This window comes from Chenopodium quinoa, unplaced genomic scaffold, assembly GCF_001683475.1.
Source record: "Chenopodium quinoa cultivar QQ74 unplaced genomic scaffold, ASM168347v1, whole genome shotgun sequence".
Taxonomy (NCBI): Eukaryota; Viridiplantae; Streptophyta; class Magnoliopsida; order Caryophyllales; family Amaranthaceae; genus Chenopodium; species Chenopodium quinoa.
This window is the reverse complement of record NW_018744367.1, coordinates 439,850-497,500: the sequence shown is the minus strand read 5'-3', so window position 1 is coordinate 497,500 and position 57,651 is coordinate 439,850. Positions and strand designations below refer to the sequence as shown.

Genomic DNA, 57,651 nt, shown 5'->3' with positions numbered 1-57,651 from the left:
TAATTAACCAAGTCGTTTACATAAAAATTAGAAAGTAAATTAATTAACCAATCACACGTACTTTTGAAACTCAAAGTGCCAAGCAATTCAATTCAATGCCATTTTAAAATAAATCGAGAATATAAATTTATCAAGGAAAACCCAAGAGATATACATGATTTTATTTTTATGCCCTATTAAGGTCTTGTTCTCTTTCCCTTAAAATAATACTTGTAATATTCAGTAGATTTAATTTAATTTTAATAAAGATAGTTTAGTTCAATAAAAATAAGTTCAATTAAATAAAATTAATTTCAGTTCAGCAAAAATCAATAACTTTATATAACAAATATAATAGAGAATCTATAAAAATAAGTTATAATCAATAAAAATAATTAAAAAAATTTATAATTAATCTAAGTTCAACAAAAATAATTTCAGTTTAATAAAATTAGTTCAATTCAACAAAAATAATTATAGTTTAGTAAAAATTGATTTAAATTTAACATTAATAATTTTAATTATAAAAATAATTTTAGTTTAGCAAAAATAAGATGAAGAGAAAATGACCTAATTTGCATAATTAGTATACTTAGCTAATAAACAGCTAGCATTTAAACAAGGAGGAAATTTTTATAAAAAATATTATATTGGCGACCTATAATAAATAAATAGTGATAGTTGAAACTACACCACATGCATAATTTAAATGAAAATTGTAGGCACTTACTCAAAATAATTATGCAACTATAACATTGGAGAAAAAAATTAACAATAACAAACTTTGAGCATGCATTATTTGCTGTTAATGGATGTATGATATTCATTTTACATTACAAAATCAAATTGTTATTACTGTAAATATTACTCTATTGTATCTAGGAATTGAACCTAGTATTCAAGGAAATAAGTCAAATGAAAACTATTAAAGTGATTAGTTTCTTGCAATTTAGATTGTAGATTATTGCGCAATTAGGAGTTACACTTTAGAGAAACATTAAATAAGGAGGTGAAGAATTTTTCAAGTAGACTAAATATTAATATAGGGAGGTTCAAGTAAACTTAACTTCACTATAGTATATGGTTGCCAATCTGCCATATCATGCCTTTATATATATATATATATATATATATATATATATATATATATATATATATATATATATATATATATATATATATATATATATATATATATATAAGAGAATGAAGACCTTATGTGGTGTCTTGTCATCAATAGCATGTAATGCGTTAGGTTTTTCTAATATTACAGTTTAGATCAATATATATAGATGTCAAGTTTGAATTTTACTTTTCTTTCAATTTTCCATTTTAGAATCTAGTGTTCATATCGATTGGAAATTCATTGTTGATTGATGAAAACCATTATATTTGATAGGAAATTATATATATATGAGATCATGAGATTGTTATGCTCTAAAAATTCTTAAGATTATAACAATAATCATCAATGAGATTGGTTTATGAAGTGGAGTTTTTTTTTTTTTGTTTTTTTTGACAAGAGCAAATGTATTCATAAAATCAGAGTTTACAATCAACCTACAGAACAAGAACTAAAACTTAAAATGTGGCTTTTAACACTAAAGCCGTTACAACAACTTTTTAGACTAAAGACGAAAATAAACTTGAATTGGCCGGATAAGTTGCAGATTAGGGACTTCTTACAAACCAAGGAGCAAAAACATACTACACTCCAAGAAGAGAGCAACGGAGGGAATCGAAACTGTTTGACCATGGCTAGCACTTCCTTACCTGGCGGGATCAACTCATCACCAAGTAAGGTCATCAAACGGGTCACTTGAACTAGTGACCTTCCAATCAATAGCTTTCCTTGTTGGCAAGAAAGCTTTGACAACGTTGAAGCTCGAGAAACCCTAAAACAAAGTTTGGGCGCCTGCTTCAGATAATAAGGATCAGGACTAACGACTAAAAAAATCATTACATCCGAGGGAAGAGAAACCAAACCCATACCACTCCAACAACGTACACACTTCACCTTAGCCAAGGCCAACTTCTTGTTCAAACCCCCAACAACCGCACCTGTAACCTCTCTTACCACATTAAACACCCCACTGTCCTTAACAAAGGGGCTTAACTCCCACTGCACACAACCATCCAAAATACTATACCCAAAACAACTAAATAGCCCGGAAAACAACCAAAGGGGGCTAAAACATACCATAACAAAAACTAAGGCAAGTAAGCTTTGATAAATACTAAGAACAAACATACTTAAGAAAGGGAACAAACTAGAGGAGAGCACTGTCCAACCCTACAACCCGAAACCACTTACACTAGGAACCTCGAAACCCTAGCCCTAACTTCACCATTTTCGTCACTAACTACTCTTGACGGCGGCGTTAGACCTAGCCCTCCAGTGCAAGGACCCACGAAACCCTAACACTAACTTTACCGTTTCCGTCACGGTCAAAATTACCGATGACCTTTATGACGGCGGCGTTAGGCCTAGTCCTTAGGCCTTGTTTCACCGGCGGAGAGACCTTTTGAACGAACACAAACCTTCCACACAAAGGTGGGCAACGACTACGGAGGTGGACGATCTACACACTCCTCTCAGAACCTTCGAAACTTAGACAAGGCTCTCACAAAGGTGCTTTATTCACCTTATTTTCATTTTATAAGTTCAATTCAGGAATAATAAGTTTTGATAAGGGTTATCAAAATTCAAATTACAACTAATATAAGTTTTAATAAGGTCTAATAAGTTCAAAGAAAATCAGATAAGTATAGTAAAAAATTAGATGAATGAAACACACCTTAATTTCATGAATGATAATACCTAAATACTTTGTATATGGTATACATTAATACATAGATTAAATGGTGGAGATAGGACTAAGTTTTTTTTTTTTTTTTTTTTTTTTTTTTTTTTTTTTGTGTGAAAGAATAACGGAGTAAAATTGTAGTAATTTTTAATTAGAGGAATTGAATCAATGCAACAAATCATTTCATCAACTCGAGTATGCTAGGGTCATGTATGGGGTATGATTTTCAAGGCTATTGCTCATGGCCCATCAATATAATTTAAGGTACTGTACTCTGGTATCTACCCTTAGCATAGTGAGCAACTTGAAGATCAACAAAATTGCTTTGTAATTTTTCACATTCCAACACACATATATATATGTATATAAAGGGGAGTTTTTTCCCGAGCTTTTAAAGAGCCATGTAGGATTTTGTTATTTAAAAAAAAAAATTAGAGCGTCACGTAATATTATGATTTTGCGCGCTGCGTAATATTAAAATGCGCTATATAGGATTGCAATTTAAAGTGTGCCACGTAGGATAATAATTATTAAAAAAAACATTATAAAATTTTGATTATTATTAATAAAGGATAATGATTTAAAAAAAAGTAACATAATAACTTAAAACAACTATGTCACGTAGGATTATATTTATCAAATAAAAACTTAAAAATTTGCTTCACTAAAGAATCCAATTAAATCTAAAAGGGGATTAAGATATTTATAAAAAAAATGCTAAATAACCCAATTAAATCTAAAGAATCCAATCAATAATACGTAATGGATTAAGCCATACATATATATATATATATATATTTCAATAGTTTTATTAAGAAAATAAATAACGTTGTTACATGGATAATTTTTTGGACTGTTAGGAATTTTTAAAAATTACAATTTGAAAAATGATAAAATTTAAGTTGGGAAAAAGATATGAATTGATTTAATTAGCTTATGATTTGTTATTATTATAAATAAGCATTAATTTAAGTCATGCACTACCAAAAAATCACACAAAACTTCGTATAAAATAATTTGGGATTTTATATTGTGGTTTAAAAATATGTCAGTCTAATTCCTTAATCTCAATTTTTTTTTTCTTTTGTCAAATTGTAGTTACTGGTAATATTATTTTTAACTATTTTCTTTTCATTGCATTGTTTTCTTAGGTCTATTTCGTTGATTCGAGAAATTAATTCTTCCAAATATGATTGAAAATTAAAGTACGTGTATCAAGGTTTTTTGATGTTTTAAACTTTCGGAAACATAATAGTTTGATTAGCTTGGACATGGTTTAATTGACAAAGAGCTATGCCTTTAATTTTTTTTTATTTGATCATACTTATCGTTTTAAATCATTGAATAACATATAATATTTTTTCCAAATTCATTGTGTAACTTACAATATTATTTTTCATGTGTAGGGTGATTATGTCCATGCTTCAATCAAAGGAAAATTTGTCCAACAATTTCGTTCAAAACTAATTGAAGGCAAAGTTTACACGATTCGATATTTTTTTGTTGTACCTAACAAGAATGAATATCGTATTGTGAGCAATAACAAGATAATGATACAATTTTTTCAAAATACAACTGTCAAGGGCGTTGCAGATAATAATAAAATTCCATTGTATAGATTTGATTTTGTTCAATTGCAACATTTAGATCAATTCCATAATGATGCAACACTCCCTGGTATATATTTTTCATATTTTCAATTTTTATTATTTTAAAAATTCTATAATGTTATCGTTCATTTTACTAATCATTTTTTTTTTTTGTATATCACTTTGTCTTACAAGATGTGGTTGGTATTGTTTCGGGGTTTTCTGATGTCCTGCGGGAGAGTTACAATTCCGAGACTAGAACCGGACGCCTGTACCTGCAAAACAAACGGATGCTCCGGATGATTGGAGATCCGCCTCCGACGGTCAAGTTAGTACTTGATTAAGGAGTAATTAATGCGGAAATTAAAGTGATTGGGTCTCTCTAGGTGAGAGTGTTTAATGTGTGTAATCTGCGTTTTTTTGCGTCCCCCCCTTAATGAGGATTAAGGGAGGTATTTATAACCTCGGGAAACGTGCCAATCTAGGTTTAGGTTAACCTTGGGCTGATTGGGCTTCCCTCGGAAGTTGGGCCTAGGTGACCGGTTATCCCAGGTGTCATGGGAAGGACACGTGTCGTGTCGTAATTGGTCCATAGTGGACGGATCATTGCTTGACACGTGGCAAGCTCCTATAGGCCCATGTGACGGACACATGGCGGAACCTGATTGGTCCACTTGTCAGATGGTGATTGGTGGGGAAAAATCCCCTAATCATTTGCCCCTCACAGGTGGCACGTGACTGGTCACGTGTTACCTGTGACAGGTATCGCCCTGTAACAGGCGACGACCTGCTACAGGTGTCACTCGGCGAGAGGCCGAGAGATTCTCCCGCCAAAATTTTGAATTCTGGAAGTGACCCTTCGCCTTCTCACTTCGCCTATATAAAGGAGTGTTGACTTCGGTCATTTTCACACTTGAAAACTTTGTGAGAGAACATTCGGACCCCTGAACTTGCTCTGACATTTTGGACCCTTTCTGCCTACCGCCTGCTCTGACAAGCCGACTGCAAAGGATTTTCAGAACTTCATAAATCGTCACTCGTTCAGGTAACCGTCGGTTCTCTTACTCTTAATTTTCTCTACTTTATTCTTTTTTGAAATGGCACCACGGAAGCACACGACACGACCTAGGTTAGTGATCAGCCAGACACCGGGGACGGCTGAATCTAGGACTAGGAGTGCCGCCTGCCCTTTTCTGGACCCATCTTTTCCCTTTATACAAAGTCCGACTATATCTGTGTCTATGCAGAGCATGATGGCCAGAACAAAAAAGACTGCCAGGATCTCAAACTCAGACGGCTCCTCCCACAGGGTGCCGATTAGTGAAACATCTGATTAGGCGCCAGATGTGGAAGTGAAACAAAGCGGCTTGAAAGCCGGCAGTTCTGAGGGAGGAGTCAAAGTGACCCCTTCCCATTTTACAGTTGACAATTCTACATTCTCTCCTGCTCCTTTTAAAGGAGAGGAGGCGGGCCCCTCCGGGAGAGGGGAGGAGTCGTCCTCTTCGGACTCGTCAGAGGACGATTCCGAGTCTAGCTCTTCTGGCCATGCTTCTCTGGAAACAGAAGAGAAAAACAGTCGCCTACAAGAGGCGAGGCTTTCTCACGCAGTTGAGAAGGGGGACGATTGGGCGGAGCCATCCGCCTCTCACCGAGAGCAAAATACCCCCTACTACTGCACGGTACCTCGGGGCCGGATCACAGCCATGCAAGAGAAAGTGGAGAGCTTTATCGCAAACCACACAATGGGCCCCGGCTTTTTAGTGTTCGTGTTGGATCCAGAAGACACAGTCGTCTGGCCGGCTGGTACCAGTTATGATGGCGCCTACTTTGGCTGCTACGAGGCGGCCATCAAGGCTGGGCTGCGCTTCCCACTACATCCGGCTGTTCAGCGGATCTTGGATGGGTATGAGTTGGGTTATGGCAGTTAGCCCCGAACTCCTGGGTCAACGTACTCGGCTATGTGGCCGGGTGCGAACTGCACGGGGTGGAGCCGAACTTCGAGGCTTTCGCCCACATGAACTACCTCAGTCGGACCCCTAAGGCAGGCGGTACCGGCTGGTATCAATTGACGAGCCACAGGGGCTACCTCATGACGAGAGGTAAAGCAAACAAATGGAAGGACTGGCGGAGCACCTTCCTTATCATTGAGAGTTCAGACACAGAGCTGAACAAGCGCTTCAACAGGTGGAACAGGAATCCGCCCCTTCTTGCAGGCGGCCGTAGCATGCCGCCTGTTCCCCCCAAGTCTAAGAAAGAGATCCTAGATAAAGGACTCTTCAAAGTAGAGCCAAAGGTGAACTCTACTTCAGGGGTACGAGAGCAAGTACCCCTGCACTGCGTCCCGAGCTTCAAATGGCTCTACGACGAGTACTTTTTGGCCGCCTGTGGCCTCAGCAGTCGGTGCTCAAGAGGTAGCCGGCCTGTTGAATACTCTGTTGTTCCGTGCATTTCTTGTTATAACTTTTATTAACTTTGCTAGTTGTTTTTGCAGCGGACGCCATGAGCAAAATTACCGCCTCCAAGACTGCGGCGGCCATGTTACGGGCCTCCATCATGCAACAGTCTTCAACCGACTCCCCCAACAAGGGGGCACCCTTGGTGGGCTTCGAACCTTTCACCCTCTTTTTGGAGTTGTGTTTATGCATATACTGACTCTTTTCTTCTTTTTTAGACGGGCGCTCCAAGAGCTTCTTCTTCCCAACAGTCGGACCCCAAGGCCCGGAGGAAGACTGTTGCGAGCTCTCCTGGTTCTGCCAGGAAACATGCGGCGGCTGAGAAACAGCCGGCCACTTCTTTTAAAACTCCAGCTGAGCCACCTAGAAGTATGAAATTGTCCTTGTAAATTTTAGACTTGCTCCCTTCTTTACTAGGTCTAATCCGTTTGTTTATGCTTGATGCAGCCGGCCCTCAGGAGCCTGACTTGGTCGAGGTGGCCAAGTCTATGATCAAGGCCGTTCCTCCAGCTGAAAGGGAGGCGGTCAGGGGTGTCGGCACCCTTGACCTAGACGGGATTGCAGGGGTCCTTGCTGAGGTATACTTAGCATATTTTTGAGTATTTGAATTCCAGGACGCCTGTTTTCTTTTTTTGTTTGGAAACTGACGCCTGTTCCCCTTTTTACTTAGGCCCTGCTCCGAGTGAACGGCCTTCGCAAGCCGCTTGACTGGAAGAACAAAGAGGTAAAGCCTGCAAAAGCTATGGTCGCCTCTGACTGTGATAAGGCAATGTTTCAAATTGCCCAAAATGAAGTTCTGACCATTGATATTCTTTATTATCAGGCGCAGGCTACCGCCGCTATCCGGGCTCAGTTAGAGGCGGCCCAGAAGAGGAATAGCGAGCTGGAGGCGACCATCAACAACCTCAAGGCCGAGCTGAGACCTCTTCGCCAAAAGATGTCCTCATACGAAACCTTGGAGAAATCCTTGGCGAGCGTAAAGGAACGCCTGGTGACCCAGGAGAAGAGTCTTACTCAGGAGCTCTCGAAAAAGGCCGAGCAAGAAAAGAAAGAGTTGGTCCGAGAGATGATGGAAGACTCTGCTCAAATCCAGCGCATGACTTGGGGCCGCCTCTTCCCCAATGCCGACTTTGCTTCATGGGAAAAAACATACCGCCAGTGTTCTGATAGATATAATCAAGAGATCCTGGCTGCTTCTGAGGAAGAGGCGTTGGAGGAGGAGGAGCAGCCGGTAGTGGCGCTTGTGCCGCTTGGGGGTAATGCATCAAAGAAGGATGCAGCTGAAGCCGAGTCCAGCAAGAAGAGTGCTGACCAGGCGGCAGCTGCTAATATTGAAGATCTGCCCCCTTCTTAAGCTTTATGTCTTCTTTCCACGGCCTGCGTGCCGTTTGTTTGTATTTACCCGGCCAGGGGGCCAGGGCTCTGAATATTTTTCCGGTCTTTAATGACCGGCTTCCTTTTAATGAATATTTTTGTTTTGCTTAAAATTTGTTCAAGTATTGAATATTCTGATATCCCATTGTACACTATACCGACTGTTTTACATGGCCGATAGTTGCAGACAGGTACGGATAGTTAGTCACGCCGCCTATGCCCCTGGACGACTGGTTGTCTGTTTCCAGGCTAGACGATCAGTCGGCCATTTATCCAATCGGTATTCGAACCATCTTAAAGACTAGATCCCTTTAGGCAGGCGGTTCTGTCCTTTGTAAAATTAACCAAGTAGGAAAGTGGTTTCCTACTTGTCATATTTTTAGGCTAGAGACTTTAGGCCGTCTAGGCCGACTGTTCCCCGCCATATTTAATCTAGTGTGAATAGGTGCTGTATGAACACCTTTTTAGTTTCATACTAAATTTTTAAGGAGTAACCAAGTAAACATGATTGTTACCTAGTCGCCAAGTAACTGAGTAGTAGAGGTATCAAGCGGTTGGTACCGGTTGTTCCCCTTTATTCGCCAATGTTTGTTGGCTTTTAACTCATAGGTTGTTAACCTAGCAGGAGTAGTGGTTGAGAGCCCCTGTTTGCTAAAAACAGGCGGACGACTCATACCTTTTAGGCTCCATACTAAGTTTGAGAGAGTGACTATGAGTTAACTTTGGTGTTACTCAGTCGCCGTCACTCCTGCTTGAGTAGTAAAGGTACCAGGCGGCGGAGGCCGGCTGAACCTTTTGATTCGCCAATGTTTGTTGGCTATTAACTCAAGAGGTACCCCCTGCATTTATCCCAAGTAATACAGGCGGTCATCTGACTCATATGTCAATTGCTACCACTGGTTTGGTTAGTGATAGAGTTATCCTTGTCTCAAAAACGGCTACGTGGTTGACCTTGGGGGCAGTCGTATAGGTGTCGTGTAATTAGTTTATAGAGCAATGTTCCACCCAAAAGGGAGCTGCTCTCTGCGACGAATTTCATCCGGAGGGATGCCGCCGGACACCTGCTATGATGTTGGGACAGGTCGTATTAGTTTTGAAGATTGGATCAGTTGGCTTGACGCCTGGTCTGATCATTCGGCTTGTGGCCTTGGTTAGTTCTTGGTGAACGTATGTGCTAAGTAAGAGGAGGGTAGCCGCCTGTTTAGGCACAGGGTCGGCCAGGCAACCACGTATAAGGGGGGTGGCTGTGTGCTTTGGAACCAGTCGGCCCTCTTCTATGGAGAGTAGCCGACTATATGTCCAGACGGCATGCCCCTATGGTGATAGAGTAAAATATTCAATGGAGAGTAGCCGACTGTAAAGGTACAGGCGGCATGCCCCTCTGAAGATAGAGTAAAATACTCAATGGAGAGTAGCCGACTGTAAAGGTACAGGCGGCATGCCCCTCTGAAGATAAAGTGAAATACTCAAAGGAGAGTAGGCGACTGTAAATGTATAGGCGGCCTGCCCCTCTTAAGTAAGAATAAAAATTGAACATGGAGAGTAGCCGACTGTTTGTCAATAGGCATGCCCCTCTTCAGTAAAAATGAAAACTGAGTATGGAGAGTAGCCGACTGTTTGTTAGTAAGCGTGCCCCTCTTAGTACAAAATTGAATGAAACAGCAAACTTTAATTAAGTAGCCCTTGACTATTTACATCATTCAAAAGAAATATTTCTTAAGATTATCTACATTCCAAGTTCGAGGCAACGGTTGTCCGTCTGGTGTTCCCAGACGGTAGGTACCGTCCCTGACCTCTTCACAGATTCGGTAGGGTCCTTCCCAGTTGGAAGTTAGTTTTCCAGACTCATTAGCCCTACCAACTGCTTCCATTTTTCTAAGTACAAAGTCCCCCACTTTGAGTGGACGCCTGTGTACTTTTTTGTTGTATGATCTAGTCATTCTCAGGCGGTAAATTTCATGGCGCAAGACAGCATTGCCCCTCCTTTCAGGAAGTGAGTCTAATCCCAGGCGTATGGCTTCCCAGTTTGCCTCTTCGTCATATAGCATTACTCGAAGAGTCGGCTCGTAGTGTTCTATTGGAAGAACAGCTTCCGCACCATAAGTTAGGAGGAATGGAGTTTCTCCAGTTGCCCCTTTTTCAGTCGTCCTAATGGCCCAGAGAACATGTGGTAATTTATCCGCCCATAGGCCGCCTGCTCGTTCAATCTTTTTCTTGAGACCGTCTGAGATGATTTTATTAAAGGCTTCTACCTGGCCGTTTGCTTGTGGACGGCCGACAGATGCAAAGTAATGTGCAATTCCTTGGTCACCCAACCAGCTTTTGAGAACAGGCGTCTCAAATTGGGGACCATTATAAAAAACCATAGACATGGGAACCCCGAACCGAGTGATGACATTTTTCCAAATGAATGAAATTACATCCTTCGTCTTGATTCCCTTTACAGCCTCCGCCTCTACCCATTTAGTGAAGTAGTCGACGGCAACAAGTATGTACCTCCTTCCGCCTGTAGCAGGCGTATATGGACCCAGAATATCCATGCCCCACTTAGCAAACGGTAGTGGGCTATGAATGGTAGTGAGGTCAGTAGCCGGACGGTGAATTAGTTTGCCAAACCTTTGGCACTTGTCACATTTTTTCACCATCTCCATCGCATCTGCTTCTAAAGTAGGCCAAAAGTAGCCCTGCCTCCTTGCCCGTTGAGCAAGCGTCCTACCGCCTATATGGGAAGCACAGTAACCAGAGTGAAGATCGTCCAGTATCTCTCGCCCCTTTTCTGGAGTAACACACTTTAAGAAGGGTTGAAGGTACCCCCTTTTGTGAAGTTCTCCCTTTATTATTTCAAAACTGGTTGCTCGTTTTTTCAGTGCTGCCGCCTGTTGATGATCATCCGGCAGGGTACCATTTGTCAGATATGCCCTGATTGGATCCATCCAGGTTGAGCTTCTGTCTAAGATTCCAATAGGGTCTTCCTCAATGCTTCTCCTCTCCATTACTTCCCAAAAAACAGTTCGAGGAGTATCACAGGAGGCGGATGATGCTAATTTTGAAAGTGCATCCGCCTGGTTGTTTTCTGATCTCGGCACTTGGGTCAGATGGAAATCCTCAAGGGAGCCGACTGCTTGTCGGACCGCCTGTAAATACTTGATCATGGCCGGATGGGTTGCTTCGTATTCGCCATTGTAATGACTCACTATCAATTGTGAATCGGAACATGCGTCTATTTTTCTTGCTCCTGCCGCCTTGCACATGCGGATTCCGGCTAGTAAAGCTTCATATTCTGCCTCATTGTTTGAGGCCTGAAAACTGAAGCGTAAAGCATACTCGTACCTGTCGCCCTTTGGCGACTGACATATGACTCCTGCTCCACAACCATTTGAAGTAGAGCTTCCATCCACATATACCTTCCAGACTTGGTCTGTAACTTGAGAGTCAGGAGGACGAGTCATCTCAACAATAAAGTCAGCAAAGGCTTGCCCCTTCACTGCTTTTCTAGACTCGAAAGTAACTTCGAGGCTCTGTATTTCTATGGCCCATTTGATCATTCGGCCTGACGACTCCATGATGGTCAGTGGCCGCTTGATAGGTTGGTCTGTATACACGACGACTGCATGTGCCAAAAAGTAGGGCTTCAATTTTTTAACAGCCATGAAGAGTGCAAGACCAAATTTCTCCACTAAGGGATACCTCAACTCGGCATTTTTCAGTACATGACTGAAAAAGTAGACCAGGAGCTGATAACCGTCTCTTTCTGCAAGGAGAACAGCGCTTAACGCATGATCAGAGACGGCCAGGTACATGTAGAGTACTTCTTTGGGCAAAGGGCTGACCAGCCTCGGCAAGGAATGCAAGTGAACTTTCAATTTCTGGAAGGCCGCCTCAGCATCCGGCCCCCATTCAAACCTTGCCTTTTTCTTAATTGCCTGGAAAAAGTATAGGCATTTGTCGCCTGATCGGCTTAGAAATCTTCCCAAGGCCGGCAGACAACCTGTTAACTTCTGAACCTCTCGGATGGTACGAGGCGACTGCATGCCGATGACCGCCTGCACCTTCTCAGGGTTCGCCTCTATTCCTCTCTGATTGATAAGGAATCCGAGAAATTTCCCAGACTCAACTCCAAAGACACATTTCTTGGGATTGAGCATGACATGGTGCCGCCTGAGTGTGGCGAAAGTTTCTCGGAGGTCCGACAGATGATCTTTATGAAGTTTAGATTTGACAATCATATCATCAATATATGCCTCGACATTTCTCCCAATCTGATCAAAGAACACAGTGTTTATCATTCGCTGGAAAGTGGCCGGGGCATTCTTAAGACCAAACGGCATGACCGTGTAACAGTATAACCCCTGATCAGTGACGAAGGCCGTCTTCTCCTGATCTTTCTTCCATAAAGGAATTTGATGGAAACCAGAGTAGGCGTCCATAAAGCTCATCAAAGCATGGCCGGCTGTTGAGTCGACCAGGTTATCAATTTTAGGCAGAGGGTAACTGTCTTTGGGGCACGCCTTGTTTAAGTCTGCGTAGTCTACACACATTCGCCAGGTGCCATTCGGCTTTTTAACAAGCACCACATTTGCAACCTAGTCTGGGAAGTAACATTGCCGAATGAACCCTGCATCAAGTAATTTTTTAACTTCGGCGGCTGCCGCCTGACTTCTTTCTTCGCCATGGTTCCGCTTCTTCTGCCGTACCAGCTTCTTTTTCGGATCCACGGCCAGTTTATGTACCGCCAGATCTGGACTAATGCCTGGCATTTCATGGACTTCGAATGCAAAGATGTCCTTGTATTCTTTCAATAGTTTGTGAAAGTCGTCACCCAGGTCCCTTAGAGAAGTCGTCCCAACCTTGATTGTTCTGTCAGGACGCGAGTCATCTAACATCAGGTCCGTATGCTCACCAGCTGGCTGAGGGCGGAATTCATCCGACTGCTCCTCTGCCAATGATTGCTATTTTCTGTCTTTTCTTGCGGCTCCTGTCTGGGATGCCTTTCTCTTCTTGCCGCCTGCTTCTTGAACAGGCGCACTCTCCTTGACATTGTCAAGGTCTATTTTTCCACCGCTCGACCCAGTGGCCATAACAGTGGGCTTGACATCCGAGAGATAGCACTCTCGGGCCATCCTCTTATCTCCCCTTAGGGACCCGACTGTTCCATTATCCCTCTCAAACTTGAGCAACATAAGAGATGGGATTATAACAACCTTGGAATTATTTAGGGTTGGTCGTCCCAGAATAATGTTGTAGGCCGAGAGTTCTTCTACTACCAGGAACCGGACTACCATGTGTCGTCCTTCCCCTTTTTCGCCCAGGCGGATGGGTAAATCCACTCGTCCCACTGGGTGGACGACTCCTCCTCCAAACCCTACTAAAGGATGGGATGCCGGATGTATGCAATCAGTCTGATATTTTAGTTTCGACAGACATTTGCTACTGATGAGATCTGAGCAGCTTCCGGTATCTATGAGGATTCGGCCAACTCTCTGGTTGGCCACTTTACATTCAATAACGATAGGGTCGTCATGCGGCCCTCTTACCCCTCCTAGATCTTCTTAAGTGATGACAATCTCAGGAAATGAATATTTGGAGGGCCGTTCTTGGTGAACGGAATTTACATCTAACCGCCTGATATTGTCTTTGTTGCCCCTAATAGTGGGGCCGCCTCCTGAGAAGCCGCCTGCAATGGTGTAGACGACTGCATCATCTGTATCGGAGCTGTCGGCCTGTTGATTCTTTTTGGTCGACTGCTTTTTTGAGGAAGTGTTCCCCGTAGATTTCTTGACATAAGTGTCAAGATCACCTTGCTCAGCCAGGCGGTCCAGATACCGCATGAGACTGATGCATTCATTGGTGTGATGACCAACATCTTCATGATAATCACAAAATTTTTCTTGGTTCCGATTGTTTGCAGAACCCTTCATGGGGACCGGCTTCTCAATTGAGATCCGTCCCTTGATTTCCTTTAGGATAAATTGGCTATCCTTGTTAAACACATACTTTGGGGAGTATGGTTTGAATTCTTTTTTCTTCTTCTGGGACGACTGTTTAGAGGAATCAGTTGCCCAGACCTCTTTTCTCTTCTCGTCTTTGTTTGACGACTGCTTCTGTCGTCCTTCTCTTTTGTCGGACCTTTTCCCGTCTGACTGTTTTACCGTACTACAAAGATCAGTCGCCTGTATATAGGCTTCCGCTTCAATCAAGGCCTCTTGAAGAGTTGCCACCCTCTTTCGGACCAAATCAAATTTGAAGGTCGACCCGTCTTTGAGACCTCTGAAAAAGTCAGTATAGGCTACTTCATCCGGTAACCCTTGAATCTGTATTCTCATCAGGTTAAACCGCCTGATGTAAGAACGAAGCCCCTCCTTCTCGCCCTGCTGAATTGTTCCTAAATCAAGGGTCGTCTTCTTCGCAGGGATGTTCATGGCGAAGTTGGAGGTGAATAAGTAAGCAAGCGTCTTGAAGTTATTTACACAACCAGTCGGCAGGTTTCCGAACCATTGTTGTGCGATTCCTTTGAGAGTCGCTGGGAAACACTTGCACCAAGTGGGATCATCCAACCCTTGAAGGTACATCAGGTTGGTGAATGCCATCAGATGGTCTTCTGGGTTAGTAGTGCCGTCATAGGCGCCTACTAATACATTTTTCACTTTGGCCGGCTGAGCGGCTTCAGTAATTTCCTTGGAGAAGGCCGACGGCTGTTCACCAAGTCTAAGCAACCGTAGCTGCCAGTCCATAGGTTGGACATTTTTTGCTGCATGTCCACCAAACGGAGGTGACTGTAAAAAATACTGTTGTTGCGGTACAAACGGTAAGTTTGGTACCGCCTGGTCGCTATGAAAGCCGGACTGACGGGAGGTGCCGCCTGACTGACTCTCATGATACGACTGAGTATGCCTCATCGAGATATTTCGCAGACTGTCTTGGAAGTTTGAAGTAGAGGTCGACTCTGACAATCGCTCACTCTTCTTCTGCTCTAGCAGTAGCCGATCGTCTGTGTATGTTTTCCTCGACCCGTCCGCCTGAATATGACGAACAGGTTTCCTGTTTCCTGGAGTAGGAAAACGGTATTTTGTGAAATCAAGGGCAGGTGGCTCCCACTTCCTAGATTTAGGATGAGGGGTCGCCTCTCGCCCTTGAACTGGCTTCCTCTTCCGTGAAGTGGAGGGTTTCTTATCCGACTGCTCCTTGTCCAGAGCAGGCGGCTTCTTGTTGATCAACTCTTGAATTTCTCCCTTGAAGTCCCTCATGAAGGTCATGAGTTCGTTCCTTGTGATGGGAGCAGACCCATCAGTCGGCTGCTGCCGAACAGGCGGTGCGCCCGCTGGCTCGCTTCCAGTTTGAAGATGTTCCCGTTCCCTCCTTTCGGTATGATGGGTACGTCGAGCCCTTAGGGTCCCGTCTGAAGCTGTGTGAGCTTCAACTTCAAATTCATTCTCAGTATCGTGGTCCGACTGAACTAGAGGGTCGTCCAGGGGACGTCTCTCTTCAGGAGCCGGTACAAACGTGGATGCCATCTCAGAAGTACTCTCCCCACAGACGGCGCCAAGATGTTTCGGGGTTTTCTGATGTCCTGCGGGAGAGTTACAATTCCGAGACTGGAACCGGACGCCTGTACCTGCAAAACAAACGGATGCTCCGGATGATTGGAGATCCGCCTCCGACGGTCAAGTTAGTACTTGATTAAGGAGTAATTAATGCAGAAATTAAAGTGATTGGGTCTCTCTAGGTGAGAGTGTTTAATGTGTGTAATCTGCGTTTTTTTGCGTCCCCCCCTTAATGAGGATTAAGGGAGGTATTTATAACCTCGGGAAACGTGTCAATCTAGGTTTAGGTTAACCTTGGGCTGATTGGGCTTCCCTCGGAAGTTGGGCCTAGGTGACCGGTTATCCCAGGTGTCATGGGAAGGACACGTGTCGTGTCGTAATTGGTCCATAGTGGACGGATCATTGCTTGACACGTGGCAGGCTCCTATTGGCCCATGTGACGGACACATGGCGGAACCTGATTGGTCCACTTGTCAGATGGTGATTGGTGGGGAAAAATCCCCTTATCAGGTATGGTTGTAAACGAAGTTGGAGATTCAATGAAAATAGAAGACAAATGGTAATCATTATTTTAATATATTATTATTATTATCAATCACGATAAACTAAGATTTATTATTTTAAAATAATTTATATTTAATTAATTTAAGATTTATTAGTAAATTATTTGTGTTTGGATATCGTGGTTAGGGGACAACGAATCCAATTAAAGATTGGGGATAATGTATTTCTTGATTATTCAAGACAAAAAGGCCTACTTGCTGATTCTATTAAGCCTTTTGGTATAGTTGTTACTTCAACAATGGTTAAATATTTTAATGGTAAGTATCATATATTAGTCATCATAATAACTTTTTTTTTAATTTTTACAACTAATAACCTAATTTACCATTGTCATGTTCATTTATTATATTTACTATTTTGTTTATAGGAAAAATTAATCTAAATACTTCTGCATCAACCAAAATTTATATTGATCTTCAAATTTCTGAGGTTAATGAATGGAAATCTTATGGAGGTATTATGATTCAATAAATTTAATTTTTAATCTATTCTTTCTTTTTTATATCTTATTAATAAAAAGAAATTTTTAATTAATTGCAATAGTTTATCAATGATAATAATAATAAATGTCTTTGTGTTAATGACTTTATTATCTCTTATATATGATCATTATAATGCAGTGAGAAGTTACATAATGCTACCATTGGAAAACTTGAGATTCAGCATATCAACGTTGGATCGGAAGAAATCAATTCTAAAAAAGTTGATATTTTAACGCTTATAAATCATGCACAAAAAACTTTAGAAAAGGTATTTTAATGCATCACTTAATTATATTTATACTTAATATATGATAAATCTTAAATTCAAACCTAATTTTATTTTTAAATTCATATAGGATTTGATCTTCTATTGCAAGGCTAAAGTGGATGCAATTATGAGTGAAAATAGTTGGTATTATATCTCATGCCCAGCATGTAAAAGACGTATCACTCTAAGGAAAACAGATTTTTGGTGCATTCCTTGTGAGAAACAAATTGAAAGGCCCATCCCAAGGTTTGTTTCAAATTTTTTCTTCATCCATATTATAATATTAGATTAAACTAATAATAAATTATATAATGTCTAATTACCTTCATGCATTAATTTTTTTCTCGATCAGATATCGTTTGGAGCTTAGTGTTTTCGGTCATAGTGGGTCAACAATATTTGTAGTTTTTGATGAAGAAAATAAGAAACTAATAGGACAAGATGCAAATACTCTTTTTGAGGCTCATACTTATGAAAATGTTTTAATATTTGACTTTTAACAATGGTTAAAAGATTAAATTGTTCTACAAATGCTTTTATCACTTATTTCAATCAAAATTTACAGATTAATGATCATAATGATGATGATAATGACAATGAAGATGACGATACACAAATTCCAAAGATGATTGGAAATATCATTGGAAGAGAGTTAGTGTTCAAAGTTAAAATCACCGTTTATAATCGTACAACAATTCGACAAACTTTTACGGTGATGAGAATTTTTGATAAAAGTGTCATTGAGGTACTAAATAATTGTTACAAGTATTTAATGTTTATTTAGAAGTCATGAATTTAAAATTTAAATTTGTTAAAACTTTACTTAAATAATTTTGATGCAGAATAAAGATGTCATAAAAGATAATGAAGATGCTTCAAAAGATGAAGTTACGGTCATTGAAGAACCCGCAAAACGCCCATTTAATAATATCGATTCAACGAAGAAGGATCATGATTTATCCGAGCAAAGCACATCAAAGAAGATAAAGGTATATATTTTTTAGAATATATATAATTCATTTAAATATTTCTTACTATTTCTAATTTATCTTATAGATTATTTAATAGTATACTAATAATAACACTTTAATTTATATACTTTGTGTATGATGCAGGTTTAGTTTTATGAATCAAGGATGCTTTCGAAACATAATAAACCTTCATGGTCAAGAAATAGAGATTTAGATGATGGGAACAAATAATACTTATGTTAGCTTTTTTTAATTTTTTAATTACGTAACAACTTTCGAGATTCTAGATGATAGTTTTTCTTTTATGTTTTATTAACTGCAAATTATATAATACTTTTGTTTACCTTTATTTTTGAATTGTTATATCAATTTTAATATTATTTAACACCCTTGGTTTACTAATTTTTAATGTTTTAAAAATATAAGTATAACACCCTTGGTATAATAATAGTAGAACTCAAAATTAATATAAAGTAAGAAGTAATAAACAAAGATGACTTTTTTTTTTTTTTTGGTGAAGACAAATGTGATAAATTATTCAATTGTAGATCACATAGTCGTCAATTCGTTATTGATGACACATATGGTTAAACTAAATAAGCTTTGACAAAACTATTAACTATAATTACATTAATTAGATTTCTCATACTTCCCAACTACAAAAAAGAAAAAATGGAAATTTTGTAGAAGTAACATTGATCAATAGGTAGCGTGTTTTATACCCATATAGAATTATTTAAATAAGATAAGCAATAAAGTCAAGATCATGAATGCCATTTATAAATAAAATTACCATTAATTATTTCGTTTAAAAGGAAAAGAAAGGGGAAAAAAAAGAAGAGATTTTTAGCAGTGGGGTGGTGGAATTATCAATATGACAATGCATAATTAAAAAAATAATAATAAAAAAAAAAAAACCTGACACTTAGTTTTAGGTTGTATTTGGATATACTTATTCGTATTATTTTATTTTCAAGGATGCCTTTGGAAATTAATAAATTTTTTACAACTCTAACACTTAGTTTTAGTTTGACTAAGTTAGTTGTGGGTTGATAAGTTAAGTTCAATTCATTTAAAGGCTATTCACTCCAAGGCTATAGGTTAACAGGACATGAAATTTTTTGAAGTTAATGTGTTATAATTTAATATAGCACAAAAGAAAATTTAAAAAAAATCAGTTTAGGGCCACTAAATTGTGTTCAGGACTAACTATAGCTTACATTTCATTATCATATTAAAACGTATGATTTTGTGCCGGAAAAAAATAAAAATTGTAATCCCATTAAATAAGATTAACTTATACAACATATTAACCAAGAGAGTTACTCCAAAAAAAATCATAAATTATAATACAAGATTAAAAAAATAATAATAATAACTCCAACAAGATATTTACAAATAATAATCATCTTATTTATATGAAAACAGATATTTATACTTTTAAATAAGCTAAGTTAATTATAAACATACCTATTTATATATATATATATATATTTTATCATAATCTTATTGAATATAAGATAAACTTATACAACATATTAAAGAACAATTTATATAAAATTATCATAACGTTGAACTTTAAAAATAAAAATAAAAAATATTTTTTTTTATCATAATCTTATTGAATATAAGATAAACTTATACAACATATTAAAGAACAGTTTATATAAAATTATCATAACGTTGAACTTTTAAAATAAAAATAAAAAATATTTATTTTTTAAAGATGGAAAACTATCATATTAACACTAGAGATTTACTCCAACATATCCTTATATAATACTCCGTATTTAGTTAACATGACATAGTAATATAGTCAGCATAATTGTTCCATGTCAACTTCTCAACTTTATTTGGTAGTTGTTACAAATATAATGGGGTTCTTATCCTTTGTCTCCACTTGCATACTAGCATTAAGTAAGTGTCTATAAACAAGGTCGTTCACCTCTTCCAAATAGTGTCCTTAATAATATAGTTAATGTAATAGCCGTAAGTCCGTATCTGTATATAAAAATCATTATATATGATAGTTATTATCACAAATATCTAAAATACTTAAACGTAGTATGAATATACAAAAAAAAAAAAAACAAAACTAAAAAAAAAATAATGATATGGATAACAATTAAAAATAGGATTAGATTACAAAAAATGATAAAATTTATGTAGAGAAGATTTGATTTATTGTATTTCCTTATAAATAAGCCTTAATTTAATTCACAGTACATGCACTGCCAATCAACCACACAATACGTAGAAAAATATTAATTGGTTTCTTTTCATAATCAGATACCCAAGCTTCATGGCTTCACAAAGTGAAATTTACAATACCCTCGGGAATGCAAACGTAAACAAAGATAAGGTTGGAGACGGAAAAAAATTAATCTTGTCACCATCATTCACCGAAGGCACAAGAAACAAGTACAAGAATTACAAAAAAACGATATACTCTACATACTACGTAATTAGGGCTGAAGAGCAACGCCATTCACAGGAGACCCAAGATACATATACCAGAACTATAGAAAAAGAATAGACTACTCTACATAGAGGTGTACAAGAGAGAATTCTATTTGAACCTTACAAATTGCTTTTCCTTTTTTTTTTTTTTTTTTTTTTTTTTTTTAATTTTTTATATCTTATTAATAAAAAGAAGTTTTTAATTAATTCCAATAGTTATTCAATGATAATAATAATAAATGTCTTTTTGTTTATGACTTTATTGTTTATGATTATTATTATTATGTAAAAGGATACAAATCTTAAATAATAATAATAAAATTAAATAAAATAAAGCCGTGCATCGCACGGGCTTCACACCTAGTACATTATTATAGGAATAGATTATCAATATTTTTAAGAGCGACTTGCATTTTGCTATCACATTTTGTACGTAATGATAGTGTATCATATTAAATATAGGATAAGAGTAAATCTTAATTTTGTACGTGATGATAATATATCTATCTATGTATATGCATTCATAGGAAAAAAAAAAAAAAAAAAGGGACCCAATTTAAAATTTTCGCCCCGTGTCTATGAAAGTCATGGTCGAGCCTTGAGTATCGATGAATGATTGATTATAAGTTTTACTTAACTTAGGAGTTTGGAGTGAAGCGAACAAATTGGTATATACTTCCTCACAACATACAATCACTAACGTGTGTGTATATTAATTGAAAGTGGGATTTAAAACAAGTGTTTGGATAAATTAAAAGGGCTTTCTTTGTAATTTCTTTTGCTTTCTAAAAGCACATGGTGATAGAGGTGTTGACGCACAACCTTAAAGTTTGGGACTTGTTAAACATCGCCCGCGTTTTTCTACATAAAGCCCACAATTTATAAAATTTTGACAACTTTGCCCTTGTTCTAATTTTAACCTAAAACGAAATTTTGTCTCACCCAAAATGTGGAACAGCGCCGGATCGCCGAGGGACACCAAAGAGCCGCCGTCGTCGCCGGAAAACGAGGTCTGAAGTGGTTAAAAATCAAGTTTTGGCGGCGAACGTCTGGCCGGGACGCCGCCACCGTGGAGGTGGCGCCTGGACAGGACGCCGCCACCGTGGCTGAGGCGCCTGGCCAGGACGCCACCACCGTGGCTGGGGCGCCTGGCCAGGACGCCGCCACCATGGTAGTGGCGTCCTGGCCAGGCGCTCCAGCCACGGTGGTGGCGTCCTGGCCAGGCGCCACCTCCTCGGTATATTTTTTTTTAAATCTTTTTTTTCGTTTTGGTTTTTTTTTTTTTTATTTTGTTTGAATTTTGATAAATTTGAATTTTTTTTTAAAAAAACAAAAAAAAATATTAATTTATTTTGAAATTATGCTTTAGTAAATTCAAAAAATAAACAAAATTAGAAAGAAAAAACCAAAATAATAAAAAAATTTAGGAAACAAAAACATAATAAAGAAAAAAATTGCAAAGAAAATCCAAAAAACAAAATACATTTTAAAAAAAAAAATAGGAAAAAACACAAAAAATTACCTATTTTAATAATACAAAGCGAGATTTCAGTCAAGCGATTCGGTTTGATACAAAGCGGAAAGGTTGTGGGTGTCAGTTCAGAGTAAAGGTTCGACAACAGCAAAGGGGTGACGGTTGGGAAGTGAAGAGTTACGGTAAATGGGGGTATCACAACCATGAGATGATCGCATATGAAGTGGGTCATCGACAGTTAAGTGGCCTAAGTCCTGGTGCGAAACTAATTGTAAAAGAAATGAGTGATGCTCAAGTGAAGCCTGCTAAAATATTAGCATCTGTGTTGGAGAAATTTCCTGAAGACCAGCCAAACCGAAGACACATCTACAACGTCAGACAGAAATTGAGGTTTGAACGGTCAGAGGGAAGGAACCCTATACAGCAGCTTCTACACCAGGCACAAGCACGTGGTTACCTGTACTGGTTTGAATCTGATGAAGACACATCGGAGGTGACTCATTTGTTCCTTGTGCATCCTGATTGTGCTGATATGATTTCGTCTTGGCCATCTGTGATTCTGATCGATTCAACGTACAAGACAAACAAGTATAAGTTTCCACTGGTTGAGATGGTTGGGATGACTCCAACGAACCAGAACTTTTTGATTGGTTATGCAGTTATGAAGGATGAGACGGTTGCGAGTTACCGTTGGGTGTTGGAGAAGTTGAGAAATTACATCGGCCCAAGTGTTCAGCCATCGGCCATCGTCAGCGATTGTGAGGGAGGTCTCTTTGCCCCTATAGCGGAGCTGTTTCCGGAGTCGAGCCATTTACTGTGCACATGGCACATCAACAACTGCGTGAAAGTCAAAGCCTACAACCTTTTCAACAAGAACTTAGATTCAGCAGAGAGATTGGTAAATGGTAAGTGGCGGAAGATCCTGCAAGCTACCACGGAGGCAGAGTACGACCGAGCCTTGGATAACTTCAAGGATGCATACCAATGGTGCCCGGCAATCGTAGACTATGTGATGCAGCAGTGGGTGCCTCAGAGGGAAAAGTTTGTCAAATATTGGACAAACCAAGTTCTTCATTTTGGAAACACTACTACATGTAGAGTTGAGAGCGCTCATAGAGCTCTGAAGGACTGGATTGATTCTTCCACCTCTGCTCTGGATACACTGTTCGAGAGAATAAACAAGGCTATTGATACTCAGAGGAACGGCATCAAGAACTCTCTCGAGGACTCCAGACGGCGACATGGCACGATGTATAGCCATTTCATATTTAAGATTCTCCATGGTCGTGTGTCACACTACTGCTTGGGGTTGATTCTGAGCGAGCACACCAGGATGAGGGAGTTGGGTGATGAAGTGGCTATTCGGTGCGGATGTGCTATATCGGTGACTCATGGACTACCTTGTGCATGCACCATTCACCGCGTAATTACGCAAGATAGGGCGTCGTTACATGTTGATCAGGTTCATCCATTCTGGCGGACGCTCGTTATCGGAGAGCATGCTGTTCCACAGACAGTCAACCGTGAACAGGAGGAGTTGGAGCAGTTTCGTTCGATGTTTGACCAAGTGTCCTCCAGCCACCCTTCAATCATTCGTAGTGCTACCCACGTACTTCATGACATGTTCAACTCGTCGTGCTTGGATCATGAGGAACCTGAGGGGGTCGAGCGACCACGGGGCCGACAACCACGGCGGGAAAGGAGTGCGTTTGAGTACATTCGTGGTCGTGGTCGTGGTCGTGGCCGTGGTCGTACATCGTCATCAAGTGGTAGTCAAACTTCTTCGTCGGTGAATATGCCCGGCACCGGTACGGTACTTTAGTTTAATTTACTTTTTAGAGTGTTTGTTTAGTTTTCTGCTGACTTGTTAATTGTGTTTTTTGATGTGTGCAACAGGTAGAATGGACATTGAACATTTTCCATATAAAGACAGGATCCCTAACATCATGATGCCGTTCCTGGACGGGTGGAATGATGTGGTTGCAGATGGTAACTGCGGATTTTCGGATTCTAATTTTCGTATTTAGTTTTCCCATTTAAATGTGAACTTGTATTTAATTTTCGTATGCCCACTAATTACAACTTAAAATAAAAATTATAAAAACTAAAAATATAATGTCAAATTCTAAGAACTTAAAATAATAATTATAAGAATAGATAATGTTAACTTTTACAAACAACTAGGAAAATGTTATATAAATGCACTGCCGACATATCAATAATCTCTCTGTGACGCCCACTGCCACTGCTCAAGGGCCCGTTCCAGTTCATCAATAACAGCTCTGCCTGTTGCAGTCGTCATGTTGTCCCTCTCCTCAAAAAGTCTGTGTCCCAACTGCGTCATCTTTCCCATCCACTACACATAACAAAACACATAAAATTCAATAACGACGTATTATATGAAAAAAAACAAAATTTTAAAATTTTATTTTTTTTTTAATTTAATTTCTCTTTTTTTTTCTTTTTTTTTTGTTTTGAATTTTTTTTTTGTTTGTTTGTTTGTTTTTGTTTTTTTTTTATTTGTTTTTTATAATTATGTTTTTTTTATGGATTTTTGTTTGCGTTTGTTTAATTTTGTTTTAATTTTTTTTTGAATTAAATTTTTTTTAATAAAGTTTTTTTAATGCATCTTTTAAACCAAAACAAAAAACTTACAAAACTTAAAAAATATAAAATTATAAAAACTTAAAAAAAGAAGAACATCAAAATTTTAAAAAAAATTTATAAAAAAAAAAAAGGGAACATAAAATTTTTTTTAAGTAAAAAAACAAATTCAAAAAAAAAAAAACAAAAACAATAAACAAGAACATAAAATTAAAAATTAAAAAAAAAAAAAGAGGAACATAAACTTTTTTAAAAAAAAAGCAACAAAATTTAAAAAAAAATAAAAAAAAAATCAGAAACATAAAATTTAAAATTAAAAAAAAGAAAAACAAATTTAAAAAAAAACAAAAAAAAAAAAATTATTTTCGAAATAAAAATTTCAAATTTAAAACCAAAAAAAAATTAAAAAAAAAAATATATAACGAGGCGCCTAGGCCAGACGCCGTGACGGTGGCGGCGGCGCCTAGCCCAGACGCCACTACCACGGCGGCGGCGCATTGGCCAGACGTTGGTGCCGTGGTGGTGGCGTCTGGGCTAGGCGCCGCCGCCACCGTCACGGCGTCTGGCCTAGGCGCCTCAGCCGTGGTGGTGGCGTCTGGCCTTGGCGCCGCCACCGCCTCCGAACTTTTTTTTTTTATTTTTTAAAAACAAAATTAATAAAAAATACCTTCTCGCCGGAAAACCGCTGTCCACCCGCCGCCGGTGCCGCCACTTCCTTGCCGGGCCGCCTCGACATCGCTCGGAAAGTTTCTTAGAGAGAGAAAGTGGAAGTAGAGAATAGAGAGAAGAAATTGTGTTTTTTACTTTGAGGGCAAAAGTGTCATTTCACTCTAATTTTGTGGGCTTTATGTGGAGATTTGCGGGCGATGTTTAGCAATCCACTAAAGTTTTAGTCACTTAAAAAGTGAAACATGTCCCACAAATCAGGAAGTTGCCAATAATGATAATGCATGCTTTAATATGAAATATGCAATCTAGTTTTTTAATAGTAAAATGTACTGTTTATTGACCATTATTGGGGTTCTTGCAGTCTTAAAAAAATAGATTTTGGTTATGTTTTTTAGATTAATCTAATGGGAAAGGTAGATCATAGATCTATAAGATACTAATAATACAATTATTATCATATTAACAATTAGCTAATTTGAAATCAAATTTGGACATAATATATAATCCACAACTTTATTTATCTCACTCTATATCTAATACCCACTAAGTCATTTAATTGAAGATTGATAATCCTTATTAGATTATAAAAACGAAAGCCCTTTAATATAAAAACTCATTTTTTCCCCCAACTATTTATCTCTCTACTACCAAAACAAACAAATGAGATTATTTTTACTATGGTAAAAACTAAGAAAAAGTGTTAGTGATGGGGAGCAAATTACATTTAACTCCGTCTATAGGCACGCCAATTCATAAAGTTATTTAACGTAATTTCTAACTCTCGTTTATAATTAAGTTCATGGACGCTATATTACGTCATTACTAACTTAACAAAAAATGTTCCATTCTTGTTAATCATTTGCCAAGTGACATTATATCATTTAAGGACCTTATTACATCTTAAATTACAAACCTAATTAGTCTAACTAAAATTGTACCCACGTCTCAAATACAATAATTAAATGCTTATTCACTTATATTACTTCATATTTTACATGCTCTTTCTAAACAAAATAAATATTTGATAATGAACTTCGTAAATAATCACAAATAAAAAGTTAGTGGAAATATATACAATGCTATAGAATTATGAATTCTTAGTTGTTTGTGGATACACCTTAGGTGCATCCCCGAGGCCACATATTTTTCAATTTTATTTTTCAAGAGTAAAATAAATAGTGAGCATAATAAATATACTTTGAATGTATTCAAGAACAAAATAACAATACTCCACAAACAAGGTAAATATTTCTAATTTTTAGAAAAATATATAATGTCTCACAATAAATTAATGCGATAAGTAACTAATCGTAGTTGGTAAATGTGTGTCGACACGAGACGGATTCTATTTCCTTCAAAATGGGAATTCATTGAGATTCATCTTTTGACAAATTCTTAGGCAATAAGTAATCCAGTACTCGAAAGCAAGTATCTTTGATTGATTCTTCACCACAATTGCACTAACAACACAACAATCCTATTACAAGGGAGACAATCAACTCAGCATGTCCAACTTTTCCAAGAATATGACGCCCTTTGCTTAGTCTGGCTACCCTAATTCGTCTCCTTTTTACCCTTGTTCCACTGTTATTCATTCATTCATATTCGACCCACTTCAAAAAAGATAAAGCTATCTCAAAAAGGAAACCAAGAAAATTATTGAAAATTCTATTAAGAAATGTTTTTGCTTTTTGGATTTTATAAATATCAACTTGGTGCTTCATCTTTTGCTTTGTTTTTTCCTATCAAACTAATGGGTACTTGTGATTGCCCACTTAAGATTCTGGGGTTTTCATCTGTTTTTAATTACTTTGCAAAACCCAGAATAGATTATGCTTCTTGCTGAGAATTTGAGGTATTTGATGAATTTTTCTCTTACACTTATTTAATTCTTTGTGTTATTTTGATTGTTTTTGCTAAATATTGTTCATTGGTTGTGTTTAAGATTATTACTTTGGACTTTTGTGTTTGTTATAATAGATATTTGTGTGTTGTAGAAAATTTTGGTAACTTTGCTTATTGATTGATTAAGTTTATGATTGTAGGGGGTTTGTTTATTGTATGAAATTGTTTTTGGTATGTGTTATTACTGAAACTTAGGTTGCTGTTTAGGCAACATTTGGAAGTTGGTGTTAGTGTTTAATCATATATTTTTACATTTTATATGCTCAGGAAGTATTGAATTATTGTTGGGAAGTAAGATATCTACAAAATCACAACATCTATATGTTAGTATTTGAATGATCGGTTCTTACTCGGACTTGTTACGTTTTAGTCGTGTGACTGAGTTGGTATCAACTTAGGAGCACTTTCTCTGTTTCACTTGTTTTGTCCTAATTGATGAAATCTTTTTTGAGTGTTTATGGTAGTCAGTAGTAGAATCCTTTAGTGGTGTTATGCATTGATTGATCGTAGTAACAGTGATCAGTTAACTTCAAACATCCAATATGAAAGCTCAGAATATCAAGTCTTGTGGAAGTAGTAGTGATTTTTATTTGTTGTAGGGGGGAGGGCTGAGAAGAGTGTTGGTGGTGTAAGAAAGGGGCTTGATGGTTTTGCAATTGAATATGGCTGGTCAAAAATAAGTCCAAATCTTTCGTTATCTATCTATCATGTATAAGGTGCTTGCTAATTTGCTATAACTATGGGAAGAATTAAGAGCGAGGTTTGATTCTACAATTATAGATTAATAATCGCTGAATCACTCAGTGATGCTTATGTACATAGATATTCAAGCAGAATTGTTTATTAGGCTTGGATGTTTAATCTTTGTTGTCTTCAGGTTTCATCTGTGTAAGGCACTGGACTATTTGTGTATACTCCCCAATTATTGTTGGAAAAGAGAAATTCTCATAATCATGGCCTCTTCATAAAAATATTTCTGATGTCATAGTTCACCTTAGAACATTGCAGAACCTTTTTTCTCTTAGTTTGCAGATAAAGGGAAGTCATTGTCGAGACAACTTTTTTTCTTTATTGTCTTAGTCTATTTCTTTGTCTGAACTTATTAGAGGGACTTGTAATGTTCAAGTGCGGACAATACCTCAAGAATTACTTTCATAAACAGGCCATTGATGGAAAGTGTTACATTTTTTCTCAAGTTTGTATTCTCAATATGATTACAAAATTTTGACTACATAGGGCATTATGGTTTTTGAAATCCTTAAGTTTAAAAGTTATGATTTACATGTGCATAGCTGATGCGTCTTTAAATTTGTCTTCATGGTCCGTGACTGCCTGTCACACTAGATAATTGATCTCCAAAGTTGATGTTTTGGCAGCCTTTCACCCTTTCTGCAATTTTTGCTTGTAGTTATGAGTCTAGTCATTCAAGTTTCTTAGTTTTCTTGGGCTTTAGTGCTTTTTCTGTGTTGGCTATTTATGTTTCCTTTCTTATTTTGTAGATCATGAGCTCCACCACAATTCAAGTTACCAACTCTGCAACTATGGGAATATACGAATTACCTAAAGCAATGAGCATGTGGAGGGATACCTCAAAAGCGTTGATGACTTCCGGCGCAGGTACATCTTCAAGCACACAGGCGGAATCTGGACATGAGAATAAGGTGAAAGTCAATGATTATTTCTGTTGCCAAATCCAAGCATTCTTGTTTCAAGTTATTCTACAGGGCTTTTATCCTTTTTTTTTTTTTTTTTTTTTTTCTGTGCTCAGTTTGAATATGAGTATGTTTCTCCTGAGATGATGGAACCGTCCTTAAGTGTTGAAGATGCAGCAAGACTTTCTGAGAAGGTATCATAATGTGATTTCCGTTTCTTGTGTCATGTATGTGAGAGGTCCTCAATTTTAAGTTGGGAACCCTAAATGTTCATGGTGAAGTTTAAGATTAGCATGAATAGTTGTAGTTAGTTTGTTTCCTTTTCATCTCCTCTAGCTCTGAATTTCTAGTGAGACTGGTTATGTAGTCACATTAGTCTTGATTGTTATTGTCAGGATCCAGAAGGAGCCAGAAAGGGGAAAAGAAAAAAAAAAAAAAGGAGAGAAACAAGAAATGAGGGAAGGGGTTAAGATGGTAGAAACTGATGCTACATTGTTATATACAACTGATGTAACATTGTTATAGCATGCCATCTAATGTATTTTAACATTATCATTGAGCATCAAAGAGGTTTAGTAAAGTGTATCCACTCCAACTCTAGGCAATGCCATTTTAGCCTGCTTGTCTAACTTTGTTTTTCATATATCCGAGAACGTATCTCTGGTTTGAGGTACACTTGCTTCGTTCAAAAATCTTGTAATGTTCAGGGCTGTAGATTCTGAAATAAAACACGTGGTTGCAGGTTCAAAGGCGTTTGGCACAAAATCGTGAAGCTGCAAGGAAAAGCCGCATGAGAAAAAAGGTACATAGGTCTGCAAATTGAGGAAGCAGCTTATAAATCTATGTACTATTGAATTGTCTGGGTTAATCCAATATGCTTTCATTCTTACAGGCTTACGTTCAGGATTTAGAAAGTTGCCGTTCGAAGCTTGCTCAGTTAGAGCAACAAATTCAGCAAACTAAACAACAGGTGGGATTTCTTTTTCATCTTCATCAAAACCTGAAATTACTCGGGACATTGTGAGGCTCATATGATTTATCAATGGAATGGTGAATTGACTGTAACAGAACTCGTATGTTGGGGCTGCATTACATGCTAATCTTGGATTTGCAGGACATATCAGCACAGGTTTGTGTTTTTTTGTAGTTTATGATATGTTTGCATGCTGCAGGCTTCACTGATTGGCATCTATATTTTCCGTCTATGCTTTCATTGTCATCAATTTTATTATCTGACTCAACCTTCATGTTTATCAACGAGTTCAGATTTTTATCCATAGTTATTGCTATCTCTTTGCCATACAATTTACTATACTGTTTTAATTTATTCGATTTTCTTTCTCTGCATTTATTTTTGTAGTATAATTTGATACTGTGATTTGCTCATTTACTCACTAAAGCTATAGCACCATTAATATGATGTTATGTCAGTTTCTGATTTACCGATTTATTGATACTTAGTGTGAGTAGCTGCTGATATTGCTATCTCTTAGGCCATTGACTGCTTATCATCTGCAGGATTATCCACATTTGAAATGGAATATGGACACTGGGTTGAAGAACAAAATCGGCAGAATTGTGAACTTGAAAATGCTCTACAAGCTGATGTTTCTGATGTTGAGCTGCGAATCCTTGTAGAAGGTGGCTTGAATCACTATTACAGCCTCTTTCGGATTAAAGCAGATGCAGCAAAGGCTGATGTTTTCTACTTGTTGTCTGGCATGTGGAGAACACCAGTTGAGCGGTTTTTTCTCTGGATTGGAGGATTCCGGCCATCTGATCTCCTAAATGTAATTCCTTGTTTTATTTCTTTGTCTTAGCTTTTAATACCATAGCAGGTTATGCATCTGTGGAGCTGGGGGAGATATAAATATAAGCTGAAACCAGAAAGAGTCCTAATTTGAAGGGTAGATAAACTATGCATAGGTTTGAAATCCTTTGGATGCTTCTTTCTGTGGGTATATAAAATTATAAAAATAAAACCTCTTGTCTAATCCTTAACGTTCCAACGTCCTGTAATGATGGATATACGCTAGTTGTTGCTTTTTGTTTCATTGATAGCTGCTGGCTGTGACTTTCTAAGCTTATGAGTCATCTTCCTCTGTCTAAGATGAGTGTTTTTATATAGAAATTTCCGTTGATGTCCTGCTAGTGAAAATTGGATGCTCCTACAAGTGACTTCACATTTTTAGCATTCTTCATCGGATATCTGATAATAACTTGGTCGCGTAATTTGTAATCATCTTGCTATCACATGAAGTGCCAACTTAACTCATATTGCCTTGTTTTCTTGCAACTTGAGCAATTTGTGTTGAGTTGATGTTGTTAACTCATAAAACATACTCCCTCAGTCTCAATTTTATCTTGCACTTATGCTTTGGCACTCCTATTTGTATGCAAGATGCAAACTAAAATATTAAAAGTGGATAGAGAGAAATTATTAGAAAGAGAGAATTTTTTGCCTAATAAGGTAAGAGTGTAATTAAATGGGATGGAGTAGAATTTTAAGTAGATAAAGTTTGAGACAGGGTGAGTACTTATATGTTTTTCTTTGGATGCGTGTCAAATTGATGTAGTTGCTTCATTTGAATCAGTTTTGGTACCAAAGTCCTTAAAGTTGTTTATAATATTTCAATGTATGGCTTATTGCAGATTCTTATGCCACAACTTCAGCCCTTGAGCAATCAACAAATGGAAGATATTAGTAAACTACGATATGCATCCCGACAAGCTGAGGAGGCCCTGTCAAGAGGGGTGGATAAACTCCAGCAAACTCTAAATGAGATCATGTTCACTGATCCGTTGGCTGTAGAAGTGTACGGCTTTCAGATGGCCTCCGCATTGGAGAAGTTAGAAGCTATAGAAGGCTTTGTGAACCAGGTAATTCACTAATGCATGTCATCTCCCATTCTTGACATCATCTTAATCATTCAATGAAATCTTAATATGTAGTTGCTTGTCATGTGGCGTTATTTTCTTATCTTTTGTTTGCTTTGACATTCTGATTGCTCACTTCACTATAATAGCTACAATACTTGATAGTTTGGACCTTCTTTTGGGAAGCAGGGGAAAACAAGAATGTTGCAGTTGCTTTCCATATCTCCATATATACTTAGTTTATAATAGGTTTTCTTGATGAAAGTTGTAAAAGAAAAAAAATTTATTTGATGAGAGGATAGTTACATGATAATGATTGGGAACCTCATGTCAAAACAGCGATGTGTGCCTAAGTGTCAGACACGACTATTTTATGAAAATTTCCATGGTCTAAAATGAAGTGCCAAGTATCTATGCCATGTCAGGGTGTTGATGATCCAACACAAGTAGTTGGGGTGGAACGAAGAATCCCAGGTAACATAAATTGGTAAGTAGAAGCCAGTTTGGAGTATTTTGAAACATGGATGAACTGTTTTGGTCTGCCTAAAGGCGGTTGAGTAGCTATCATTTATTACATGTCAACCAATGACCTCAAGTGTGCTCATACCTAATTGCTGCAACCTGTAAAGTAACTTTGCTATTGGTGGAAGATACTTAGATTGATAAAGAAAACTTGTCATTAGAAGTAGGTAGCAGAAGGAACAGGATGAGAGAACCTATTCAATTTTAGTCTATATATTGATTTGTATGCCTGTCATAATTTGTCTTGTCAATCCAATTTCTCAAAATTTCTTATTAAACAGGCTGACCATCTGCGTGAGCAAACCCTACAACTGATGTACCGGATCCTTGATCCCCGTCAAGCAGCCAGAGGATTAGCAGGCTTAGGGGAGTACTTCAGTCGCCTCCGTGCTCTCAGTTCACTTTGGGCTGCTCGTCCTCGTGACCCAGGCTAGTGAAAGTGAAGCCTACTGGAGTCAGCTTCTTGGTTACTGTACATGGATAATGGCTGCATCCGTCAGTCCACAGTTCAACATGTATCTATAATAGAGCACTTATTCCTTCCATCCTTTTTCTTTCCTCTAAAAGTGGTGGAGTTTCTATAATAACGTTTAGCTTGTAAATATGTTTATGGCGTGTCTAGAATGAGGAAAAGTTATGGTGGGTTGGTCCGGCAGATTTACAGTGATGCGATATTGATCATTGAGGTTGGGCTGTTTTACTTGCTGTATAGAATCGATCAATATCAATGAGAGTTGGGCAATGGTACTTGCTACTGAAAATTTATTAGATGACAATGAACAAGGTGTATTGCGCAAATTTGTAATTTTTATCGTTATTACTTTATGTCAAATGATAATTACATCTTCTTCTATGTTCTTCGTCAGCATATGCTGGTGGATCGGTTAAATAAAATCTTTCTTATGCAGCATAGCCATAGCACTTGCTACTAGATATTGACACAGTCTTCAGTTCACTAATTTGGGGAGATGTATTCATGTGTCTATATCTACTCTATCATCTCTCGTCTTTTTATAAGTTCCGGATTATATAAAAAAAAAAAAAAAGAAATTGATAAGAAGAAGAATATAGTAAAACGGTTTGTCTAACATGTGTCTATGACTACATGGATTACAAATATTTTTGGTGTTAAACTAAAAGAAAAACCCTATAGACAAAAGATTATATAAGAGAATGATGAACATTGAACAATTTGTTAAATTATTGTAAATATAGATTAATCAAATATGGATATGGAAAAATTCTCACTTTTTTTTTTATTACAATAATTTTATTTTTTGAACAATATTACAATTCAAATTTTGTAGGCACTTTTTGTGAAGTTACTATTCAAATTTTGTTTCTATCCGCTCTATCTTTCATTTTTTAAAACTTCAGTAATCAAGTTAAGTTTCCACTTTTCCTTACGCATATCTTTGTCTCAATATTAGTACTCCGTTTACAATGTGTTAGTTTATTAACTTCGTTTATAATATTAATTCCATTCAAATACTTATGTGTAGTCATGCTCATAAAAAAATTCAAATTATTTTATTCTTAAACATTATAATGTCTTTTATTTAAAATGTCCATTATTCTAAAATACTAGAGCTGGCAAACGTCTCGTGTCGTGTCATGTTGACCTATTGTTTTAAGCCTTTAACACTAACTTGATTTTTTCGTGCGTATGGTGTGATTGTGTCAACTTTTATCAACTCTATAAAATACAATAGGTGTTTATTTATTTTTTTTGAATGAAGGTATTTATTTCTTAAAAGCAAAGAATAAAATGGAAAAAAAAATTGTGGTTGCAACAAAATGGACCTACATTGTGAGATTCAGAATCTACGAATATGAAAGATATACAAATACAAACTATCCACCGTTAATCAACTCACCTTCAAAATTCATATATACCGTTAATTTCCCACTGAAGTGTTAGTTTCTCCATTTTCCTCTTACTTCACGTCTTTAACAACCAAAATCCCTAATTCCCAAATTCCTAAATCCCTAAATTCAATCAAATTCCCCCAATTTTTGTAATCAAATTCAAAGATTATCTTCGAGCTTGCATTTTTGGATGAAATTATGAGCCATTTGAGGTCAATTTGCAGACCAAATGCTGTGGTTTCTTCCTTTGTATGTTGTTGCAGAATTAGGGTTCATATTTTTGGCGCCAAATCATCTTCCAGGGTTCCTTTTTCAAAACCTAGTTTAAGTTCGTTTCCTTCTCTTTCCTCCGATTCGTCGGACTTTTATCGGAGTGAGCCATGGTTGCGTCTGAATCATCGGAGATATGTTGCTCGTGCTTCCAATTGGACCGGCGAGAAATCTCCCTACGATGTTCTTGGTGAGTGTTTCATTTATTCGATTTCTTTCGTTTCGTAATTTTTGCTTTCGGTGTAGAGAGAGTCACGAATGACAATGATATAGACGGAATTTGATGATAGGATATGACCCCCGAGACTTTAATTAACTATGATAGCTAGCATACATGCTTTCATTTTGTGATTGAATGAATTTTTTCTTTCTTTTTTTTTTTATTTTTTATCGATTGATTGTAATTTGTGATTGATTTAATAGCTATGTTAGATTGTTAAAGGTATTTTTGGAGATTGATTATCTGCTGATTCGGGCATGGACTGTTTGTTTCCGAAAAATTGATGCTTGATATATATTGCTGCTTTGTAGGATAGAATTGGCATTATACTTTTCGGTTAAGCTCGGATATGTTATGTAATAGAGGCTCGTGAAGTTCAGTTTGCTGCTAAAATAAATTTTGATTAGTTCCAGTAAGTTCATATATGCTCCAATTAAGTTTCGGTGATTGAATTTTAGGCGAAACAAACAAGGTCTTAGACTTTTGCTAGTGGCAAGTACTCTGTATGTGATGAAGGTTGGAGAAAAAAAAAGAAGTGAAGTTCATGTTTGAAAATCTAGGAGATAGTGAGGAATGTGTTAAACTTATGTCGTATAATGTGAGATGGCATCTTGTTCTTATTTGACTATTTGTTTCTAATTTTGTGGTGTAATGTTTGATTGTCTAATTGCTATGTTCTTATCTTTGAGTCACAGAGCTAGAGAGGGATGCAGATGAAGAGCAAATAAAAGTTGCTTATAGGCGCCTCGCCAAATTTTATCACCCTGATGGTTTGTTTCTCTAGTCCTTACCTTGATTTTCTTTTTCTTAATTTGATGCTTGTTTCATTGTTGTGTCAACGAAGAACTATTCATTTACTTGGTTATGCTGTTGAATGCAATGCAGAGGTCTCAGCCGTTAAATTATTTGTAAACTACTAGTTGAGGCACAATTGTCATACAAAAAAGTTCATACATGTAGTTTTTATGCTTTGCAAAGGTAAAACCGTTTTCAGCTGGTGGATGACTGGATGTTGCTTACTGAACAAAAAGTTGTGCTAACATCTTTATTTTCCATGAGATGGTTTTAGTTGTTGCCAACAGCTAGTTTTGAAATGTGAAAATTTTTATAATAAGATAAGTACTGCATCTTTCAATACAGCACTTGAACAAATTACGAAAAAATTTGGTATTTGGTAAGTAGCAGACTAGCAGGTGGATGCCGATGCATACTCATACCCTGTTTGTCTAAGTTGAATTTTAGGTATTCTTTTCCGGTGGCTTATTGCTTTATCTGAATCCTGAGCTTGTTTTTGTGATATTGCTATTCCTTGGCTATATCATAATTTATCAATATTTACTCAACTGTTGGTGTAACTGCAAACTGCTTTTTAAATTCATCGTGTCATTGTCTCAATATCATAACCTTTCACCACTTTTGCATATAGGAGTAATTGGATCCGCTTGGAATGGATTAGAGACACGATGATATTGAAATATTGATTTTATTTTCTATTGTCAAATTTCTGCAAAGGGTAGCTGCTTTCCCAGCTAGTAAATTCTTTAAAAGGAGTGCTTATAAAATATGGTCTGATCCATTATATCTCTTGTAGTCTATGATGGTAGAGGCAATCTTGAGGAAGGTGAATCAGCTGAAACCCGATTTATTAAAATTCAAGCAGCTTATGAGCTGCTTGTTGATGGAGAGAAGAGGAGAAATTATGACATGGAAAATCGAGTGAACCCTATGAAGGTGAAATTTTGCTTACTAAATTATTGAATGAGAGTTACTCTATTACGTTCAAATAAATAGATTCTGTTGTCATACTTATTTTCTCTGTCGTGATACCTTTTTTTTTTTTTTTTTGAAAAGTGGAAATATACTTATTCAATATTATAATTTCTATAGGCATCTGAAGCATGGATGGAGTGGCTCATAAAAAAGCGAAAAGCATTTGACCAGCGGGGTGATATGGCAATTGCAGCATGGGCTGAGCAGCAGCAGCGTGAAATGAACTTGAGAGCACGACAACGTGCTCGATCAAAGGTATTTTGTTTACTTTTCCTACTTTTCAATTGCAGTCAAAGACTACCTATGTCTTCTCCTGGCAGGATGATGTTGCTAAAGTCCAGAAGTTCAGATAAGTTAATTACACATTAATGTAAGAGTGACTTTAAGATATTTCTATTGTCCTCCGCCAAAGACAAACTTTCTTTTAATTCTTTCCACCACTCCACCAGAGCCTATGAAGTTAATATGCCATGCATTAGAGGACATATCCAATCTTTAAGATTGTCAAACACTCTAGCTTAAATATGCCATGCAACAAGATTATAGATAGGGAAAAAGAAAGTATTAAGGTTGACTGTTAGGTGCCGTTTAGTTCACCTTATTTTTGCTTATCTGATCTGATCTGATTGTCTGATTTGACCAAACTTTGACCTTAAGTGTACGATAATTTGTAAGGAAAAAATATATTCAAGTGGGATTTTGTTAGATTCGTAATAATGTGTATTTTATTAATATGTAATTTTCATAATTTTTTTCATTACGAAATTAAAGATATTTAGCGATAAAAAATTGCATATAAAACGATGATCTGAACTTATTTTTTTTGATCTGAACTTGTTTTATCTACAATAAGTACAAATAAGTTGAACTAAACAAGGCCTTACTATCTAGTAAGTATATGTAATATATCTAGCTTGTATGCCTTTCGTTCCTAAACAATAGGTTTTGAAAGTGAATTAGAATACCACAACTATAATTTCTTTCGTGCTATTTAAATTTTTACTTATATGTAGTGTTGTGATCTTTTTTTTTTTTATTTATTTATTTTTATTTTTATTTATTGGAATCTTGGGTAAGGGTATATAAAGTAATGTGTTAATGTTTTAAAGTTAAATATTATGTACTTAGTAAATGACTGAGTTATTCAAGACATCCTAAAATATGAAAATCTTGCTAACTCTGTATTATATAGGAATGGAGTATTAAAAAACTATTCAAACATGTGATGGTAAATTGGTAAGGTTATTGCTTTGAAACCATTGAGGCTTCTTTATTGCAGTCATATATTCAAGCATTTAGTGGACCCTTATCTTTTATATGCAGTTACAGAGACTTGTTAGTATTGTGAAATTATACCTAATATAATGAGTTTCAGGTTGATCCTGAAGAAGAGAAGAGGATCCTGGCAAAGGAAAAGAAGGCATCTGTAGAAAACTTTCAGACTACACTTAGGAGGCATACACTTGTTTTGAAGAAGCGAGACTTGATGCGCCGTAAGAAAGCTGAGGAGGAAAAGCAAAAAGAGATTCGCCGTCTGTTAGCCGCAGAGGGATTTGAATTGGAGAATGAAGATGAGTAGGTAACTAGGTACATGTTTGGATGCAGTTTCTGTTCTTGTAGGTTTTCAACTTTATTATGTATACGTCTTCATTTATTGGCATAGTTGATAGTTCTGTACAAAAATGTATATACATGCTGGAGAAGGCAAGCAGGTTATTTATGATAGAAAAAGAAAGGAAAGAAATGAAATGGGGAGAATTCATGACATCTGAATTTATTACACTTTCACCACTGCTGAAAGACTGCAATCTTTAAGCAGCTTCTTGTTGTTTAGTCTAAATTGCTTACCCTGTACGCAATCGCTGCACGGTGCTGTCTCGGAGGAGTCGAGCACTGTGCGCACCGTACTTTAAACGACTATGCTCTTGTTTCGAAACGAGCACAACCCTAGTCTTATAAGCAACCACTTATCTTTAATATGTCAATAAAAACAGGAATAATTCAGTTGATGAACAAGAAACATGATGAGTACAAGTACAACCCTAGTTAAAGCATTAATAAAACACAAATATATAATATTACTTCAAAATAACTATGATAAGCTCATATTTTTCAAGTTATTTTTTTTTTTAATTTTTTTTTTTTTTTTTTTTTTTTTTTGTTTTGGGGAACTTTCTGACAAGCATAGTTAAATGAAAGCATTAAAACAGTACTGGGAAGAAAGAAGCTATGGAGTAGATCAGTTAGAAGGGACGTGGAAAAATTTGCCGTTGCACATGCATCTGTAAACAATAGGGCAAGACTCAGAAGCACATCTGAAGCTAACCATTACCCTCTTGCATGGGGAACAAACTCCACAAGCATGTGAGCAATCTGGCAAACTTGACCCCATAGGGTATACTTCTCTCCCCAACTCTTCTTTGTCTAGCCCCTATATATGCAACATAAAAAAAATATAAAAATTAAATAAATAATTAAATAATTAATTAAATAAATAAATAACTTTTATAAAGCATGCATAAAAATCCTTAAGATAATATAAGACAATGTTCTATTCACCTTACATTCACAATAAAGCAAAGTTAAGAAAATGGTGAATAAGTTTAAATAAGTTCAGATTAGGTAATTGTTAAGTTGAAAATTAGGCATATAGAACACATTGTTAATCTTTCTATTCATATTTTTTTTCCGGACATATACAAGCTCAAACCGCTCAATGAAATAATCCATTTTAAAACAGGGAGTTGCTAGTTTTTTAGTTGTGGTCTATCAACTTTGTGAACGATGCACCATTGAATTTGTTTTGTTAACTTTAGAATTTCTGCTTGAACTTTTTAAAACTTATTTGTAAGATTTTAATCAGGTTTCAATAAAAAAAAAAAAAAAAAAAAAAAAAAAAAAAAAAAAAAAATCAAAATAAGTTGAACACATATAAATATGTTAACCTAACTCCATAGATAGAGTTAACCACAAATTTACAAATTACGAGATTAAAATGCATGCTTGGACCATAGTTAAAGGAAAAAAAAAAAAATTAATTATTGGTTATTATGGTGTGTGAGAATATATCATTGTACTATTCATTCTTTGACAAAGTTAAACTTGTAAAAATCAAATGAATATTGGAATGCCTATGTTGTTATCATTTGTACACGAGCAAAGTAATTTGCATGATGAATAATGCCAACAAAGGGTGAATTTTTCACTAGCTAGCTCTAAATGAAATTATTGCAACTTATTACCAACCTTATTTTAAAAGATTTACTATCTCTATTAATTTTTAATTGCAACAAAGAGATTTTTTATGTCTCATAAATAATACACCTTTATTGCAACTAAAAATTAACAGATGTAGTATTATTAAAAGATGCTAAAAAAAGCAAAAAACACTCATATAATAGTCTCATTTCATAACAATAACACACCTTTCGGTTGGAGTGACTTTGATCCTCATTGACGGCTGTCCTTTTATGTAATTTAGCTGACATATCTGCCAAAATAAAAACATTAGTAACACAATTATGTATAATTTGAATAACAAAATATACATTATAATGCTTTACAACTACACATAATTAAGCATATTTGTTTTTTCTAGCTATTTGTTAAAACTTACAATGTTTTGGTTTGGAATGAGTAGTAACTGCGGCAGTAGTAAGCAACACTAACATAAGTAATACCAACATATTATAGTACTTGTAGGCACCAAGTGAGGATTTCATGTCTTTGTTCTTTTTAGAAAGAAAGTGAGAAGTAAATGTTAAGGAAATATTTTTTTGACTATATTTGGTAAATTATGTTGGAGGACCAAAGTATAAGGGAAGGAGGGATATTTATAATCATTTATATCTTTGACAAATGAGGGAATGGGGGCATTTAAATGTAGAAGGTACATTTACATGTTTCATTTCACATGATACATGCCCATGGCTTGATGGTCAAGGTCTTTTTGTTGAACCGTGTCAGCATCGTGGATGTTTGATTCCAGTTAATATTTTTTTAGTCTACTGAATACTTATGCTATACCTCTAATTTAACAAAAATTATGATGTTTGATTTTAATTTAGTCATTTTTTTCATCAGATAAAATTTGCATGAATAATTAAAATTTTACAATATACAAGCTAATATGAATAATTTAAACCACTAAGGCCTTTAAGATTAGTACATAACCTAGTAACCTACTAAACAATCAAATCATAAGGCCGCAAATCATGAGAGTAATATGCTCTTCTTGTGTTGGCCTTTGATGTTTAAGTCTGCCTTGTTTACACCAAATAAGTTCAAGTAAAGCCCTGATTCCTTCACCTTAAAATAATATTCTCATTTCTCTTCTAACAAATATATATATATATATATATATATATATATATATATATATATATATATTATATATATATATATATATATATATATATATAATATATATATATATATAATAATATATATATATATATATATATATATAAACTTCCTAGCTCCGTGTTTAGATATGATAATACCCTAATTGAAATTTTGAAGTCCTTAATTTCAACAATTTTTTATTTATTTTTATTTTTTATACCTTTGTTGTTTGATTCAGTAGATCGAAATGACAAGAACTTATAAACTTATTAATTAAGAACTTGATCTAGAATCCATAATTTTCTCTCCTCTCTCTAAAACTCTAGCCTCCATTGTTGAATTTTAGAGGGGCTTCCATCGGCTTTTACCGGTGGAAAGCCCCAATCGTTGTTTTTGTGTGCTTTTTCTCTTGCTTTAGGTTTATAATAACTCTTCCTCTTCTAAAAGAAACATTTCTCCCACGAAAGACAGGGTTTTTCTTCCTCTTTAGGAGGATTTGGTTCCTTCAAAAGACCGGGTTTGTCTTCTCTCTTTTGAGGGAGGATTTGTTTTTTTTTTTTTTTTTTTTTTTTTTTTTTAATTTTTTAATTTTTTTTTATTTCATGGATTGCTATGGGATTGTTTCATGGGTAAAACTTTGTGCGGGATCGAAAAAGTGATTAATCTTTCGATTACAATCTATCGAAAAAGTGATTAATCTTTCGATTACAGATCGATAGACCCCCTCGTCGAAAAAGGCTGTAATCACAACGATATGAAAGAGGGTATGAACAATGTACGATTTGCACCAACGATCGTAGTTTTGCTGACAAGATGTTTGTATTTAACTCAATTATCATGCATTTATTAGATCTAAATCACTATGTAGATATCGTATTACTTTTATTTATGAATCAATTTTATTTCAAAAAAAAAAAAGAAAAAAATTCAATAGATCGAAATCAAATACCTAGATTTCGTCAATATACAATGCTTTGTGAAGTGAGATATTATTTGTAGAGGAAAAAATGAGATAGTATTTGTTGTGTGTAGATGATCTGCTTACCTAGATTGTTAACAAAAGTTTTGTAAATTTGAATAAATGAACTAATTCTGTATCTTAGTTTAAATTGAATTTATAAAGTTTCTTATTTATCTCAAAAGAAGCAAACATTTTATGAGTCAGTTTGGTTTGTCTTTTGAAATTTTTTGCTTATTTATCACGAAATGAGTCAAATCTAACAATTCGGTTGTTCTAACTTTCAAAACTTTTGCTTATTGGAATAAATAAGCATATAATTTTTAATGTCCTGCACTTATAATTACGAAATTGCTTGTGGTTATACCTAAATAAAATATCGATTATTGTATTGTTTATTTTGATACAATAATGGTAGATGTAAAAACAATAAAAGTGAGTAATATATTATGGGCTGGTAAAAGTATGACAATGTTTACCGTTAAAGTCCTTAAAGTCCTAAAAGATAAGAGTATAAATGGCCTGGTACAAGCAAGAAAAGATTGAATGATAAAAATGAAATAAATACAGTGCAATAAATAGTTCAAAATTTAAAGACCCTGAGCACAATTCACAAACAATCATCCTAGTGGCTCAATTTTATTTTAATTTATTTTTTTATTTTTGTGTTTTGTTGTTGTTGTTGTTTTGTTTTGTGGGAGCATCGAATTCGTATGTTCTTACTATGACAAATTAATTAAAAAACAAATTACACCATGTATCTAAGGGTGATAATTGAGCCAACCAAAATTGAGCTAAGTTTGGTTCATTACACTTTCATTTGAACTCAAGCTATGTCGAGATTAAAATTTCAAGTTAAAATCACCATCAAACTCATGTTGATTATCAAAATTTTAACTTCTTTAATGTTTTTGCTAACATTCTAGCCCTTATCAACAATAATGCTTTACTCCGTAATTTTTACATCTCATAGTCTATACAAGTATACATAAATTGAATATGTTCATGAGCTTCTCGAGGCGAGCTATGTTGTGTTCAATTCATGAAAAATTGAGCTGAGATTGAATAGTTCACGAAGTATGTAGGCTCATTAGCACCACTAGATATACCTCAATGATTCAGTGAATCACAAAGTGCTCTCATATTTGAAAGTACGCAGTATGTAATTCTATCATATAAATTGTCTCTCTTATTAAGATTCACTTTTTAAAAAAAAAAAATTTGCTTCTCGATTCTTATTTAGTACCACAAATAGGTTTGGAAGGGAAGCATATAAGTATCCGTTTTCACTGTAATTAAGTCTAGACTCACATAATACTTCACACCTTCTTACAATGTTTGTGCTCGATGTTGTCATTCATGTCACCAAAAAGTACTTGACATGAGATGGATGTGGTTTATTTATGGAAAGGCTTCTTATAAACGTGAATTTCTGAATCTATTCATGGTTTATGAAACTTACAACATGTCTGACTCAATTTATGGAGATTTTCTTGTCTTTTTGCATTTGCAAATTCTCAAGGCTTCCCGCCTTTTTTAAAGCATCCCATGTAGCTAATACATTTGTAGTACCGTTACACTTCAATTCAACTTACTACTAATTTAATGCAATATATATCATGTAGGTCCAAAATTAATCCAAAAGTATTTATGTTTTTTAACACTGTGCCATTGCTTCTATGTAATGCAATTCAGTGTATAATCATATCAATGTATCATGGTGATTTGGTATAATAAAAGTTCCAATGTGGACCATGGAAAATTCAACTGCCTATGGATGAGATCAAAAACTGCTTACTCATTTCGATAGTCATATACGGTGTAAGAGTAATACATTGCATTTATAGGAAAATCAATCTACAACAAATTATACTGTAATTATCGGTTATCAACAACTAATTGGATAAAAATGTTAATTGACTGGAAGTTAAAGTTGCATTAAATCGACGCAATATATAACAATATGGCTCTATTATGAAAGTCTTCACATGAATTTTAAGACTTTATTGTACCATAACTTTCATTGTAAAGAGGATGGTGATATGGATTCGAAAAAACAAAAATAGAGAATTTCAATGTCGTTGACAATTCAACTGATTATGGTTGAGATCATACAACTACTTAAGCCATGTTTAGTTCATCTTATTTTTACTTATTTCAAACCAAATCGAAAAAATAAGTTCAGATTATATCAAATTGGAAAAAGAAGACATACTTTATCGTTTTATATGTGGTTTTTTCGCTAAATATCTTTAATTTTGTAATTAAAAAACTAAGAAAATTACATATTAATAAAATACATATTATTACAAAGCTAACAAGACTCAATTATTTGATATTATATCACTAATAAATAAAGCTGGTCTCGCAGCCAGGCCACGAGACAACGACACTTGACATTCCAGTTTTTCGCCATGTGTCGAGCCACGTAGGCGACAATTAAATATTATTGTAATTAGAGTAGATGCCACATTATATTAGATTGGATAGATTTATCTAGGATAAAAAAGTATACATAAAATAATTTATAATTCTTTTGAATTTTTTTTTATCTTTTTATTGACAATAGAATTTTACTTATAGCAACACACTACATATTATTATTATTATTATAATTAATATAAATATCTAATTGACAATAGAATTTTAAACCTATACGATTAACCATGTAATTATAATTATAAATATTGCCATGTATCATTAATTCTTTTTTAGTCTACCATTAATTTATCATCAAAGCTTTTGAATCAGGTATTCTTCATAATAGGTTGTTATATTTTTGTGTATGTTTGTGATTTGTTAATGAAATTAAAGAAGTAAAAATCAATTAACCTAGGACACAACATAAACTGTACAATATAAGGAAATCTTGAAATGAATTCAGATCAATGTTAACAAGGTCTTAGAACTTTACGGGTTTTCATTAAAAAGAGTTTCAATAATATATTTTTTTTTACAAAAAATAATAACAAACGTGAAAAAAGGATAATAAGTAGTGTTCCTATTCTCTTTTTGTATCTAACATTTTTCAAAACAACGACAACAACAACAATAATAATAATTCCATCTTCCTCTCGGTTAGGAGCGACTAGGGCAGGGTAGGGTATTCCACGTCATTTTCCGACAGATTATCGGCGTTTATCAGGCACCGTCAGGTCAAACGTCGGGTTCTCGACAGCGGCTCCTTCAGGGCAGGCGAATTTCAGGCGGTTTTCCTCTTTTTGGGTGCAGTTTCTGAGCGACTTTCAGGCTATTATCAGGCGAATTTCAGCCGCTGGATTCTTCAGGCGGGGCTGTGGGTGACGTCTTTTTTCTCCGGTGGCTCGGGCGATTTCTCAGGCGGTGTTTCAGCGTTATTCTGCGTTCAACGACATTCAGTTTTGCGTTATTCTGGTGTAATATTTTTCTGGTTGATGCGATGGTAGTGGTGTCTCAACAACATCGTTCTCGGTGTCTCAGGCGTTGTTCTCCGGCGTCTTAACAACAGTGTGTTTTGCGTCAATATTACAGTGTTCAGCGAGTGTGGTGCACCGCAGAGTTTTCTATTTTGGGTTGTGGTGATCGTCGTTCAACGTTGTAGTGTGTTTCGGTGGCTTTTCTACCATTCTGATCAGGCGTTTGGGTACTGTTTTGATTACAATTTTCTGGTCTATTTAGGTGCAGTTTTGAGTGCATTTTGGGTACGCTATTCTGGTCCATTTGGGTGCTTTTTTTTTTAGTGCATTTTGGATTGTGCAGTTCGGGTGCTGTTTTGGTGCAGTTTATGGTGGGCTGTTTTGTGTTCTTCTCATGGCAAGTTATGGTGGGTGGTATGCCTCCTATAGTTCGATTTCATTGTCCGTTTGTGTGTCTTAATGGGTGTCAGGATGCTGGGGGTAATGGGCTCACTAAAGCTTCTTTGCTCACTCATCTCCGTGACCGTCGTTGTTGTGGGGATGCGCGGGATATGACCCGAAACTCTCTTACTTATAATCTGGCTAATTTCTTAGAGGTGGAGTCAACATTTCGTTGTATGGGCATTTGGTTTTGTGGGGAGTGTTTCAAGACACATACTTTTCGTTCGAAGTGTCGACATGGTCCTAGTTCTGATGATATTGTGGCCTTACCTGATTTTGGGGATGGTGCTGTTCAGTTTGTTCTCTATGGTTTTCTTAAACCATAGGGTCCATCTTCGGAGGTAATTGATCTTGTTCCTAGTGTGACTCGTCAGCCTCTTTTGGTGTTCGATGTTGTTCTCCTAGATAGTTTGCTATCCAAGAGGTTCCGTTCGGTGAAATCTATTCCTCCTAAGTGTCACCTTGGTTTTTCTCGGGTTCTCAAAGGAGCGCTTGATAAGGTGATCTGCAAGCCTGATGGCGTCTCTTGTTGGGTTCAACTGCTTGTGTTGCCTCATTGTGTTCTTAAAACCTTTTCTCCGAGGAGTAGTCGTGAGTGTTCTTCGGGTGTCAGGCGGCAGCGGCAGGAAGAGTGTATCACTGCTGCTATTCGTTCTTGGTGTGAGCCTTGTGGTTCTGTGCATCTTGTGTGGGATACGTTGGCTGATGTGTCTCCTCCTTTGTTGGATGCTGATGATGAGCATGATTTGTCAAAGCGTAATATTAAGCAATGTAAGAGAAAGATTTGTGATGGACATTACACTGCTGCGGTTAGGGTTCTTTCGTCTTTTGGTCTTGCCCCTTACAATGATACTACTCTTGCTGATTTACAAGCTAAGCACCCTTCCTTTCCGGCTCCTATCTCACCGGATATCCCCGTTGATCAGCCCCTTATTGCTAAACCTACTGTTGTTTTGGATCAGATTAAGGGTTTTCCGCGTGGTATGTCATGCGGTAGAGACGACTTGCGTGCTCAACACCTTATGGATTCCTTGAGTGGTGCTGCAGTTGCTATTTCGGATGAGTTGGTAGACTCTATTACGCAGGTGGTTAATATTTTTCTCGCTAGGAAATGTCCTACTGAGTTGGGAGAATACATTGCTAGTGCTTCTCAAACGCCACTTGTTAAGCCTAGTGGTGGTATTCGGCCTATTGTTGTGGGTACCGTTTGGAGGCGTCTGGTTTCAGAGGTTGGGGTTGCGTTAATTGGTCCACGTCTAGGAAGCTATTTAGGAGGTCTTCAGTTTGGTGTTGGTGTGCCGGCGGGTGGTAAGGCTATTCATCATGCTGTTAATCATTTGGTTGAGGCTCATGGTGGTGATGTTGGCCTCTCTATGTTGCTCGTGGATTTCCAGAATGCCTTTAATTTTGTTGATCATACGGCTTTACTGCGTGAGGTCCGTCTTCGTTGTCTAGCTCTCTTGCATTGGGTTGAATTTTGTTACTCTACTCCAGCCAGACTGTTTTATGGGGAGCATACCTTAAGGTCATGTCAAGGAGTGCAGCAGGGTGATCCTCTTAACCCTTTGCTTTTTGCTTAGGTGCTCCATCCGTTGGTGTGCTGAATTAGGGATTCATTCAACTTGTGTTTGCAGGCTTGGTATTTGGATGACGGCACTATTATTGGTGACACCTTGGTGGTAGGAAAGGTTATGGAGTTGATTTTGGTGGAGAGACCTCGTCTCAGCCTCCATATAAACGTTGAGAAAACGGAAGTTTTCTGGCCCGCGGAAGACCCACGTAGCTGTCTGGTCGGTGTCTTTCCTCCAAATATTGCTCGTCTTGTACATGGTGTTAAGTTGCTTGGTGGTCCTGTCAGTGCGGATTCCTCTTTCTGTGGTGAGCTTGTTTCGTAGAGAGTGTCGAAGACCAATGTGCTAATGGATGCTGTTGCTAAGCTTGATGATCCCCAATGTAGTTGTTACTTCTTCGTGCGTGTACTGGGGTTTCAAAACTCTACTTTTCTATGCGCACTTGTCCTCCTCGTCTTTTTTAAGCGGCCCAGATTTCTTTTGATGTGGCCCTTCGAGCTTCTTTGGAGCGCATTGTAACTACTTCGGGGCCAGGTTTTGGTGATTGGCAATGACGACTTGCCACCTTATCTTTTTCTTATGGTGGATTGGTGTCTATTCAGCGGGTGATGTTCGGAACTATGCTTTCCTTGCGTCGCGTTTAGAATCTTATGGTCTTCAAACTTCGCTTCTTCGCAATTCTGGTATTGTTGGTCCAGGACCGGCCTTCGATGGTGCTCTTAGTATTTTTAATAGGACTGTGGAAACTGACCTTATGCGTAACCCTAGTGAGATCGCTGCCCTTAAACTCATGAAGAAATTGACAGATATATATTTCACGAAGGTCACTGCATTTGTAGAATCCACTTTCTCCTTATCTCCGCGTCAGGTTGCCTTATGGAAGTCCCAGCAGGGGGATCACACTTCTGCCTGGTTGCGAGCGGTCCAAATATCAGGTTTGGGTCAGACTATGAATGGTAAGGCTTACCGTTGTGTTCTTTGCTATCGGTTGGGTGTTCCCTTGTTCTCCGTTTCAACACCGTATTCTTCTTACTCAAGGGTTTTTGATGGGGATATTTATGGGGATCATGTAGTGTCTTGTGCTGGGAAGGTGGGTATTAAGATCGGCACAACGGTGTTCGTGATATCCTTGTTGATATTTGTTTTCGCTATGGGATTTCTGCAAGAAAGGAGGTTAATGTTGGGTTGACTGGAGGGAACGATGGGGCTCTTCGACCAGCAGATGTGTTGCTTTATTCTTGGGATAGAGGCCTTGATGTATGTGTTAACTTGACGGGGTCTTCTCCTTTGACACAATCTGGGTTGTCTGACTTCGTTCCTGGTCGTGTTGTGTCGGCTGCGACTCAGCGGAACCGAGACAAGTATGGGGCGCGTTGCAGGGCTATGGGCTATGGTTTTCTTCTTTTCTCCTTTTCTTCATTGGGAAATTAGAGAAGGATGTTGTTGCATCGCTGAAGCGGGTTCAGGCGTTCGCTAGGACTCAAGATATTGGTGCTCGTGCAGCTGCTCACATGTTCAACAGAATCGGGTTCGCTATAGCTAGAGGGGCGGGGGCCCAGACTGTATCTCGGCTCCCCACTAATTTCTTGTAAATGGATTAACTTTGTAGGTTTTTGTTACTACAACTACTACAACAACAACAACAACAACAACAACAACAACAACAACAACAACAACAACAATCATAATAATAATAATAATAATAATAATAATAATAATAATAATAATAATAATAATAATAATAATAATAATAATAATAATAATAATAATATTTCAAATTGGAGAAGAATATCGCCCTTGGGTTTTCTTTATTGGGACTATGTTTCTATTTATTTTTGTTTCTAATTGGTCAGGGGCTCTTTTACCTTGGAAAATCATACAACTACCTCACGGGGACTTAGCCGCACCCACAAATGATATAAATACTACTGTTGCTTTAGCTTTACTCACGTCAGTCGCCTATTTCTATGCGGGTCTTACAAAAAAAGAAATGTTCGGAATCGATTTGAAAACTTTGTTTGGATTTTTTCCTAATTCGAAGTTTTGATTCCATTCCCCCGAGGATTATTGAACGTAAATCTGTGCATGAGCCTATTATTATTATTATTATTATTATTATTATTATTGTTAAATTCTTATTATTATTATTATTATTATTATTGTTATTATTATTATTATTATTATTATTATTATTATTATTATTATTATTATGCCCACAAATATGTACACTCTCTAAAATGGTCGGGTATCAGGGGCAACGTTCGGAGCACGTACTAGTATATATATAAAGCCGGTCTCGCAGTTACGTCACGAGACAGTGATACTTGACATTCCAGTTTTTTGCCAAGTGTCGTGCCACGTATTATTGTGACATATATGGTGCTAAATAATTGAATTTTGGATAAATTTTTGAAGATAAAAATGTTGTATAAAGTTTTTATTATCGATACACTACTAATATTTCATATATACAAAATTAATCATAACTCTAAATAAAAATCTAATAACTTGGTTCTATATCCATTTTAAAATTTGTTTTAAAAAGTTATTTAAAATAAGATCCATTTATAATATATTTAAAATAATAGAGAATATAATTAGTAAAATAAGTTTTAACCGTAAAAATACTTTCAGTTTAGTAAAAATAATTTAAGTATGATATCGCATGTCTAAATATCCTGCATTATCAAAAGTGATTATATGACCGTATTTAACATTCCAGTCCTAATGTTTATCCTAAAATTCAATAAACAACCTGGACATCGCGCGGGACACAAAACTAATATATATATTTACATACATATATATACATATATATGTATATACATATATATGTATATACATATATATGTATATATATATATATATGTATATATATATATATATATATATTATAGGTTACCGTACACATAATACTACCTCCGTTAATTTTTATGTGCAACTTTGGAGAGGTTTTCGGTTCATGAGGCAAAACTTAGAGGAAATAAATGAAGGTAATTAAAGTGATAGGAGAGAGAAAGTAGGCACATCCACTTGCAAAATTGGTAATATAAGGATAAAATTATGAAAATCTGAATTTTTAAGTAAGGGTAAATATGTAATTTTTGGGGGTTTTTGTTTACTAAAAATAGAAAGAAAATAGAAGGTTGCGCATAATATTTAGCGGACAAAAATAGTAAAAGTTGCACATAAAAATTAACGTAGTATTAAAATTTGATCAAATTAGACTATCAAATCAATTTAGATCAGATTTAATCATATCATATTAGACTAGATTAATTCTAATTAAATCTGATAAATAAAAATTTAGTGAACTAAATAAGCCCATAGTCATTTTGATAGTTTTAAATCGAATCACAATTCCCGGAAAACTAATTGTGCAACAGATTAGCCATTTGTCATCTAGAGTTTGGAGTTCTACAATGTATTTGGATTTGGATTTATAAAAAAGAAAAAAAAAAACTATTGGTTGACCAGATATTAAAGTTGTGTATGTAACAGAAACATTATAGCAAATAGACTCTTATTCAATTTCCAAAAGAGTCGTTACTTTAATTGCATGACAATTGGCTCTGTTTGGCGGTAGTGATTTGGTAGTGGTTAACAATTTGACCAATTTTAAATTGAAAAAATTGAAACTAATAATCTCACCTTTATTACTTTTGTTCAAAATAATCTCACCTTTCAATAAAGGGATGTTGTTGTTGAAGGTGTTGGACGGTGGTGGTTAGGTACCGGTGGGGATGGGGTTGGGGTTGCTCTGGCAGGGAAGGGGTAGGCTTGGGGTTGTTTCAGGTAGGGGTTCAGGAAGGGTAAGAGGATGAACTGATGAAGGGGGTTGGGTTTTTTTTACTAATATTGTTTTTTGTTATAATTATTAAAAAAAAAATAAGACCAATTAGAAGGTGACACGTGACATGTCACCTTTAAAAACTGATTACCAATTTCACAAACCAGTCAAGGGACAATTTTGATCAGATGGGGTAAAAGGTTAGATTGTTTTGAGCAGAAATGACAAAGGTAGGATTCGTTTTAATTTTTTCTAATATATATTAATAATTAGACCACATGTGCATTTTTTCCTTATACATTAAGATTAATGGAGAAATGTTCCTTAAATTATAAATAGTTGTAGTATTACATTAAGGATTTTTTTGAGAGACTAAAGGAGTAAAGGATACATAATTGCAATATTAATTCGATTTCTTAGTAATAATAATCCCTAATATATTATGATATCTAATTTGGCCTTATTCTTTTCACCTTAAAAAATTAAATTCAATAGATTTATACATGGACATACTCTCTTAAATTTGTTGGATTGAAATTTTATTTTATTGAACTTAAATTAATTATGTTGGATAAAATTAAAAATTATTAAAATGTATTTAATAATCATCAAAATTAATTTATACTCAATAAAAATTGTTTTAGAAGATATTGTGTGGGACGGACTCACCGTGAGTCCACTCTATAATAACAACAAATTTTTTTTATTATATTTTAATTTTTATACTATCAGATTTTGACATTTTCATATCTGATTTTGACATTTGTATATCAGATTTTGACATTTTTATATCATATTTAATTTTTTTTTTTCATATCAGATTTTGACATTTTTAATATTAGATTAGAATTTGGTTTTTTTTTTCCATATTAGATTTTGTCATTTGTATATCAAATTTTAATTTTTTTTTTAAATTTTTTTTCCCATATCAGATATTGATATTTTCATATCACATTTTGACTCTTTTACAAAAGATTTTAAGGCATTTGTATCATATTTTTGAAGTACTTGTATCAAATTTGAGGTGTTTATAAGTGTTTTTAAAATATATAATGATAGTTTGTACTAATATACAAGTATATGTAACAAAATTTATCATATTTCAGTATCTAAAATATGTATCAGTGTTTTCGAAATATACAAAATATATTGAATAAAGATTGATTTCAATAATATTTTTCCACATAAATGATAATATTAGATTAGTACTCATGCGATGCACGATTTAGAATATAAAAAAAAAATTAATAAAGAATATAAAATATAGAGTAATGAAGGTTTTTAAAAAGCGAAATATCACTAATACGTTTTTGGTTAATTGATGTTCTCACTTTTATTTATTTATTATTAAGATTTATTTTCCCAATATTGAATTTGGAAGGAAAAAAAATATGGAAAAAATGATGTCATAAGAAATATTGGAGGGAAATTTTTTCATGACAAATTGACATGTGTACCATGATGATGTAAGTGTTTTTTATTTTAGTTATAGTTATAGATATATATTGTATGTATCAAAACACTAACCTCAATCTTCGTTTAATATGTATCAAATGTTTTTGAATAATATGAGGTGTTTAACATATTTCAATAATATTTGATACATGTATAATATGTACAAATATGAGGTGTATCAAAATATACAAATAATATATGAACTGGAAGCTGATCATGTCGTCATCAGCATTGAGAAAGCTGAGGTAGTTGGAGGGGGAGAAAGAAGGGTAGGGCAGAAAGAGGAGGAGGCAGGAAGAGGAGGAATGAGGTTGGAGATGAGTTGATCTTAGATTGGGAAATGTGAACGGAATTGGTGGTTTGATATTTGAAAGTGTGAACATGATAAACTAATTTGGTTCGCGCAGGGAATCGAAATGGAATGAACAAAGGGAATGAAAGAGAATGGAATGAAAATCCATTCCATGTAGTGTGTTGTTTGTTTTAAAAATATAAAGGGAATCACCCCACCACAACACCACCACAGCGATGGCCGGGGGAAAAGCGGTGAGGTGGCTGGGTGGTGGTTGTGCGGTGGGGGTAGGGTAGAAGGGTGATGGGTGGTGTAGGCATGGTGGTGTAATGCTGGCTAAGGAAAGGGAATGGAAAAGGCTAGGGGAGTGGGGAATGAACTTAGAGGGATTTGGGGGAATGAAGGGAGTAAAGGGGAATGGAAAAGTGGCCTAACAAACAACAACAAAGGGAATGATTCCCGTTGATTCTCATTCCCTTTGTTGAATACCCCCAACCAAACGGACCCTTAATGAGTTGGTGGACTCGACGAGTCTGTTTTACACAATACTTTTCGAAATTATTTTTGTTGATTTCGTAAAAGTAAAAAAGAAAATCTATACATATACTACATACTTCCTCTGTTCTAGTAATATTGCAACAACTGGATTTTTGCAGTATTCATCATACTTGTTTGACCACAAATTATGATTTATACCTAAATTAAAATATAGTCATGTGGGGTTTTCTTATATTCGTCTCGTAAAATACTTTTGCAATATCAACTTTTTATAATTTTTACTCTTATATAATTATAGATGTTTAACATATAAAATGTGCTTTAAGATGCGTAATTTCATCCTTATTGCAATGTTTGTGGAACAGAGGAAGTACTAGTCTTTATTGATTGAAACTAATTTTACTGAATTAAATTATATTTTATAATTAAACATTATTTTATTCACCAAACTAAAATTGTTTTTACTTAATAATACCTCCATTTTTATTTAGTTGACACAATTCTATTATCACGCTTGCCAACACACTATTTTAACGATTAATATCTCTAATTCTCGACATTGTAAAATAATAAATAGTGGATATTAATAAAATATAAATTGAGATGATTCAAATAAGATCCTACTTGACTATATTTTATCGTAGCTATTTATTACAAAAAGCTAGTGAAAGTGTAGTTTGTGAATAGTGTAAAAGTACAATGGTGTCAACTAAAAAAAAAAAAAAGGAGGAAGTATACATTACTCCCCTTTAAGAAGAAAAAAAAAAAAAAAGGTCCCTCGAGTAGGGTTCGTATGTCTCTGCTAGGGTTTACCTAAAATTCTCGATTTTTCCACATATTCACCATTGTTTTTTGCACAATTGCGCTCATTTCTTTCCTACTCTGTGCTGCTCTTCTTTATTCGGTGTACCTGGAGGATAGGATGGTTGTTGACCTTGTGAAGGATTGGGAGAAACTCCACCTGACTGAGGAGGAAGATAGGGTTTATGGTGGTGACTATGAGGAACCTGATGATAAAATTTCTAAGTCTTGAATTGCACCATCTCTGGTTGGAAAACTACTAACAAAAAAGCCCTTCAATGTTGAAGCAATGAAGAGGGTTCTAAAGAATTTATGGCGGTTATCTAACAATATTGTTATACGCATGATCGAGATGAATTTGTTCGTGTTCCAATTCTTTGATGAAGCTGACAAATTGAGGGTTATGAAGGGTAGGCCATGGGCCTTCAATAACAAAATTCTCCTTCTGTAAGAACTGAATGCTGAAGCACAGCCTTCGAAAGTATATTTCCAATTCTCCCCTTTTTGGATTAGGGTGCTTGATGTTCCCTTTGGTCGACGTAATGCTCGATTTGCTAAAGGAATTGGTGACTGTGTTGGTGGATTTATTGAGTTCGATGATTCGGATCCTCTAGGGTGGGAGGAATTCCTGCGAATCAAGGTTTGGATTGATGTTGAAAAAACTCTACGAAGAGGAATGAAGATTGCTATGGGAGGTGGTGCTACTAAGTGGTTAGGGTTCAAATATGAACGTTTGGGGGACTTTTGCTACTATTGTGGAAGGCTAGGGCATAATGACAAAGAATGCTCCCATGTCGAGGTTGAAGATGATGATGATGGTTGTGTTGTGTTTCAATACGGTCCTTTTCTTACCACCTCTCCATTGCAATGCTCTAAACTTGATCCTGTTGACCGTGAGAAAGAAAGGAAGTGGTTGGAGAATCTGTCGCATAGCAAAGGAGGTCGCAGACCTATGTACAATGACCCGCAAGCAATCCGTCTTGGTCCACCAAGTGCAACCCAAAAATTGCTATTCAACTCACCGAGTTGTGAGAATGTTGAGTTACCCCGGGTGAGAGAAGCAACTTTGATGATCGTGACTGACCCACTTAGCAAGAAATAAGTGCTTAGACCAAGCCGGTGCCGATTGCTGCTAGTACTCTGTGTGAAGATGATAATGATGTTGATGTCCATGCTGAACATGTTAATCAGTCTTCTGCCAATGTTGTGCCATCTCCAAAGACTATGCTGAATTCTTGGAGAAGAGTGGACCGCACCACTCAAGGTAACAATGATGATATCACTATGTATGAGAGTAGTGCTAGTTTATCAGGTGCGAAAAGAAAGAGTGAGGAGGTTGGGCATGTTTCATGATGGGTGTATGGGGTTGGGGGATAGCAGCAAAAAACTAAAGGTGTAGGGTCCATTGTGTCTTGTAATGTGTCCAGAGTAGAGGGTCTTGGGCCCTCGAAAAACAATGAAAATATTTAGCTGGAATTGCCACAGGCTTGGCAACCTGCATGCAGTTAGGGGCCTCCAAGATATGTGTTGGAGGGAAAAGCCAAATATTTTCTTTGTAATGGAGACTATGATTGATGAAATTTTTTTAAATAAAATAAAAAATCGTTGTGGTTATACGAATGGTGTTTGTTTTAGTAGTATAGGAAGATCTGGAATGTTTGGGTTGTGGTGGAAGGATGTGAATGTAGAAATTGTCTTTTACTCTATTCATCATATATCTGCTCATATTTTGGATGATAATAATGTTCCTATTTGGAGGAAAATTGGCATTTATGGGTCGCCGGAACAAGCAAATAAACATCAAACCTGGTCTCTTATGACCCAACTCAAAGGTCATAATGACCTTTCATGTGTTATGTTCGGTGATTTTAACGAAATTTTGAGCTTGTCCGAAAAGGAGGGTGGTGTTCAAAGGAGTGAGAGACTAATGGATGCGTTTCGGGAAGCGATTGACATGTGTGCATTTCGGGACCTTGGATATAAGGGGAGCGTATTTGCTTGGGAAAGGGGAAATTCCATGACAACTTTTGTTAGGGAGCGGCTTGACCGGTTCCTAGCGGATGTGGGGTGGTGTACTTGGTTCCCTAATCTTGAGGTTCGTCACTTACTGATCCTGAAACCCGACCACACACCAATTATTTTGACAACTGAGAAGAGGCGTGATATGACTGGGGTAGCTCGGCTTTTAAGTTTGAAAATTTTTGGTTATCAAATGATGGATGTGGCGAAACTATGAGTGGGGCATGGTCTGACTCGGGTGGTCTTGGCTTGCGTCAAAGAATTGAGGTTTATGGTGAGAGATTAGCAAGTTGGTTAGCATTGACTTTCGGCTCTATAAAGAAGTAAATAAAGAAGGCATAGAAGGCACTTAAGGCTCTTAAGGAGGGGGCAATGGACGGTGAGAAATTAGAGCGGTGTCACTCCCTTTCCACAGAGCTTGATTCTTTATATTTACTTGAAGAGTCGTATTGGTTTGCTCGTGCTCGGGCAAATGAGTTGCGTGATGGGGATAAAAATACAAAATATTTTCATCACAAGGCTAGACAACGCAAAGCTCGAAATAGAATTGTGGGTCTCTTTGATGACAATGGGGTTTGGATGAATAAAAAAGTTGACATTGAAAAACTGATAGCCGCATACTTCTCAAAGCTTTTTGCTACGAGCTTGCCCGCTGGGTTTCAAGATGCCATGGAGGGACTTGACACACCGGTAACAACAGAGATGAATTCAATCGTTGATAGAGAACCAACGCGGGAAAAAGTAAAAAAGGCTTTGTTCCAGATGCATCCTCATAAAGCTTCGGAGCCTTGACGGTATGCACACTTTATTTTTTCAGAAATTTTGGCATGTTGTTGGGTCAGATATTATTTCTTATGTTCACAGCTGGTGGAATGAGAATGTGGATTTGGCTAAGATAAATAACACTTGTATTGTGCTTATTCCGAAATGTGATAAACCTACTCTGATTTCGGAATTTAAGCCTATTAGTTGCTGCAATGTTATGTATAATATCATCTCTAAGGTGCTGGCGAATAAATTGAAAAATTTTCTCGGAGATATTATTTCTCCAAATTAGAGTGCTTTTGTCCCGAAGAGGCTCATTACTGTTAATGCTATTGTTGCATTTGAAATTTTTCATGCTATGAAGAGAGGTGGTGAAGGGAAGGATGGCAATGTTGCTCTAAAACTTGATATGAGTAAGGCATATGATAGGGTCAAATTGGGGTTCTCGAATAATTGGATTCATCGTATAATGTGTTGTCTTAATAGCGTTTCCTTCGCTTTTGAGATCAACGGGCAAATTTCGGGATCTGTGGTTCCATCTAGAGGATTATGCTAGGGTGATCCAATTTCTCCGTACTTATTTCTGTTATATGTGGATGCTTTTTCGACTCTGATTTCAAAGGTGGCTAATGGTAACTTGATTCATGGTGCTAGAATTTGCAGAAATGCTCCCAGGGTGTCTCATTTATTTTTTTGCAGACGATAGTATACTTTTTGCTAGAGCAAATGTGCAAGAATGCTCGGTTATAGCTGATATTATCAGCAAATATGAGAGAGCTTTGGGTCAGAATGTCAATTTATGCAAAACTGAAGTTGTATTTAGCGAAAAAAGTATGTCCGAATCGAAGGCAGGAAATTATCGATATTTTGGGTGTTAGGGAGGTTGAAAGACATGAAAAGTACCTTGGGTTGCTAACTATTATTGGGAAGTCGAAAAAAGTGATTTTTGTAGGATTGAAGGAGAGATTGTGGAAAAAATTGCAGGGTTGGAAGGAAAAGCTG

General features: G+C 36.2%; 4 protein-coding genes across 5 annotated transcripts; 3 read left to right on the top strand and 1 right to left on the bottom strand.

The window, feature by feature from the left end:
- Positions 1-16,744: 16,744 nt before the first annotated feature.
- Positions 16,745-18,178, top strand: LOC110696421 (replication factor A protein 1-like). The gene is made up of 7 exons (XM_021873707.1): positions 16,745-16,761; positions 16,928-17,057; positions 17,146-17,303; positions 17,410-17,536; positions 17,623-17,802; positions 17,900-18,046; positions 18,173-18,178. The coding sequence occupies exons 1-7, from the start codon at positions 16,745-16,747 to the stop codon at positions 18,176-18,178; spliced, it is 765 nt and encodes a 254-aa protein (XP_021729399.1).
- An 8,505-nt stretch (positions 18,179-26,683) lies between these two features.
- LOC110696474 (transcription factor TGA7-like) lies at positions 26,684-33,099 on the top strand. Of its 2 annotated transcripts, XM_021873762.1 has the most exons (9): positions 26,684-27,090; positions 28,640-28,801; positions 28,909-28,986; positions 29,535-29,594; positions 29,685-29,762; positions 29,861-29,921; positions 30,311-30,582; positions 31,445-31,672; positions 32,473-32,625. In XM_021873762.1, the coding sequence occupies exons 2-9, from the start codon at positions 28,643-28,645 to the stop codon at positions 32,623-32,625; spliced, it is 1,089 nt and encodes a 362-aa protein (XP_021729454.1). In that variant the 5' UTR covers positions 26,684-27,090; positions 28,640-28,642. The 2 variants fall into 2 exon arrangements, with proteins under 2 accessions (XP_021729454.1, XP_021729455.1); XM_021873763.1 differs by lacking the exon at positions 26,684-27,090 and having other exon boundaries at positions 28,643-28,801; positions 32,473-33,099.
- Positions 33,100-34,007: 908 nt separating this feature from the next.
- Positions 34,008-38,087, top strand: LOC110696472 (chaperone protein dnaJ 11, chloroplastic-like). The gene is made up of 5 exons (XM_021873760.1): positions 34,008-34,520; positions 35,246-35,320; positions 36,142-36,281; positions 36,438-36,575; positions 37,696-38,087. Exons 1-5 carry the CDS (start codon positions 34,259-34,261, stop codon positions 37,897-37,899), a joined length of 819 nt encoding a protein of 272 aa, XP_021729452.1. The 5' UTR covers positions 34,008-34,258; the 3' UTR covers positions 37,900-38,087.
- Positions 38,088-38,213: 126 nt separating this feature from the next.
- On the bottom strand, positions 38,214-40,397 carry LOC110696473 (protein EPIDERMAL PATTERNING FACTOR 2-like). Its single transcript, XM_021873761.1, has 3 exons — positions 39,937-40,397; positions 39,746-39,810; positions 38,214-38,751 (listed from the first exon to the last, which is right to left on the bottom strand). The coding sequence occupies exons 1-3, from the start codon at positions 40,040-40,042 to the stop codon at positions 38,560-38,562; spliced, it is 363 nt and encodes a 120-aa protein (XP_021729453.1). The 5' UTR covers positions 40,043-40,397; the 3' UTR covers positions 38,214-38,559.
- Positions 40,398-57,651: the final 17,254 nt, after the last annotated feature.

Excerpts from the sequence above, each read along its gene's own strand:
- LOC110696421 (XM_021873707.1), top strand. Across the intron at positions 17,058-17,145 it reads CACAAAAAACTTTAGAAAAG|GATTTGATCTTCTATTGCAA; the intron begins GTATTTTAATGC and ends AAATTCATATAG. Across the intron at positions 17,304-17,409 it reads ATTGAAAGGCCCATCCCAAG|ATATCGTTTGGAGCTTAGTG; the intron begins GTTTGTTTCAAA and ends TTTCTCGATCAG.
- LOC110696474 (XM_021873763.1), top strand. The coding sequence starts at position 28,643 with ATGAGCTCCACCACAATTCAAGTTACCAACTCTGCAACTATGGGAATA. Across the intron at positions 28,802-28,908 it reads AATCTGGACATGAGAATAAG|TTTGAATATGAGTATGTTTC; the intron begins GTGAAAGTCAAT and ends TTCTGTGCTCAG. Across the intron at positions 31,673-32,472 it reads TAGAAGGCTTTGTGAACCAG|GCTGACCATCTGCGTGAGCA; the intron begins GTAATTCACTAA and ends CTTATTAAACAG.
- LOC110696472 (XM_021873760.1), top strand. The coding sequence starts at position 34,259 with ATGAGCCATTTGAGGTCAATTTGCAGACCAAATGCTGTGGTTTCTTCC. Across the intron at positions 35,321-36,141 it reads CAAATTTTATCACCCTGATG|TCTATGATGGTAGAGGCAAT; the intron begins GTTTGTTTCTCT and ends TATCTCTTGTAG. Across the intron at positions 36,282-36,437 it reads ATCGAGTGAACCCTATGAAG|GCATCTGAAGCATGGATGGA; the intron begins GTGAAATTTTGC and ends TAATTTCTATAG.
- LOC110696473 (XM_021873761.1), bottom strand. The coding sequence starts at position 40,042 with ATGAAATCCTCACTTGGTGCCTACAAGTACTATAATATGTTGGTATTA. Across the intron at positions 39,811-39,936 it reads TCATTCCAAACCAAAACATT|ATATGTCAGCTAAATTACAT; the intron begins GTAAGTTTTAAC and ends TTATTTTGGCAG. Across the intron at positions 38,752-39,745 it reads AAAGTCACTCCAACCGAAAG|GGGCTAGACAAAGAAGAGTT; the intron begins GTGTGTTATTGT and ends TTGCATATATAG.